The 72,089-nt window shown below is 34.7% G+C and overlaps 1 protein-coding gene and 1 long non-coding RNA gene across 3 annotated transcripts; both read right to left on the reverse strand.

Moving 5' to 3' along the window:
* Nucleotides 1-26,170: 26,170 nt before the first annotated feature.
* Nucleotides 26,171-36,266, reverse strand: LOC134533279 (uncharacterized). Of its 2 annotated transcripts, XM_063370732.1 has the most exons (5): nucleotides 36,202-36,266; nucleotides 35,783-36,120; nucleotides 33,358-33,492; nucleotides 29,804-29,879; nucleotides 26,171-26,774 (listed from the first exon to the last, which is right to left on the reverse strand). In XM_063370732.1, the coding sequence occupies exons 2-5, from the start codon at nucleotides 35,999-36,001 to the stop codon at nucleotides 26,563-26,565; spliced, it is 642 nt and encodes a 213-aa protein (XP_063226802.1). In that variant the 5' UTR covers nucleotides 36,002-36,120; nucleotides 36,202-36,266; the 3' UTR covers nucleotides 26,171-26,562. The 2 variants fall into 2 exon arrangements, with proteins under 2 accessions (XP_063226802.1, XP_063226801.1); XM_063370731.1 differs by having other exon boundaries at nucleotides 35,783-36,233.
* A 20-nt stretch (nucleotides 36,267-36,286) lies between these two features.
* Nucleotides 36,287-39,644, reverse strand: LOC134533281 (uncharacterized). The gene is made up of 3 exons (XR_010075292.1): nucleotides 38,968-39,644; nucleotides 37,371-37,568; nucleotides 36,287-36,541 (listed from the first exon to the last, which is right to left on the reverse strand). It is a non-coding gene; the product is annotated as an uncharacterized LOC134533281 (long non-coding RNA).
* Between the last annotated feature and the right edge of the window lie 32,445 nt (nucleotides 39,645-72,089).

Consider the following 72,089-nt stretch of genomic DNA (forward strand, 5'->3'; position numbering starts at 1 on the left):
ATCATAACTTCAGTTTAATTTGAAAAATATACACGTGCACGAATCTGTTAACTATGACTTTTACACAGAATTATTGTTTATGTTATGTTAACAACATTCAAATACAAATAATGTGCAAATATATTACATTTAATGCAACACACTCTACTTACACCTGTAAAATTAAAGAGCACAAAAATACAAAAAGAACTGTATTCAAAAGTTAAACAATTTTCTTAGTCAACGTCAAAATTTATAAAATAAAATAACAAACCATAGATATTGAAAAGAGGTAGTAAGATAATATAAGCCATGACATTAACTCTATAAAACTATTGTTTTTTTTTTCTAACCTTTGTTCACGGAGCAGAAAAATAGTGTTTGTATTCAATGGTTAATAATGAAAAATACAGAAAGAATATTTTAAGTTCAGGACATAAGAGATTCTATAATTTTAGTATTCAAAATTTTTTTTAACATGCAAAAACTAACTCTTGATAATATATTTAATTTTAGTGTTTGGCACGACCAATTAATAATAATAAACCAATCAAATATCGAGCAAACAATCTATATTTAATTTTAAGACATCATTGATCATTGCTTTTTTATAACTATTACTTTGATAAATTTAAAGGTTAGCTGTGTCGTAGGTTTCGAAGCTATATCAGCTTGCTGGCAAATCATTTTATCATTTTTTTCACTCCTAGAATTATAGCGCGTCTTCTGCGACGAACACGGAGTGACTTTTTCTGGTATTGTACATTCTTTTTTTGAAAAGAAATGTTTCATAATATCTTCAGTAATGGCCATTTTCGGGTAACACGGGACAAACGGTGTTTCTGTTAAAATGTCTGTCACATTTTTTAACAATGCTGCTTGTGGTCGCATGCAGACTGATGAAGTCCTGATGAAATTCTCCTTTTGGATGTGCATACTATGATGTTTTCGGAAATCACCCCTTGAAGTTATTGTTTTGTTGGAATGAGACGCGTTGTAAAAGTTATCACCTGTAACTACAAAATGTGCAAATTGCTCCACAGGCATATTCCCTCTCATCGTAGTAAGACTTCGGTGCATGTGAAAGCCGCAGAACTCATTTGATTTTTTGGGTGTTGGCTGAATATCTCTTGGCTCTGCTACAGTTCTGTGTAGCTCTCCCTCAGTACCAAGAGGCCACCTCGGGGAATCAAAGTCAGTAGTTCCCGGCCGAGTCTCCCGGAAAGATTGGCCAGAAGCAGTGTGAGACAGTTCATGTGCGGGTTCATAGAATCAAATCAATTACTGGAGGGTTTAGAAAGCGGGAAAAACTAGAGGTCTGCATACCACACCTTTCATCTCATGTACAATCAATGTCAAGGTTCTGACTGTTGATTTGTTAGGTTCTTATTCCACACTAAGGGCTATGTTTGATCCCTCAAATTCAGCTAGCTAGCGAGACAGTATAGGCACCAATCAATAGTTTGTACAACAAGCAATAAAATGGTGTTCATAATGTCTCGTTAACTTACTATACAACATTTCTCTTTTATTGAAACCTGCAAATACATACACATTGTTTTTTGCCTATATATGTTTTAATTAAATATATCTTATGTTTACAAATATTATGGAAGTTTTTATTTATTCAAAATGAGTTTACACATCTTAAAATACCGAAGAAAGATTTCTACTGAAATCAACCAAATGGTTTAGTATTTACAACATCAATGATACTTAAAATATTATAAGAATTTTTATAATATGTATAGAAAATAATACAAATATAACTCGAAAACTAAATGTCGTATCGCAATGTTTTTTTTAGATAGATATATGTATAAAGGTCTGAACAATTCATAAAATATTCATGAAAAATAACTAAAAAATACTAGGGTAATTTTATTTTAAATTATCATGTGGCCTTAAACATTTTTTTAGGCACTGTAGTATAGAAATATTATTCCTCAAATAATTTCAATTACATATAATAAACTGGTCCTATTTTTCCAAGATCTATTCGTAGGTGGCAGCTTTTTACTTAGCACTTAAATGTCTGCATTCTTGCAATATAAAAGATCTCCTTTTTTATTCTAAAAAAGAAAGAAAGAAAAAAACAAACATTTTCGTAATGGTAAGTTCATTTTTGGTAGCTTCCAACACCTTTTTTTTATGCCTTTTCCCAAATTAAGTTGTTTAGTCAGATATTTGATTTTTTTATTCACACCACGATGAAAACTCTATTATATTGGGAAAGTTTTGAATATTCCCTGAATATACACACACACGACACAAATAGTAATAGTCTAAGAATCATTGTGAAGCCTCCTTGGATCAAACACTGGTCGTGGAGCGACCATAACCACGCAAGATTGTGGAGAACAATAATGAACAATAAACAAACTGGGTTCTTTACCGAGAGTGGAGCATATACGTGGGGGTGTTTATGTTCCGAAGCATGGGCATTAAAGAACCAGTAATAAGGCAACATAAATACAAAATAAGTACAAAGATTACTGTGTGTTCAAAGTAGATGCAGAATTTTATAAATATGTCATAAATCTGGATTATAATAATCATTCCTTAAATAATCGTATTTCTAGCGGCCAATTTGACACAACAGATGGAAGTAGAAATTAATGATTACATGCAGTAAATGTGTAAGCAAATTTTATTATTTATCAACAGAGTTCACCAACTTAAATCAGTATAAAAATTAACAATAATGTAAATACATGCACGTTAAATATGGCTAAAATATTATAGAGTAAGCATTTCATTAATAGTTTTCTGTGTCAAAACTTATCATGCATGATTAATGTTACTATATATATATATATATTGACATCAACCGTGGCTCCGCCCCCTTGAGCCTGGCCAGACGTCGTTCCCTTCCTCTCTTTTCCTCACCACCGACGGACATGGGCGTGTGTGGAAGTGTGTGTTAAAACTGCGTGCCAGACTGCAAGGAGGCATTTTGAGTCAGCGCGACGCCCCTTTTCTGAATTTATTTTATATACACTCATTTATAATTCTTATTCTCTAGTCCCAGTGCTGGGTGTGTCATCAGTGTCACTTGTGTCGCTGTTGTTCGGAGTTAGGGACGCTGCCCGGGCGAACCCGAACAGGCACAGACTTGGACAAGGCTAGAAAGGTCTCGAAAGAGCCACCTTAGTGTATAAGAACTTTCTGCTGTGTTCTTCCACCGTCGAGGCACGAGGCCGCTGAGTAACCCTGCCCGGGCGTGGCGCAATCGCTGGCGCACGATATTAGCGCGAGCGACGCTGCGCTCGAGTCAGTCCGTCATCACCACCGGTCGGGAGCGCACGCGTCTGCAACCCGGGGACTTCATCTCTTGCTAAACTTTGATCGAGTAATTCTGGCATGTAAAGTAATCTCCAAAAACCTTTTCATTTTAACCCCGGGGCGTCTCTCAACCGGCGGGCTGTTTAACTAATTGTATTTCTCGCTTAGAGACTTTCACTAATCTTCCTACGTAGAGACTTTGTGTGTAGCCACGAGAGTGAGCTAACTTCATCTAATCTGGTCCGTGCCTCGGCATTTTAACAGTGTAACGTAATCATGTATGTGAGATCGGGCGGAAGGAATAAATGGCATAAAATCTAGTACTGTGAGTATTCTTTACTGACCACGTGGTACTTCCTTACTATAGCTAGGTGTGAGGCGTACCCGGCGCCTTAAGATCGGGCTAGGCAGGGTCAGTCAATACTCCAAGCAACAGAAATAGGGCTGGTAACTCGCCTCGCTCTGGTCACGTCACACCCTGAGAGAGAGGTTTAGCCGGGGTCCACGTGCCCTTACACGTGGTGGCGCCCAGTTCCATCAGAGACTGTCTGGATCCACAGCCGAGTAGCCCTATATATATATATATATATATATATATATATATATATATATGTGTGTGTGTGTGTGTGTGTATGTGTATATAAAACGTGTAGAGTTTTACAAATATTTTACATACGCATCTAACAAACACATAAGTGATATACAGGTCAAGAACTTTTAATACTTGAAATTTTAACAACAGTGTAAAGGCTTATAAAGTTTTACAAGCGAGATCCGACTCGTTCATGAAACACTTGAAATACAACAGTAACAAACAAAAACTCAATCTACCTTAAAGTTGGATTGTGCGTTTCAGCGCGAAGAAGTTTAAAAACTATTGATAGGGTTGATCAGTGTTCATACAAAAACAAAGACATTTCTTTTGTGTTTTGTTTTTAGACTGCCAAAACAATTCACACGTGCTCAATTACAACAGTCACATTACTATATTTGTTTTCTTCCTGTCTGCCCCGATGTCTCCCCCGATGTCTCCTGCTCCTCCGCGGCGATGGGTGTTGGTGCGCCTGGACACCCGCCACCCGCCACCCGCCAAGCGAGACTGCTGCGTGCTCGCAGGGGGACGGACTGTCCGTGGCGCAGCAGCAGCTGACAGCAGTCAAGGACGTCGCTAAGCTCCGGGCACCTCCGACCAGCGAGACACGTATGCCAGGGAGGCACCTCCAGTATTTCTCTTGACACTCCAGAAGGGCTGGTGGAAGATACAGCACAAGGCAGTCTATGTCTTCGCCACAGGACCTTGCGGAGCAAACAGCCCGCGCTCCGCGGCTCTGAGGGCTGGCTCTGGCCCCGAGTAGACCCGCCTTCAGCCTGACCGGGTCTCACCGTCGCGGTCCAAAGACGTGGGCTCGGGCAGCGAACCATTCCGTGATCTCCATGAACTCCTCCAATCTTCGGGATGGCGTCCCAGTGAGGGCGAGCAGAGGGGGTGGTTTCACTTGGACAAAACTAAAAAAGGACAACTCCGAAACACCGCCAAAAAACACGGCACTAGAAAACCATTTACAAATGGTATATTTTTAATTGTGCTACATGAGCCTTCATATATGTTCCTCTACTCTGATGATCCCTCAGCAGGATCATATTCATATCTAAAAATTTTGCAATCTTGTAAGTTACTCTACTCGGAACAATAAGTTTACTGTTTATTTTTCAGACAATGCAAGAGGAATGTAATTTCTACAAAAAACTTAATCATTGATTTTAAGTCCATTATGTCATTGGTTGCTGTTTATACAGATCGGCCACTGACTTTCGTACTTTACTTGCATCACGTGCTACAAAACGGCCAGCAGCGAATCGCCTGAGCGTGATGAATGCAGTGATGGAAGTCCCCACTGGTTAAGGAGGGGTAAGGATAGCTCTCTACCCATGATGGGGGGGGGGGGGGGAGAGGGATAGTCAGTCCCCGATTGCACCGCAGGATTAAGCCCTACATTAATAAAATCGAGCTCACAATCCCACAAGGTATGATAGTGCCTATGAAAGGATCTTAAAATATACTTTAAAACTTTTGCCCTCCTAGATATTGATCTATTGGGGATCATAAGCACTACTATACATGTGGAGAATTACCCACTTAAAGTAGTATCTGTAAAGCTTTATCTGAAAATAACGGGCAATATCGCTCACGATCATATCTGGAGTCCTTAGAATTTTCTAAACTTGATGACTTAAGGCTTTAAATATCGTAACAGCTTTCTTTTTTCTCAATGTGAAAAGGATCACGCATTTTGTGAAAGTATCCAGAACAACTGAAAGAGAATCGTTGCCCTTACGTGAGCGGGTGGGTGGGTCGAAGTCGTCAGCATGTAAGACCAGCCATGGCGTGACGTGTGGGCCTACGTCACACAACCCAACCTTGGTGTGGATAGGGGGCTGAGATAAATAATGGCATGAGTTTGTTATAATTTGGTTAACGAATATTTCTGTACTTACTTAATCTATAGTTATGTTTTTTACCATAGGAATCCCTGAAAATAGGGGTGCATGTTGAAATTTTAAGAATTTCGTTGAAGTAATACAAACCAAACTATGAATAAACAATAAGTTAGAAAATAAAAAAGACATGATATTTTTAAATATTCTGTAAATAATGTAGGTTATGTGGTTATATTTAGTTATTTAAGTATTAATAACATATCTATAACCACAATAAATAGAGTGTATGTATAAACAATATCATTAACATGATTAGGTTATAAAGTGCGTTTTACAATTTTTTAAATTGACTATCTACCAAAAAAATAGAGGTCTAATTTTATCAAAGAAAATTAATATTTTCTCAAATACATTTTAACTGGTAATAAAATAGATACTTAATATATGAGTCGTATAGTTCCAAAACCTGCCTTTTCCACTTTTGGTGTTTTTACAATAATCAAGGAAAACGTATTCATATTGATCACACAATAAAGTTAGCAAGATTTGTGTTTATATCAAAATAAAATGAATCAAAGGGCAGTTTTTTCAAAGCTAAATGTTCAAAAAATGTTAATTGTGAGCATTATAATGAAATCAAAATTGAAGAAGGCATGTTTTGGAATTAACAGTGGTGTTAGGAAACTTTTGGAATAAACACACATGGATATGACAGCTTTTGAAAATAACAAGAAAACTTAAATTTTCAGATTTAGGTTTTGAGGTGTTTTGAAAATACAAAATTTGAAGTTGTAATCAAGAAATACGTATCTCTATAGACATGACGATGTTACAATTACATGCAATTAAATATCTTATACATAAATATTACTATAAAATACAGTTACAATCTGTCAAACAAATGTAGCTTAAAATAAAAGCACTTTCAATGTTACACTTTCATTGTAAAGAATATACATATTTAAAAAATATTTATATTCCCAAATCGTTTTCTTCATAGCCACCTTCACAAAACTCGTGCTCCTGGTATGAACAATCCTCAAACTCATTATTACCACTATCTAAATTCTTGTAAAATGAAAGCACTGGCAGGTTTTGCCACAAATCTCCAAAATGTTTTTCAAGCAACTTATAAACATCTTTTACCTTCTCCTTTTTTATTCTGTTTTTGCAGAATGGGAGCACTGAGGCGCTAATTTCTTGTACTGAATTATGTTTCTTAACAATGGACCTATTAACACATAAAATGTCACTTCTGTATGCTTCTTCTCCCCTGACAAGCACTAAAGAGCTTTTCTTAGACTTACTGAGGATAATACGTTTACTAGGTTTGAATTTGAAGTGCCATTTCCCAGGTGGTAGTTGGACGTCACTCACAGCTGTTTTCCAATCATAGACTGGGCATTCGGCAGAACCTAGGCAATGTAAAGTTCCATGGTCAGAAAATATCTGCATGTATTCACATGGTTCAATTATCGTATCCTTCCGTTTAATCACTTTCTCAATACGAGCAAACACTCGATCTGCAGGCATGAAAGAATGACCTGTCACGGGAAATATAAGTTCAATGGTATTCACATTTTTTGGTGCCTTAGAATGAAGCCACTTTGAAAGCATTCCGACGATAATACCATTCTTGTTTTGTCCTCCGCACCCATCTGCAAATAACCTAACCTTATTTACAGAAGGATCCACAGGATATGAACATAAATTATGATATACAGCACTTGCTATTTCATTCGCACCTTTAGGATGATCCTTTTCAGTCCAACAATAAACAAATACATTCCCTTTATCCAGTGTGTCTCGAGATGATCCTCTGCAAACAGTAAAATTAAATATAAATATTTGTCGACTATAGTACGCTGACTGGTCTGGTACTTTAGGCAAAACATGATTTTTCTGGCAGTCATATGACAGAACAAGCGTTTCCTCATTTTTCTCTTTCAAAAGCTGAAAAAATGCTTTAGCTCGCATTGAATGTACTCGCTTCTTAATTATCAGCTCAGATTTCTTTTCACTGTCGTGGCAACGTTTAATTTGCTCTGTTAACTGAAGACACTGAGAGCAAACGTCCATTGCCGGCTGGCCAAAACCTATATTGAAGTTTCTATTAACATAATTCCTGAAAAAAGATTTTGTTACTTTCAAACTTACTTCAGTGCACTGGGTATTATACATTCTCCACAGTTTATTGATCGACAAATCGCTTGGTAAATAATGCCTATTGCTTTTACCTCTGCAGTAGTGGGATTCAAGTGGTTTTAATTGCTCAATAAATTGTGCAATAGATTTGCGCTTTGGTTCATAAGCTTTCGACCTGGTGTCCCCACCTCGGCGTTCATTCAACACCTCACATTTCATGAAATGCTTCTTACAAATGTTTTGTACTCTTGTCTTTTTAACTCCTAAAATGCCTAAAAATGTCTTTTGGCAGACAGGAATCTTACCAGGTTCTCCTGGTCTCAATGTTGCCTTCTTAACGTAATACGTTATTGATATACCTTTACGTGAACTTCCTTCTTTTACTGCCCTTTTTCTTTTCGGCAACGATGCACTGGAGTACTTAATAATAATATAATCCTGTACAAGTTTATTTGGTGTCTTGTAGAAAAGAGCATTGAAATGATTTACATCCCTTTTTGTCAATGTGCAGCACTTGTATGCGTTTGATTTGTGACCACATTCGGGCTGCTTTGGTGGACACTTGGACGTGTATCTGAAAATAAATGTCATTTTTAGAGTTGTACAATTGCAAATGTAATAAGTATTTATATTCTTTATAGTTATATTTATATTAATGTTTTATAATGTGATTTTTCAAAACAAAAGCTTGCAAATAATATTTCACCCATTGGTGGCGACAATACTTACCTTTCTACTTTCTTTATGTTTTTTATCCACTTTGCAGGATCTCTTGTTCTCTTCCTCCCCCGTTCTGTAGTTTTGATGACAGAAACATCTAGTTCAGAATGTGTGTCCATTATGTGAGATTTATGAAGAAAAACACTATTTAATCTACATCACAGCACAAACTTCTTTCAGATATAACTCAGGAGCACAGGAACACGTGATTTCTTTTCTGCAACAAATGAATGTGATAAATTCGAATACAGCCAGAATGTACAGCCTAGAAAAGAAAAATTATTAAAAATACAATTGTTCTGAACAATTGGTAGTTTCATAATAATAATCTTTAAATAGGCATGTTTTGGAACAGAAATGGATATGGCAGACTTCTAAAAATGAGGATAAAGCAGCATTTGGAATAAATTGAAGTAGGCATGTATTGGAACTAATTTAGAAAGGAGAAGGCAGTTTTTGGAAAAAAACTTAGATTTGCTATGGTGTTTAAAATAGGAATAGATTTTTTTTGGTATAATCTGACAACATCAAAGGATGCGAATTCAAAAACAGAAGGTGCCAGTACCACCAACTCATTTTGTGATTTTTGGGGAGAAGGCAGGTTTTGGAACTATACGACTCATATAATATAATTAAAGAAGAAATTAAGAAGATAAAATTTTAAACAAATTTTTATGAGTCAAAACTTTTGGACTCCTGACAAATATTTGTCTCCATATCTTTTGTAAAAATGTTTGAAATTAAACACATGCTTTCTTACGGTGGTAAAATATTTGCAATACACTGATGTTGCAAGAGTTAAGACGCGGTTTATAATTAAAACATTTTTCAGCCCCTACTTGATAGATCCATACCAGACTTGAGAAGCACTTTAGATGAAAGATTAAATAATTTCAACTTGTATTGATGTAAAGGCCCTGCAAAAAAGGTTGGTTGGTTGGTCAAATTTGCAATTATATACCTATTTCAAATATAATAGATTTATATTTGAAATAAATTCTATAACTCCAGCTAAATTTATATAGACACATTCTTTTAAATATTCCATGAAGTAACTTGTGTGAAATTACAACAATTTAAAATACAGTGCGCTAGTTTTAAAAAAGAAAACACAAATACTGGAATCAATAAATCATAAGTTAAGAAATAAAGTTGAGACTTAGAAGTTCTGATAAATGTAAACATAATACAACAATAAAAATTTAGTAATAAAATCTGTGCTCTAGGTAAACAAAAAACACGCTTGTCTTTTGAGGAATGCACTGGTTTCCAAATCACCTTTGAGAAGTCTCAAGAGGTACAGTGCCCAACTCGTTAACTCATTTTTTTACATGGTGAGTTTCCCCAGTAGGCCTATGTAAAGAAACATAATAATTTGCCCGTGAGACCATACAATCTTCAGTTAGGGCTAGTGACTCCCTCATTTAGAAAGGAATATGGATCATTAATTAGTTTCTCCCTCACAATCGGACAGCATGTAGGCCGGCAGAGGAATGGATGGCCCATCCCCTGAATAGACCAAGCAAACCACCGAGAGCGGAGGAGATCCTATTCTACCTGACCCGCTGAAGGAGGCCGCGAGTCGGGCACACCAGAAGGGACACCTCGCTCAGCCCCGGTCTGCGCGGCTGGTCGGAAACCCTCCACAGGCGGGAATACCCCATCCCGGGCAGCGTCACGCCCAGGAGCCAGCGGGCAGACCCAGCCCGTGGGGAGGTGATGGACCAGGCGGTGAATCCCATCCCGAGAGGAGGAGAGTCCAGGCCATAGAGCCCAGCTCACTAAAAGGGGAAAAGTCTAACCAGGCAAACGAAAACAAGCCAGTGGGAAGAGTCAAACCAGGCAACGAAGTCGAAACTGTGGTTAAGGTTAAGCGAATATACATGACTAATCCCATTATTGATTGCTGAATCTCGTTAACCCTCTCATACATATTTGTGTATTGAAAGGTATAAAAAATATTCATATGATTTTTTAGTAGTTTTTGATGATAACAACTCTATAAAATAGTTACAAAAATTTTTTAGCAATGTTTACATAAAAAATTTTAACTGCCTCATATGAGGCTTGCGTGTTTTAAAGTAGACTTAAATTTTCGAATACATAATCATCATATGCGATACATTAATCATCAGTTATTAAAATATTTTGCACAAATCATTAAAATTACATTTTAATATAATTTATAAAAAAAATTAAATTATATATTACAACATTCACTTCCAAAATGTCTAAATTTATTATTTCAGCATTCTGAAAATACGTTGTGTAATTAGCAAATTGTTTTAAATGCTTCAAATCATTCTGGTCACAATAATCCATTGTAAAATTTTTAAAATATGTAAGCTTCATATCAGGAATTTAATTCTAATTATAATAATATTTATAACATTTAATTATTCAGCTGTGGAAACAAAACGTAATAATATTTACACTAAATTTTAAAATATATTCTGTTACAGAATGTCTACATTTCACATTATAGCACTTCCTTAAGACATTACAATATGTAAGTTTATTTGAAAAAGCACTTTGTATTTAGTTTCTAGTGTGAAATGCTTCAAAACATTCTGGGCACAATGGTTCGTTGCATCTCTTGCACTTATAACGAGTTTTCCGTTTACACTCTTTGAGATGGCATAGTGCAGCATATTTTCCTTCTGTTTTTGTAGGGAAGTGATTGCCACCATCTAGTCTCAGTTCGTTGGGTGCTTTGACTACCACTCTTCTTTTCACTGCAGGAGATTGGCCATTACTGCTGGTAGGCCGCCCTCTTTTGGTGTGCTTGGATAGTCCTTGGAAAATCAAAGAAGCTGCAACAGAACTTTTGAATTCCAGTAGATCCATTGTTTGATTTTCTGGACACATTCTCCACAACAACCAAGCATTTACAACAACAACTTGAAGCATATGGTTTACAATGCGCATATACCACCGTTTGTCTTTTATGGTGTGACGGTACAAACCAATGAGTGAATCCATTGTATCGACTCCTCCGATGTGGCGGTTGTACACTTGAATTGCATACGGAAGAGGAATTTGTATACGGCATCCTTCTTTCTTGCTCCATCGTCCAATTGTTGTCATTGGCTTCTCCCCAGCAAATGTCGAAGCAACATGAACAACCAAATTGTCACACCATCTAAGAACTGATATGTTAGAATTCTGAGTTGTTACTTTGGAATGTACACCTCTGTCTTTTTTTTTCAATTAATTTACTGGTGCAAGTTTTTGTGCTGCATATTTCATTCGATTTATTCGTATAGTCCCTGTAGCAAAAATATTAAGTTCTTTCAGCTTCAGCAATAAAGGAATTGATGTGAATAAATTGTCAAAGAACAGCTTGTGACATCTGTCTTTCACACTTTCAGTCAGCCGGAGCACCAGGTCACCAACTACACCAAATTCAGAGGGCGTTGCTTGACCATGACCGACCTTTTCCTTGATAGATTTCAAAGTCTAAAACATACCCTGACGATGTGGCAAGGACCCAAATTTTGTACCCCCAACGATGAGGCTTATTCTTCATATACTGTTTCAAGCTAGATGCTCCCTTGAAGGGTACCATCATCTCATCAAGTGACAGAAACTCGCCAGGTGAAATAGCTGCTTTGAAAGATGTCCTCAGGTGTTCAATGAAGGGCCTGAGCTTATAGAGTCTATCAGAACTATCGGTCTGCACAGAATTGTCTGCGAAATGTATATACTTCCTGATGGTACAAAATCTTTGGTATGACATGCTGTCAGCAACAATTGAAAGACGCATACCATACATGGCAGACCAGTATTGTCGTAGTCTTGTGTACCGTAAGTATGTCATAACAAAATTTATACCAAGGAAAACTTTTAATTCGCTTAACGTTAGTGAAAGGTTTTCTTTTCCATTTTGAACTGCATAAAGGTTGGACTGGTCGACAACAATCTGAAGAAAATCATCTGGTACAAGAGCAGAAAAAAAATCAATAGGTTCCTCACCTGAAACATTGCAATTTTCCATGCCTAAAAATTGAAGTGGTTCATTACAATTGTTGTCTTTATCAGGTATCTATGCTTCATGTGTCTTTTGTGATGTTCCTTTTTTATGATGATGTTTCAACCTCTGTCCTTTTACAGATGGTTGAGGAACAGTTGTGTTCTGAGGAAAAACTAAGTCGTTGATATCTTCATGTTCAGAGTCATCTGAAATTTCACTGCACGGAAGTGTTTGATGAGTTTTGTTTTTCAGAGGAGACTGACTTACTGTTTTTGGGTGCCAAATATCATCTTCAGTGTTATCAGAGAAGTCGTCTTCAGAATCTGAAGGAAGGTTGTGGAATGCTAGAAGTGCCTCTTCAGTAGAACGAAAAACATTTTTGTGCCGGACAGTTGAAGAACTGGTGCTCGGAACACCTGGAGAAGTGGCCATCTGAAATTTTCATAAAACTAATTGTACCTACTGTATGTAAGTTACTCACACAGGCAGGCAGGCATTTGACAAAAAAAACTGCAAAAAAAATTCTCAGTAAATTAAGTGAATGCTAATTGTATAATAATAATAATAATCATAATAATATACAATGGCTGTCTGTATGTCTTACTTTAAAAACATTTTCTTAATCCAGAACCAAAACATTTTTTTTTACATTTCTAATAATATTGTCACCAAATTTCACGTAATTATTTTATACCATTAATACATATAAGCCTCAAGTGGGGAATGAAATAAATTACATCAAAAATACAGTAAAAATTATTATAAAATCATTTACACTTGAATGATTGCATAACTAAAACTCAAAACTAACACATAATATTTTTACTAACTAACGTCTTCTAGAATAAGGAGAAAAATTACAACATCGAGTAACACCAGAGAAACTGCAAAGCTCACTGTCTTGACAAAGAAGCTTCGATTATTAACACAAGCCCAACCTAGCGGCAGCAATGAGAAACACTTGCAGACATCAATACATGTTTCGGTGTCTCAGTGAATATCAAAATTTTATGTTACAATAACTATAAAATATTCTAAAAAATAAACATTATTACGCAGTTTTCGTGCCTCATATGAGGCTAAATGTACGAGAGGGTTAACACCAGGCGTGACATTTATTCTAATAAATTTAATTGTTTTACTATACAAAATAGTATACCAAGACAAGGAATTATAAAGACTTCATAGCCCTGATGGAGTATAGCGACTGGGAGCAAAATGTTACTGTGGAAACCAGCAGATCTTAAATGGAAAGGTGGAAGGGACTTGTGAAGTGAGTTCCAACAACCGAAGCCTGAACCGATTTAAACACGTGTGTTTTGACCATTCGAGGGTCGTGCTGCCAACAGAACGAAACCGCCGGGAAGGGGGCGGGGACTTCATCAAACCGAAATACGTGAATGGGACTGATTACCCCAATCAGTACATCCTCGCGGTAGACCCAACAAAACGAGCGGCGTACGATTTCTATCGGTTACTTGGATGAAGCATGTAAGAGTAATTGTCATGCTTTGTCAGAAAATGGAAAATGGAAAAGAAAAGTGCTATCCATATTGGAGTGATGTGCCACTGTCATCAATGTCCTTCAACAAGAAGTTCCGGGTAACCACTATAAAGGTGGTAAAATTATTCCATTGTGTCAAAAGTACTCTACTTTTGACAGATGGATCCGACGCTCGCCACGTTATTACACACTACAACTACACGGCCTGGTCTGCTCATTGTGTACCTGAAACACTTCGTATTTTCTAAGATTTGTCCAGAAGGTCCTGCTGTTTCGGGAGTTGCACCAGTGTGACCATACCCCTGGGGTCGTGCATTGCAACGCGGGGTTTGAGAACCCCGTGTTTTTGCTCTGTGGAAATTTGTTTATCCAAGTATGACAGTGAAAAATTGACAATTGCCTCTACTGTAGCTTATAGCCGCCAGCGTGGATTCCATTTGTTATTCCATACCTGTCAAAATTTATTCATGTATAGAATTATTAAATTGCATGTTGAATTATTTACCAGAAAAAGGAAAGAAACTCTTATTGAAAAAGCCATATGCTTTGTTAGAGAGTTAGTTAAGTAACTTAGATTAAGTTTTAATTTGTTAAATTATTGTCCAGTGCTTTAGGTGTGAATATCTCTTCAAATAAGTCATTTTGAGGAGTTTAATTTGTGTCTACACTTATTTGTAAGTAATTACAAATTTAATCCTAACAAACTTGTATTTTTATTGTACAAATATAGTTTTTTTTTTTTAAATGAGGCAACACAGTTTTTATAACTCAATAACTCCACAGTAAAACCTATGAGATCATTATGAATTTAGTGAGCAGTGCTATGTTTTGAAAAATACCAATAAATAAATTTAATTAGCGAGCATCGCTTCAATTAAAAATAATATATAACTTATTTTGACTAAATAATATGACACGTCAGGATTAACAGTTGTAAACCCTTTTATCGCTTTTAATTTTACCCGATTCTGAGTAAAATTATCTTTATGGGTCCTTTGCAGTCAATTATGAACTGCTGACGCTGTTCCCAATATTCATGGGATTATTTTTAAATAGCAAATAGAACTGCCATCATTAAATTATTCATTTAGGTAATAATAATTAACTCTTGCGGTTTAAACCATACAATAATGGACTATATAGAGGCTTGAATTTTCTATCGCTGTTTCCGTATAAAAAAAACCTTTTGAAATATTATGCACCATCATTTTTTGCTGGATCAGACTCAAGTAAGCACCTTTATTAAGTATAAAACATGTGTTCTTACACTTCTCACAAATTTGAGTACCTGGACGTTTGAAACTTGTCAAAAAAAGTAATTTCGAAAACACATTGAAGCAAGAATACGAAGAAATTCTTCAGAGGTCGGTGGAAGGCACGTTCATATAATCTCAGAAGCATCACAATTTAAGCCTGAACAGGCATTTAAGACTACTGTTTCGACGAAAACAGAGTCGTCCTACCTGTGGAGAAGAAACGTGGTGGTTTTATAAACGCCTCCTACATGTGCGGCTACAATGAACCCAAAAAGTTCATATGCATGCAGGCACCAATGCGACACACCGGATACGACCTGTGGCGGACCATACGGATGACTAATCCACGCCTAATTGTAATGCTGTGTGACAACAGCCTCTTCAACCTGAGAGTGTATGATGCGTACTGGTTCCATTTGATCGGAACTCTAAAAGTGAAATAAATTTACAATAACAACAAAGAAAATTGAAGTTCGCTTGAATTAGGTGAAGACAACCCTGGAAGTGACTGACGGGACCGAGGCGACTCATAGAAGTGTTCCACTTTGCGTTTACCATGTGGCCTATTTTGGACTTACCAGCAAGTGATGAAGACTTTTGGACTTTCTGTTAGCAGTAAGACGGACTAACGAAGAAATCATGACTCAGTTACGACAGACAAATAGTATTTTTCCTATTCCCCCAATAGTGGTGCATTTTAACAGTGAGACAGGCAGGACATGTGCATTCTGTTCTCTAGGTGCTGAAATATCCCGGTTTGACAAAACAGGTGTTATTTCCTTAGGGTCATTAGTGTCATACATACGGGGACAGACACACAGTGCGGTACACAATTTTAGTTATTACCTATTTTACTATCGAGTTTTAGCTTTTTATGTTAGTCTAGTTGGGCAACCCTGGGATTAGTTTCGAAAACTTAAGTCATATTTTCCATGCCTTTATTTAAAAAATGTTTTTTTTTTCTTTTTTTTCGAATTTCTTTAATTTATCCAAAAGTGAACCTAAGGTCTAAGTACATACAGTTTAAAACTTAATTTAAGTATTTGGGAGGCTATGAACACTTTAATTGTACATTATATTATTTCATAATTAGTTGTGTTATAAATTAAATTACATTTAAGTCATACATGTTTTTCACTTTATGAACAAGGAAAACTATTTATGTTACAATTAAAAAACCAGGTTTTTCCTCATTCAGCTTTTGTTTAACTGTTTAATCCAAATCATACCTATTGTATTCGAAATAATATAATATTTATAGTCATGGTATTTATAATAAATAATTATTAATATTAAGTTTTTGATTTATCTTAATTAGCTTACGTTAAAATACTTATTAGGTACCTATAGTCAAAATAAACCTACATGCTTATTATCATGGTTTCACGCAATATTGAACACTTTTGCTCCGGGAATAAGGTCCAATGCACGCCACACCTATTATTTTAGCATTAAACCCCAACGGTTTTTTTTTTAGTTTCTGCTAGCAACCCTTTTTTAGCAGAACGTGTATTTTTCTGAAAGAAAAAAACTGGAATGCCTTTGACCTAATTTTCAAAACTGTTTCAAGAATTGAACCTTTCTTTTCTTTCTCAAGTTGGGCTAATGCATTGTCTATGGGACAGTAGGTTCCCGTCCAGCCAGCTCATGTAGAACAGTGGACCACTATAGGTCCTGGGGTTCTGGAACCACAGTCAGCTTCTTTCATCAGCCTGAGCTGTTCTGGGTTCACCGCTCGTTGAAGATCCAAGAACTCTTCTAGCCCGGTGGGGATACAGTTTATCAGGTCAGTCAGTGATACAAAAATTGGTTATCTCTCGCGATGTTTCGGTGGTTGTGTTGGTGATTTGCAGTCGGGTTCTAGTGAAACACAATTCTTCTTTTACTTCAAAGGTTTTTATTACGTATCTTCCGTACGTCATTTAAAAACCCTCAGGATTCACCCAAAGTTGGTAGGTATCTTGGTCATCCTGATTTGTGTCTGTCAGCGAGACAATCACGAGAGACATTTGCCTCAAAATTAATTTAATAAAGGTCTCCCAAGTGTGTTTTAGGGGCGTCTGGTTGCTACTTGTTAACGTACTTGTTAATGGTCTCAAATCCGTCCACGTGACACGCATTTACTGAAGTAGATACGGTCCCCTGAGACGTATTTACTTTTCGCGAGGAGTCCCAGTCGTTCTCGTCAAAAACAAACCTTTACGAAAACTTATTATCACTCTAGAGTGATCCCAGCAGGGAATATCACTGCATCTATTCTTCTCAGTGTTTTCTTTTCTTGAAAAATTGGCGAATGTGCACCTGAGTGGAACTGCTAGGACTTGAGCGTGTTCGCGGTGGATGAACTTGCAGAAATTCGGTTCACTTGTCATCTCTAGTTACTCACTAGCACTGAGGCTCTTAAATCACGAGTTTATCATCTTAGAAGAAGTAGAGATCGGTATCAGATTGAAGACTTGCTGTTACGACTCTTTGAATTTAAATTAAGCCATGTCCATCCGGCCTAATTTATATAAAGTCTTATATGTGTTTAGGGAAGAACTCTGATGGAATATTTCCTTCCTGTTATTGCTAATGTTCCAAAATCACTCAATAATTGAAGAAAACTTACGACAAACAACGTCATAGTTCTGGAAAACAATTGTGTAATCCTTACCGGACGCAAATATTTTTATTTCCTATAAAACATAAACAAGGAAAATCGTTGAGAAACCTTTCCATACTTTTGAATCATTTGATGTCATCTGATAGATATTTGAAGTATGGAATTATGATTCTAAACGTAATGCTCTATCGCCTTCATGAGTTCACATTTTCAATTCACTATTTAAAAAGCTCTAGAATTTGGAATTTAATCACCTTTAATCTCTATTTTATATCGTTAGTGTAAGGAAAAAGATCTTGATATAAATTCTAAGCAACTGGTCTTAGACAATACTTAAAGCTTCCAGTAGTCTATTAACCAGTTTTGTCAAAGTTCCTTAAATTATGAGTAGAAGATACTGCCTGTAAAGTACTCATTTCACAGAGGTAAATTTAAAAATAAGTTAAACTTATTATCCATTAAAAGATCTTCAAACATCTTTTTTGAGAACAAAAAAAAATAATTTTATTTGTTCATCGGCAAGTTCCTGCAAATTTGTTTTCCTGTTACTTTAATTATCGCGTTAACTACACAGATCAGTAGTGTAAATAGGATTCACTGGCCTAAATTAATTTTTAGGGGGCTACAATTTTTTTGTGGCTAGAAATCCATTAGAATTCGGGCATATTGGGATGTTCTATCGTTCAATGGTTATAATCGAGTTCTTGTCCACTATAATCAGACATCTTTTCTTTTATTATGATTTTTGAAAGATTTGTGCAATGGGAGTGCATGACTTGATGTAAACTTTTGGACATACGCCATTGCTATATACATGTAGGTCTGTAGAAGAAAACTACAAAAAACACAATTGACAAAAACACAAATTAAGCAAAAAATTGCTGATGTCAGGATATAAACACCATACAATACTCCACAACAGGAATATGGTCAACAAACAAAGAAAAACAAAGAAAATGGACTAACAGAACGAAAAAAAACCCACAAATGATGACAGCACAAAAATACCGAACCCAAAAAATTCAGCACAACAGTTGAATAGAGACAAAAACCAGCAACATGAAAAGACGAAACAAACACAATAGTTTTCCAAAAATAGAAAAGAACGAAAAAAAAAAAAAAAACCACAAAAGATGACAACACAAAAATATTGATCCCAAAAAAATTCAGCACAAGAGTCAAAACGAGACAAAAAACGAGACAAAACGAAAAGACAAAACAAAAACAACAGTTTTCTAAAACAGAAACAAGCGACGTTTCGGGAACTGTTACCTGTTCCAGTCCTCAGGCAGAGAGGCACATGGTTTTTCTTTGTTTGTTGACCATATTCCTGTTGTGGAGTATTGTATGGTGTTTATAGGGAACCACACATAACGTAGAAAGTCACAACGTAGAACATGTATAACTAAGAAAACTCGTAACAATCCACGTAATGTAGAAACACACAACTTAGAACTGTCATAACTTAGAAACTCATAACGTAGAAACACACAACGCCGAACCACACAGCTTAGAAACGTCATAACGTAGAAAGTCATAACTTAGAACGATCACAACTTAGAAACACACAACTTAGAACTGTCATAACTTAGAAACACGTAACTTAGAAACACACAACGCCGAACCACACAACTTAGAAACGTCATAACGTAGAAAGTCATAACTTAGAACTATCACAACTTAGAAACACACAACTTAGAACTGTCATAACTTAGAAACACGTAACGTAGAAACACGCAACGCCGAACCACGCAACTTAGAACTGTCATAACTTAGAAACACGTAACGTAGAAACACACAACGCCGAACCACACAACTTAGAACTATCATAACTTAGAAACACGTAACTTAGAAACTCGTAACGCCGAACCACACAGCTTAGAAACTTCATAACGTAGAAAGTCATAACCTAGAACTATCACAACTTAGAAACACACAACTTAGAACTGTCATAACCTAGAAACACGTAACTTAGAAACACGTAACGCCGAACCACACAACTTAGAAATGTCGTAACGTAGAAAGTCATAACTTAGAACTATCACAACTTAGAAACACACAACTTAGAACTGTCATAACTTAGAAACACGTAACGTAGAAACACACAACACCGAATCATGTCACTTAGAATTTTGTATGAAAAGGCATAAATATTTTGAAAAGTCTGTAGTGAGAAATATTTTGTTTACACTGCCTGCATTCAGTGCTGCACTATTTTGGCTACATAAACATTTTCTTTTAGTTCACATCTCAAAGTATAGGTAGTGCTGTCAGTTCTACATATCGCTGAATGGACATCAGGAAATGGTTTTCCAGCCACATTAGAACGATGTATTGAGTTTATTCAGGTTTTTAATGAATACGTTATATAAGTGTCCATAAAAATATTATTTTTTTGTTTGTATATTTATAATAAATAAAATGATTTAACATTGGACTAAATACACTTCTTTTAAAAAATATAAATTTAAAACGAGTTTTTAAAATATAATTTTTCCGTTACTGCTATTGCCGTCGCTGTTTACGGAACTCTGAGCCAAATAATAAAAATGTTATTGATTTAAAATTTTAATTTCTCATATAATGCTGTTGTTGCGTAATAAGGCTTTCTTCTCTTTAAACTAACAATAGTGTTGGGGAATATACCTACAATATGTATGTAAAATACACGTCAAAACTTTGAGTTGAATATAGTTTTTATAGAGAAAATAGAAATGTTAATGTTCAGAAAATGGGTTCATAGTTAATAAATCTCGTAAACATATTTGTTAAAAATCGTTGCACATTTTTGGGCTAGATCAGGAACAAAGAAATTAAATTTTCCCTTTACATAAAAGTACAAGATAAGCTGCAATTTTCCTTTTTATTTTCTGAATAATATTGCACAAGCATTGTTCATTGGGGATGCAGAAAAAGTTTAGCCAGACAGCCGGTTACAACGTGACAGCGAGTTCATTAGACAATTGCGCTGTGTTCTTTGGGGAAAAAATTTGGTAAAAAAATCAAGATTGATAAAATGAATTTGAACCAGAGTTAAGGTTAATTCTACTACGAGTAGAACTAACCTTAACAGAGTCCTACCAACTCTACCTCGTTAGAGGTCACACGTCACGCGTAAGTTAGTGCATTTCTGAATAATTCCCATTAGTTGAAGTGTGATAATAAAGAAATTGTATGAGTTGTTATGTTTAAATTTGTGCAGTATTTTTATATTTTTTGTCTTTTTAACTTTAATTAATTTGTGGTTTGCACAACGTATTTCCATATTTTCAAACTACATTAAAAAACCAACAATTTTCGTTTAAAATATACCTACATATTTTTGGATGCGTTACTGGTTAGTAATTTACTACCTACTCTTTTTACAAATAGCTGATATAATTATGGAAGGCTGTTTTCCCGTTTACGTGTTTATTTTTAGCTTGGATTTGTAGAAATTTAGGCAAAATGGTGTTTTCTGCTCTTTCGCTACACAGAAGTTTTAACTGAGTTCAAATTTCAGCGTGACTCGTGCGGCCAAAAATGCGGCTCTCTGTTGGCTGTCCAGATATCCACTCTGTCAGTGTTACGTCTGAATCACACATTTAACTCTCTCTCTCTTTCTCTCTACCTCTCGTGGTATTTCTCTTCCATCACCTAAGATTGTAGTGTATTTTATCAACAGACTTTTAAGTTACCATTGCCATAGGAAAAATGTTGTAACTTACCTACTACGGACGTTTTGCTTTTTCTATTTACTTCATTCTAAAAGTAACCACTGTATGATGTGATTGGGACAACCATTTTAAGTAATAGTGCTTGCACCCAAACATTTATTCGACTTCAGATAATACTGAATGACTGATTCATTGCCAAAAGCAAGTTGGAGAGTGGAAGAAGGGGTTATTTGCCAATGAATTAACTAATAGTTTTCTTGAGAATACTCTGTATTGTCTGTGGCCTTAATTAGCAACGCATCATATTTATGTCGAGAGGGGTCCAAGATTTTAACACAACCTACGACGTACTTGAAATTGAAATTTATGTTTCGGAGTCCCTTATTATATTGTCATTTCATAATTTGATAGCAGTCTACATCCCGATACCAGCACAAAAAAGAATGTAAATAAGAGTGTAAAGAGCAGTTTTTAAATAAAGATAGTGGAAAATTAATTGGGCTATCCTTACGAACCCTTTATGTCCCACAGCGAGTCGTAACAGTATTAACTTATGACGGCCGCATTAAGGCGTCTTACGTAATGACGTAATGCCATAAAGCCATAAAGATAAGGCATCATAAGGGATCGGTAGTTGCATTTCGCCGGGCGACGGTTCAACTATGAAGGCTTATTGTTATTACGGGAAAAATGAAATATGTATTCGAAGTACACTGGTAGTTAGTGGCGGCAAAGTCGCATGACCAAATCTGTAATGTATGAGGATGTGATATTTTTAACGCAAATATTATTTATTTACGGGTTTTCGTGCATGGAACTGGAAGAACAATGATTTTGTTTGGTTTTTAATGAAATACTAGTTTATTAAGTTATTTTAATCTCGTTTTAAAGTTTTATTAATATTTATAGTATGACATTAATTTAAACAAACTTTGAATTGATGTAATCTCAGAGAAACCAAAATAGCTTATATTTCATTGCCTTCATTTTATAGAAGTTATTTTCTGAAATTAAGAAAAATTTCTTTATATTCCAGACATTTTTTAAAAATATATATTTTTAATGGAAACTTTAAAAATATATTTTGCACATTTATATAGTAATGTTGAACATACAGAAACTGGGCAGTGCCCTACTTCGGTGCGATGAAATAGTGATTTCTTGCTTTGTTCGTTATTTCGCGATAGGCGATATCATTTAGGTTGAATTCACATGTTATTTCGAAAAGTAACTGGCCACGCTCGTGTCGCGCGTCGCGCTGAGGAAGTACTAGTGTGACGCTGGACAAGCAGCGCTGGGCGTGTCGCGAGTTGCTGCTCCACAGACGACGACTTGCTGCGGGTACATGCGGCCCACGACATGCTGTTGCTCTAGTGTTGCTCTAGTGACGTGACGTGACGTGGTATTTTCGCTATCGCGGGTTGTGGCCTGGCCTTGCGACTTACAGATACAGTCGCGACCGCTACATGAGACAAAATTAAATATTCCCCATCCCTTCTGTTAGTGTTCCGGACAAGGCGCACATAGCAGAACTCAATAAGAAGTGGTACTGCAAGAACAGAGGCCACGTGAATACGCTTACCAAATTAACATTCAAATATGACTGTTAAAATTTAATTTCGAAACAACCTTATTTACATCATAGGCCTACATCATTTTCCGTAAGATTACGAGAGTAGCTATAATTATTAACAGATAGCCATTTAAACGTATAGGGAAACGTAGCCATGCGTCTTGACAGAAAGGCTATATATAAATAATAGATCCTCTTTTTTATAACCAATCAGAAAAACTTTTTTATTTATAAAATGTGGTAATATGAAATTTAAGACAAAACTAATCTATGGATTTGCAACTACGGTGTTTAAAACACTCAAATAGCACTCGTAGCGGCTGGTCACAAAAATTAATCAAAGGGCGGGATTAAATAATTTTTTCCAAAATACATTTTTAATTTAGATTTTTATTTATTAAAACGCATAATATTTGAAGTTTTTCTAAAAAAAACCTTATGATGTAACTTACAAATCACCAGTTTGGCGTCAAAGAGTTAAGCATAAAACATTAGTGTTGAAATAGATTTATTACAATTATTGTATGATGCATTTAAACACAACATATATAAAAAAAATTGGTATAGTAAAAAACAAATTATTTAAATATTTATATATTCTACAGTTTAAAAAACAAGACAAAGTAACATATATAAGTAAATTTTTCTTTTTATATTTAAAAAAATTACAAAATAAATACACACATTAGCATAGAATATAATTATATTATAGAAGAAAATATTAATATTTAAACACAAATAAACAAAATATCAGTCAGTAATTAGCTATGAACACAAACAGAAAGTACCCATTGAACCAAAACAACAAATTTTCACAAAAAAAAGATTTTTTTCATTTGATGGACTCTTTTAATAACCTTAACCACGAAATATGTTTGTATACCACACTATGCACACGATTGACTGCAAAAACCCAATATTATTCTTTATATACATTTTTAACACAAAACACTTCCATTTTGATAAAAATGTTGTAACTATTCTAAAAAGATTTTTCATCATAACAAAATATAACCATAGTAAAAAACACTGACATTTTTAAAGCAAAACCAAATTCGTTAATACATGCACAAATGCGATTACACGTGGGAATTGTGACATCAATGCTACCGATGCATGGACCAGGAACTCTTTTGCTAGTTCATGAAAACCGTAAATCTTAAATACATAACCGTTGCAAAAAAAAACTCCACAGAAATTATCTAAGTTATTTACTATTCCTAACTAAATTTCCTTTTCAGCAATGGTTTTTCTTTAAACAGAGGGAATAACAATTTAGTTCAAATAGGAATATGGAAAATAAGGTTTAAAACTAATGTAAAATTAAAGTTGCGCACAAAGCATATTCATGTTTAAAGGGCCAGGAACGGTTTCAGCCTGATTCATAACAGCCGGGAACTGAACTTGTACCTGATCAAGGAGCATAGCCCATAAATTCCCATCTTATGTTCCAGAAATTAGCCACTATAGTTTAAGTTACAGAGATGTTTATACGCTCATTTAAAGTGTATGTAATAAACTTACACATTTAATTAAAATATGGTGTTTGTTACGAATGTTAAACTAAGAATGTCGGGTTAACATATTTTTTGTTGCGGATGTTAACATATTCGTTTTTCGACACTAATGGTTTTAATAATCGCGATATATTTACTCAAATATTCATCATATATAACGCATTTTAAACGGCTTCTTAAAAATTGGTGTCTATAAGTACAAAATATTTCTGAAAATGTTTTTTAAGTAGTTTCTTTAATAATCAACTGATACATTCATACACACTTGTACGACAAATTTCATCATAGATGTTTGTATTTGAACAAAACTATTTGCCGAGGTCTCCCGATTAATAGAATCCACATTACAGGACAGACTATATTTGACGAACTTGAATTGAATGATTAAATTGTCACCATTTCGATTATGTAACAATTTTTGGTTTGCACGTTTATCATTAAGTAAACGTTACATGAATAAAATTTGCTGGATATTGAAAGTGAAATTACAGTTTTCTTCAAGTAAAATAATCAGCTATGAATGTGAATGACACGTATTTTGGTTAAAAAAAACAAGGGGGGGGGAAATTGTTAGTTTGCAATAATAGTAGCGTATACACCCCATCGAGTGACAACTCTCCTGACCGAGACGGGATAGACACTTAGAATCATAAAACTGTGCTAACAGAAGCCCGGGAATGTAACGAGCCCGCGAACAACCCTGAAAATTTTTTAACTTTAAATTCGACTCGTTTGCAGCCCATTCAGCCATTTATATTAAATTAACTAAAAAAGTGTTAATAAACTGCATGTGAAAAGAAACGGAAAAAATTTTTTTTTAATAAAAAAATAAATTTTTGTGTTGGATTCCTTTCTCGTTTAACCTTTTTATGTTTCAAAATGATAAAAAAGTATTTTATTACAAAAATATACTGCATGTATCACTTTTAACCTAAAAGACTAAAGGATGTTTTTTAACGAAGTCGTTCTTCACACTTTAAACTTATAATATATTATTGTGGATGCTGGTCAAGGTGTCTCAGCGTCTCGCTGATTATAGGGGTATAATGGATCAAGCTTCGCACATTATTACCTGAGAAATAATATTATATATGTGTGTGTGTGTGACATTCCTACCACAGACGCTGTTTTTGCAACAGTTACCTCGATTAGTCATAAATCTTTGGGTAGTGGTTTTTTTAAATGTAAAATTTTCCAATATAACAACATTCGCCTAACAAAATAAAAGGCTAGTAAACATAATTACAAACCCAAGATTTTTCTATCAGAATTGTTTATTGATAATCCATTCATACTATATCTTTGATGTATGCTTACTTCAACTACTGGCTTCTTTTCAGCGCACCAGTGACTAATTTCGATTAGTCGAGATCGTTATGTTATGCCAGAATTCGGGTTTGCATTCATTCACTGCGTTCAGCTAGGGATAAAAAGAACAGTACCGTGTCAAGTGACGTTGGTAAATTGAAACATATTTGAACGTATTTGGAGTAACGTAACTTTGAATTCCAAAATAAATCTTGTCAAATGATGGGATTTTTCCATGGGCTTTTTATTTGTTGTTAATTTCTGGGTTTGGTTTCTTCGTCGGCAAAATGTAGAAGTCAATAAATAAATCAAATTTTAAGAAGAAGCTTATATTATCTTAAGGTGCCGTTTTCTGAAACTCATATAAACAAATACCTAAGTTTCTAATGATTCTAAAACTTGTAAGTTGTATAATGTTTAATAATCTCATAATTTAACACCATTGAAATTAATTATTTACCGTTGTATCAATCAAAAAACTGGCCTAAGACACACTTACGGCAGTTAAGAACTTTACAAGAAATATACTATGTTTGGGTAAGTGATGTACAGAATGGTGGTTAAATCTAAACGAAAAAAAAAAATTTACGTTATTTACAGTTTCACACAATGTGGATTCGTAAAAAGTCGTGTATTTGAGTACGGCAGTAGGGGCACAGTGAATATTCTATATTCAATGCCCCCAGTTCGTCTTCTTCAGGTGGTAAAGTCATTCTCCTCCTAAGCTCAGCCACACACTCGTCACACAAGCCTTGATGGTGACAAGGGACAATGATGTTAGTTGGCTCGCCGATGTTGCAAATCATGCACAACCCTGGAAAAATATTGATGCATTAGTGTCAGTGTGTTGTTACTTTGCATGTTCTATTTCATGAAAATACATTCTAAAACAAATTAAATTGTTATAGTATACATATTGACGTTTGAAGGTATTTTTTAGCTTTTGAAAAGAGACAATTTAAATTTGCTCAATATGGCTGTTGGCCAAACCTCTTTTAAGGCGTTTTTATTACTGCGATATTAACATTAACTCCCAGAAAACACTGTTTTATTAGGCGGAGAAAGTTTATATGCATATATATAGCCTAGGCTAAATATTAGAGTAGTGACACAATTATATTATTCATTCCAATTCATTTCGCTTCATTAACACAACTTTTTTCTCAATAGCAATAAATTAAATGAGTATTATTTTAATTTAATATTGTACTTCCCTATAGCTAATTATTTCGAAATACGGTGTCTTATATTAAAATGAAGATGCATGATTTGCATAGTGGGTGCTGATAACTAATATTCATGACTATCGACTACTATTATGAGTTTTTGAAACTGGTTCGAGTATAAAATTATATTTAAATATTAGTCTTAGAAAATTGTATGTACTATAAACTCTTTACACGTACATTCATAAACATATAGAAATTTTAAACATTGAAATATTATGTTATGAATAGAGACCCGGAAAATGCGCGGGTTCATTTCGTGTTATGCTAAAATTCCAATAGATATACCTTAGTGCTGCTTCTGTCATTGGTTCACTGTTAATCTGGAGGACTGAGGGTCAATTAGAGACCCTCACTCATAGAAGTGTCGATTAACAGGCCACCCAGTCGAGACGACTCACAAGTCAGCAGCCAACGAACAATTGGCATTTGCCCGAGTGTGTAGAGGACATTGGATTCTATCCTGGAGGTCATTGAACCCGCGAATTTTCCGGGTCTCTAGTTATGAAATGTATATACGCCTATTTAACAATACATGCAAATATTAGCCCTGCTGGTTAAAAATTATTTCTGGCTCAGCTGCACGCTCAGGTAGATTTTAAATGTCATACTTCGTTACACGGATCTTTATAGAATCTTGAAGAATATTCTAGGGAAATCTGGAGCATTCTGAAAACTTTGTGCTGCGCCGCTAGCGAAAACTCCTGTGAAAATAAAATACGCATTTACTTCCATAATTATGTATTAAAACAATTTATTATCATGTTGCACTTAAGGTTGCTGCTATCAAAAATATCTCAGAAAAAAGATAATGGTAATATTTAACAATATCTAAAACATTTTTTATGGCCTCAATATTGTTTCTTATAAGAGCCATGCATGTTTGGTTTTTACGATCTTAGTTAAGTCTCTCGTTATAGTAAGGGGTGGTTGTATAAAACCTGTTTCATATTATTTTTAGATGAATTTACGAAAGTTAATAAAACTTAACAGATGTGAAAATGGACCTAAAAAGTTATAAATTCTCCAGTCCATCAACCCCTATTTTTTCACCTATAGAGCTAATGTTTGGTGTTATAAAAAAAACTTTAGAAACTAAATTTTTTGGTATTATATTAAGAAGGAATAATTACTTAAAATGAAATCCAATTTCTTAAAAGTTTAGAAGTTATTGTTGCTTTCTTCCTCACTGGTCCGATTTTACCCATTAACGAAATGGACAGAGATTTATCACCTCTTTATTTTATGTATATATTCCTGGCATGGTATTGGGTATGGAGACTATATAACGAATTTATTTGGAAAAAATTTTTTCGAAAGTCACACTATCGTCATGAATTCATGTAATCTTTCTTCAAACATCACCTCAAAATTTTAAATATACTGGAAAATAAAGAAAATAATTAATTGTCTAAGTAATATTAAATACTCGCAAAGAAATATCAACCGAGCGGGCAGTAAATTTATTTTGTACTAATGTTTTATTCTACTAGTTGAGTTCAATCTTATGAAATTGTTTATTTGCCAATATTTGGATGTTGGTGCGTCAATGGGTCATTTGAGATCTTAAAAGGTGCCTTCGTGCAACTTGCTGTTCATCTTACTCAGAGTGAGTAATTTCTTTTAATGACCATAACAAGCAGATACGTGTATTATAAACTGGTTTAGGTATTTAAATTTTTTTTTAAACTAAACAACTTCTGTATCCCATAAATTCTGCTCAAAAATTTAAATAAATTATAATAGCTTTGATAAGTTATACTCTACATCAAATTCTCTGCACACGTAAATAGAAACGTGTGGCAACATATCTGATTTAGAAGATTGAATTGTGTTAACCTAACTTCATACAGAGTTGTTATCATAAATCTGTAACATCACAATCTTAAGGGTAAATAATTACACATGTTTTACTTAGGTACACAATAAGCCAAGCTTAGGGGCATGCATATTTCGCGAAAAATTCAGAGACTAGTTGAAAGTTAAAACACTATAGCATTGCCTGTGTGTCGTGATTGGATGAGTTTATTTTGTCGATTGTTACAATACAATCAATGACAGTAATTCAGTGACGGAAGCAAACGCGTCTTGAGTGGCCCGGTCAAATAAAGCAACGTCTTCTCTTGCAGACGACCGCAAATCACAAGGAAGAAACAGCTTGCGCGGGTATACCTTCTTGCAGTCTAACAGGTGTTCAGATCTATTCGCGAAAAATGCCATCCCCTTAGCTCCATGCAAACACTTGTAAAAATAAATTTATTATGTCTGAACATGTTTTAGGTAGTAAGCAAGTTTTATACTCGACCAATATATCGTTGGTATCCACGGACGTTGCGAATTATCTCGCTGGCCAAATAATTGTTCCATCTAATCCCTTTAGGAAGCTTAATTTTTATTAACCGTATAAAAGATATCATTATTGTTGGTGCAGTTCATCATAGGGTGCGTTATAATACTCGATGAGGACCTCACTTACTTATAGCCTACTAACATGATTCACACTCATGCATTTTGTCATAGTTTAAGAATTTAGCAGTAATTAACACTGCAGTTTACTTACATAAAATCATACGTGACTGAATTGATATCATTGTATAGAAAATACAAATGTACTAACTTGTAGTTACTTCAGATAAAGGTTGTTCAACTCGTTCTGAAACTTCTTGATCCATTCCATTTTCTTGAAGAGACACCTTCATTGAGAACAAAGCCATACATTTTAAACATTAAATGATAGTGACCGCACTTTTCTCACAAGATATACCCTTTTAAAATCCATATAAACTCCCCCCTGTGCTTACACGTTGAGTGAAAGCAGTTAAATAAACGTCAAGATACGACAGACATGTACATTGAAAGATACTATGAAATATTTTTTACAATACAAAAAATTACAATAATTTCAATCGGAATAAATCAAGGTAGATTTAAAATTTTGTATCCGTTAATGCTATGGCCTATTAAATAAGAAGTATTTGGTGTTAACACTTTTTTTTTATTGAAATGGATGACGCTTCTTGTAAAGCCATTGTGGCGTACGCATGATCATTGCATATTTTATAAATTACAAGATCTTGTATTCCAAAACATTAATGGCAATTTGTAAAGAAGTAATCTAGTTGTCCTTTATTCACTAGAGTCTGAGTAACCAATAAGACACGGTTAATTTACAAATAGAGCCTAATAGCTCAAAGCTCCCCACAATTCAGTATTTAATCCCGAAAAAACAAGTTTTTAATCTAAAGTAGTGATTGGTTTAAAATTAAGCTTCAATAAATAAATCATGTCACCTAATGCAAAAAATAAAATAATTATGGCTGATTTCGCAATGAGTGACAGTCAGTTTAGCGTTAAGTTGTGGATAAAATACATAAATAATGCTTGCTCGTTCCAGCTGTAGTTTTCTTTGTACTTCATTATAGCAACAATTTTTAATAAGCAGCAAGCAATTTATCAATTAATAGTTTTAAGTATGTCAACCATGGATTTATAAAGTTCACAAAATAAAATTACCTACGAGATCATAAAGTTGGTTTTTGGTAAATATGCAGCAATGCATTTATTTTATTATTTGGGTTTGTTAAAAAATATAAGACCAATTATTAAAAAAAATTAATCTAGTACGACTCTATGCGTAAGTTCTATTTTCAATCATTCAACTCCCTTTGATTTTATATCACCCATGGCATATTTTAATACGACGAGCATTAAGCAACAAGCAAACACAGGTAATTGAGTTGAAATAGATAGTACCATCATGAATTTCCCGTCATAATCTGTTAAATTGGATTAATTTGCTTCAAATCCTCCAACTTTTTATTGCATAAAACCCAATGATATAGCAACAAATAAATTAATACTGTTTGAATAACATCATAGAGATCAGTTAATAGTTATTCATTTCCAAAGAAAGGACATAATTTAAAAATAATGAAATATCGTCCCAGCCAGCGAATACAATTACATTTATTTCTAAGGTGATTGCAGAATATTAAATTTATTAGCACGTTCATGTTTTAATTACTGTGTGGTAACATTTTCAAAAAATGATTTTTTTTAGTTATGTGCAATTACTTTTGTTTAATTTTTTCCAGGGTTATAAATTAAAAATTGTAAACCGTGCTTTCAATCAAAATAAGATTACCCTATACAGTGTTATACCAATAATAACAATACAGTAAAAAAATCAAATATGTATCAAAATACTGCCAATTCAAAAGTAAATTCAAATGGCGAAAAAAAATTAAAAGGGTAATTAAAGATGGATAGTAATGAAGGGTTACACTATATTTTTTAGCAATTTCAAAGCTGAATAGTTGTAATGTTCCCGATGTATATTGTATTACTGAGTGTAAAATGTGTTCTTAATTCTTCAAATTGCACACTTCCTTTGCTGAAGTAACCAACCAGTGATTCATTCTTTAACATGCAAAAATAATTTACCTTTTTGGGAAAAATATTTAATTACCTTTTTATTTGTTTATTGCACACGAAAATTGCTTGAAAGAGTTTCTAAACTGTTTATTGCATTAAATATTTCCTTTCCTGTGTGAATGTAATCTAAACAGATCTTGAAAATGGATTAATAAAACAATAGTTTTTAAATTTATAGCATTCTCTCAAAAATAGGTACTACCCAACAAGTTAATTTCTTGAAATTTAAGATGCACGGAATAAAGTTATATTTCACCAAAAATGGTTTTATTGTGATTTCCCAATAAAACATCTTTGATTTTCTATATATGTCATATACGGAATTACTTTATTCACTTTCTAATATGCAAATAAGGAATTTCCTACAATTTTCTCATACAGAAAATGTCAACTTAGTAATTATTTTAAAATCGAACATTCAACAGCTTCTTCTGTCAAGCTGTCGAAATATTGCAGTTAGAACTCTATGAACTAAAGCGTCCCTATCGACAGCTGAGATTAATTTATTAAAGCTACTTTCCCACAAATCTGATTTTTTATAGTTAATTTACCCTGGTTTTATGCAAAATAATGATCCTAAAATAATTTTAATTATGTTCTTACTTCTCGTTCGGCAATGTTATTAGGACAAACAATATACAGGCCATGGAAACTGGGGAGAAAATTGGCCATATTCTATTATGAGATTACTTTGCATATTCTGCCTCAAGTATCTAATCTATTGAAACCATGGGATACCAAAATCGGATGGACATAACAGGAATTTATCCCGAGATCTTTAGAATTTTAATCCAATATGTTACATTTGTGCCACCTTGCTCTGTAAGCTGATTTGAGACCAGAAATAGGCCTTTACTTTCCAACTGTGATGACGTGTCATTTGTGTGGCTTAATCAGAAGTAAGTTACAGCTAAACTTCATAAAACAGTTATTAGACTTTGTTCAAGAGTAACGATCTAAATAATTGAAATGTTATTTGCGGTATGTAGGCATAATTTTTTTCACATGTTATTTAATCACACGTAGTTTTCTGTACGTGTTAATAAAATTTTAAGAGAGAAAAATTTCAATAAAAATTTTGATATAATCTTGAATTTGTTTTTAAAAATAAACATAACGCCTTGTTATAGGTTGTGTTAGAATTATGTAGGCTACATAAGAATGTTGTTACGCTCAAATATTTAAAATAAATGATTTTACTACAACGCAGGGATGAGTTTTGTACTAACAGCTAAAATTTATCAGTCGAATTATAACTCATTCTGTGTTGGAGGTTAGTAAAGTCATTTAATATTTTATTTGTAATTGTTTCTTATACGCTATAAAAATATTTCAGTCCTATGATTCGCATGCTAACAAACAATTTTACACATCGCATCGGTAGAATTCAGTGGTTTCACTTTGATGTAACATTAAAAATAAGGATGACATTCATTATTAATTTTACATTTTTCATCCTTAAAATAATTATCCGCTCCTGAAACCCAACTTAGCAAAATTACGTGCTCGTGAGTTCACCCTTTTATTAACAGATTTTTATTTTAATTATCTGCTATGACCAGCCAATTTAATTGTGACATATCATGCTACTCGTAGTGCACTATCAAATCATCCACAGAGGACAATAGAAACATCTACCAGTATTGAATACAAAGCATTAAAATATACAGAAACAATTTAATATTATACTATTAGAAATCACTATTATGATTTCGTTAGTACTGTTTGACTGTATACCTCTAAAATTGATTCAAACGAACTTCCAGCTTCTTCATTCGTGTTTCTTGGTCTCTGATATGGAGGTTCACGATGCCGATATCTTCTTCCAATATTTGGTGTCCTCTCTTCCACCAAGCTGGATGTGCTTGTGGTCTGTAACAATGCAATAACCAAATAAATGTTTTGAATTTTTTAACACCAATTATAAAAAATAAATTTGAATATGATGCATACAAAACATGAAAACATGGGTATTTAAGGAAAGCAACAAACATTAATGCTGGTTTTTTTTTATTATTTGTATACATAGAGTGTTTAATTAAAGAGAAATTGAGCAAAATACGAATTTCATACTGGTCTAGCTAAAAAAAAAAAAAAATTGGGTATGAAACATAGAATACAAATGTATTTACTCAAGGCACTGCATCTAACTTCAGTTGAGGCTATCAAGGGCGCCGCCTACCGAGGCACACAAGGCACACATACGGTGTGCAGAGCTTCAGTAGAACAAACGCGATTTGAAAACTACTCAATATATCCGATTGGTCTTTGTTTACGGAAAGCATATAAGAATGCGGTGAGGGCGGAAAAGTCGTTCTGTTTCTGTATTTCGTTTTTAAACTGTATTTTTAGGAGAGTGAAAACGGCTAAAATACGTGTTTCCAGAGTAGTTTTTTGTCATGAAACGCCCGTTAATATTGTTGAGACAACTTAACGGCCTTGCATTCCACTTCCACCTTTATCTACATTTAGTCGCCATTTAGTGTAATGGTCATCGCTTCGACACCGCGCTAGTAACACCAGCGAGAGTCACGCTTATCATCTCACCTCACCAACACATATACGCCCTGACGAGGCGGGCTCCTTAATTTCTGGCGTATTCTTGTTCTGTTTATACCCTGATTATACCCTCGCCTAACAGCGCAATGACACTCTGTCAGGAATTCTATATGATTATATTTTGTTTAAGTGCACATTAAAATTTATGAAATGAAATAAATAAAAATAATTGGTATCTGAATGCCACAAGCTAAAATATTTATAATACTTTATATCAAAGCTCACAAGAATCAAGGATTCGTTTTCTTAATTAATGAATACCGCCATAGGTAGGACTCTATGGTATTAAGAAAGTGAATTAGAACAATTAAAATAAAATACATAACTACTGGCTCAGTGACGGCAACGTATGAAGTCTCCGGTGCGTCATACCTCGGCCGGTGATGACGTCAGACTAAGCTGGCAGAGGGCTCTCACCGAGGCGTCTTTGCGCCGAATAAGTAAACCGTTATGATTATCGAATTCATACCATGCGTTATTGATAAAAACACAGACACGTACATATATAAAGCACGTCCTCCAAAGCTTTCGTTACTGATTATAAAATAGGATTCATTAATAAGTAAAGTTTGAAATAATTCCTTCTTCGGTCAAGTTCGAATCCGCTCGTTTTTCCGGTTCCGGCTTTGTCAAGTGAAAACATTTCACTCAAATCACATTACAACAGGGGACTTCAAGTCAGTCTGCTGAAACCACATACACTTGATGAAAAGAAAAATATATATTTCATTTTAATTCCTACTAAATTGGAACTGGGAATATTGCACTGCACAAACGGGTGTCTTCCGGGGTCGTGGCGCACTGTTTGAACTCTCACATGCCCACGCACTGCGGCTCTACAAACGCGGGGGGGGGGGGGGGGGAAACTGAGTCAGGACGGTCAGGGTCATTGGGGGAAAGCCCCGGTCAACGTCACATCTTTGTGAAGTGTGATACAAAGAATTTTGGTAATCGACTATGAACGTGAGAATTTTCAGAATTTAGTTGTAGTAGACAACTAGCAGACCACAACGTCATTAGAGACGACATAAACTTAAGATATAATAAACTATGAATTATTGGAATGTGTTAGCATGCCTGAAAATCTACCAATGAATGTAAAGCCATGATATTAATAACATGGCATTAAAGTTTGCTTAAATTATTTTAATATTTTTATAAACTAATGTTATTTAAAGTTATATAATGTTTGATTTAAATATTGCAAATATTTATACATGGAATTGCCGACTTCAAATTAACGCGCAAATAAAATTATGTTTCAATCAAACTGGTGAGAAATACTCCATTACAAAATATTATATATAGCCCTTTTTTTCTAAATTTATAGTTATTTCATGATTCATCACAAAAGAAATTAAGTTGCCATTGTGTTATTAAAAAAGTAAAAGACTCTATTTTAAATTATTTCAGTACATTTGGTAATACGGATGTAACAATTTTCCGCAGATTTTCCTTTATCTTGTTATACGGTTTACCAATAAAACATTTCACTTATAAAATGCGTAAAGCTTTGTTACTATATAAACTAGGGAATTATGTATTCTAATAATGAAGTTTTATCTTTGTTCTAAATATGTATTTAAATGTTTAATTAACTCACCTCATCTGTGATGGTAACCTCTCCATCAAACAGTATGTCAGGAAGATGTTCTGGTGGTGTGTCATCTTGGAATTCGTCTTCAGCTGTAACTTCATCGTCCATTACAGCTGCCACCAAAGATGTTCGTAGAAGTCGTTCTGCTAACGAACTCACAGTCCAGGATGCTCGTTGGAGGAATCTTTTAATAGAAATTGATTCTTCAGACAGCTCCCCCTGCATTTGCTGAATGTTTTCGTCCTGCCGCACATACGATCGACGCCGCGTTCTCTGGGCTGCCACCTGCCTCTCTACGTTTCGCCTTGTAGTATGGAACGAACTGTCTTGTTTTCTAAGAGCGGCTGAAAAAACATAGTTATTAACAAACGAGGAAAATATTATAACATTCTTAACATATTTACTATGAAAATAAATTTACTTACTGATGAAATGCCAAAATTCCGGTCTGGGCCCACCTACAGCTTTAAGCAACTTTCTGTAAAAAGACTCAACGTCATTGTTGGTCCTCCACTCGAGGCCATTTACAGACAAAACACTTGGCGTCACCACACCAATCCAAAAATCTCTTATGTATTGTGTGAGTCTTTGAAACGTAACCATCATGTTTTCCTGCAGCAAATATTCTTCCACTGTTTGTACTCCAGATATAATTTTGTCTGTGGGTAGTAACGGTAAGGCCATAAGCATCTTCAAAGCCGTTTCTCCAGTTTCAGAGCGGATGGTTCTCGCCATTCCCAGTTGTTGCGCGCGTCGAAAAATTGCCTTTGAACATACAGAATGTGTGTCCAACCATCTGGCTCTTAGGGTAGAAAGTCATTCAGTACAATATTACACATGCACACTTATAGCCTACACACATCAACACAAACATAAAAGCTTAAATTTCAGAGACAAAAAAAAATTAAATGTATCTTCAAAGTTTCCAAGCTAGAAAGCAGACCAATTTCAAGTGCTGTCAGTTTTAAATTTCATGTAAATAGATTTATGCTTCTTAAAACGATTACTGAAGCTGCAGCAGCTGCAATTTAATATTTTTATAACGGATATTTATGCCTGTTATTTAATTTTAAAAAGACTTCACTTTTACAGTAAAGGTATTGTAGAGAAAAATTCTTTGCATTTGCAATGACAGACTATACACAATTGATCCATAAAATAAAACTAAAATGAACCTCACCTTTTTTTCCAAGCAGCCATATGAAAGTACTGTGACAACAGCTTTAAACAATAGGACCTCCAATATATTTTGTTACTGGCTGAGTGGTCAAGAACTATTATTATATTTAGTCGTGAGTTGGAGTTAAATTTCAGATCCTATGTTACATAAATGTGACACCTCTGAAAACTTAAATCATTATTAATAATAATAATAATACTGCATTGGCCCTAACATTCTACTTCTTAGAATTGCATGCATAAAGTGTGGTGTATTGTATTGTAACCATGCCACCAAGTATTCGATCCCAATTTGCTTTAGCTATTAAGTGCTCTGCACCAGTTTTATCCTTGATTGCATAATCAATGCATTAATTGATTTATGACGATAAACAGCACAGCTATTAAAATTTAAAATAATTGAATGGTATTTTACCTGGGCGTAGTGAAACCAACATCCTTTCACTGATACATTTGGAAAAACACGTCGAAAGGCAGAGCGCAATGCGGGTTCGAAGTCGCTCATTAAAGTTGCTGGCTTAAATGTTGGCACTTCTTCGATTAAACCTCGTAAAACGGCTTCGTACGCTTCAGTTGTCCTTCTCGTCATAAGTGCGTAAGCTGCAGGGTATATCTGAAGTAATAAATCAAATTAGTAAACAAATACTCCCTTAATGATAACTCGTTTATAAAAACAAGATAAAAGTTGTTTCCCTACATATAAATTCTTTAGCAGGAAACCGGTTGTTTTAAATATTTTACATTGTTTCATGAATAACATTTATGATGCAGAAAATAGTTCCATATTTATTCAATAGAGTTATACATATAATGTCAATGTAATGTCTGAGCATACGAATATCTATAAGTCGATTGATGTGACGAAAAGGCAATTCTCACGGTTTGCTTTTTATTTACAACTGTCGTTCCTTGTCAATTAATTTTGCCTAGATTAAATGAGGTTATATAAAGCCTGAATTTATTTGACTTTACCAAAAATTTAATTGGCATCGTCTCATGTGAAATTTTGTGTCGTTTGCGTCATTGATGTATTTATGGAAAAGTTTATTAAATGCACAGATATTCAGCTCACCTACACGAATGTTTAAAACTTGGACATTAATTTATTCCAGCTGTTACGTATATACTAAGATCATATTTTACTCTCAAAATACTGAAAATAAAACAAAATTTATATCCGTTATATTGGATTCCATGTTACCTTAGGCCTTTCGTAATATTTGTAAAATATTAAAGTTTTACTAATTTTAGGAATACTGCTAATGATGGAAATATCGTGCTTCTGTTGGTATTTCTCTCTATTTCAGGATTCCCACACTCTTACATTAGTCAATTTCCCAGAGTTTCCCGTGTTTTTCTTGTCCTAACATTTTTTCCTGCGTCATCGAACTACTGTCTATCAAGATAACAGGAATATTAGTATAAAATTGTTACTAAGACAAAATTACATTAACATGCATAACATACAGAAATGACTAAATATTTTCCTATACAATTATCATTATCATTAAAATTACATAACCAAGTGTGCCACTTTAAAATAAGACGAATGCATTTATTTGATCAAACTGGGGACAATGCATCTTTATTTTGATCAGGAGAAAATGAAATGCAACCAAGATTTTACTTAAAATTAAAAGACAATAGTTTGTCATTTACGTTTATTAATTGTTAATAAAATTAGATGAGATTAATTTAAATTACACACATATTTGATTACAATGCATACCAGTTTAGGGACATTATATTAAATAGAAAGAAGAACCGCTGATACTGTTTTGTAACTAAGATATAATAATTTGTTCTGCATTTCCAGGTTTAAAAACACATTTTCAATACCTTGTGTTTACCTGTTTAACAGATTTTCTCTGTCTGCGGTAATTTTCCTTTCTATGAAGTACAACTCACAAGTGCAGAATTGATGATTGAAATTTAGTACATGTAAAGGTTATTAAATTACTTTTAATTAATACAAAAATTAGGTAGGTGCATATTTACGCTGGAAAGTATACCTGATTTTGAAGTCCTCCATGCCTTTCAGTATCTACCACGTGCAGGGTAAATAGTTGTTCGCTTCTAGGATGAAGAGGCACAGACTTGAAAGTGCCATCAGCCTGAACGTTAGAATTTTCTGTACCTAGCAAATCCTTGAAATGTGGTGAGACAAATAAAGCGGCCACCCCACCATCGGTGGAAACAATGGTTTTAAGAAAAAACCGTTCACCACTTAGAGACTTCCCCCAAATTTTCCACTGATCAAGCGTCATCATCTCGTCAAACTCTTGTAGTGATTGTGGTTGGGGTGGTACAATTCTTTTACGTGCACGCCTCATCAGCTCTTCTGCCGATGGGAATCCTACTACTTCTTTTGCCAGCGGAAATCTGATAAAATAACACATATAATAAAACAAAACACATAAGCTTTTCACTTATTATTCTGCATTGGTTCATTACTATACAACTATTTCACGCTGGTCAAATTTTTATTTCGGAAAATTACTTGCTATTAAACCCTATACACAGTAAAAGTAAATAGCCACGCGTGATAAACGCCGATCACCATGGAACGCTATTGAAGCCATCGATTCTCAAGGGTCTATCACAGGTCCTTTCCATTTCGTGCCCTTCAACTACATCGCAAGCCTCTAATAACTTATACAAACCAACAACTTTATGCTTACAACTTCTCATTGTCGTTAGTACATACAGCATCGTACATGAAATTTAGAAACTGAATAGAAAATTTGAAGCAGTTAGAGTGTGCGATGTCATATAAAATCGTATTTGAATTCAATAAAAAGCAATTAATTTCAATAACTTCTTCATCTCTAAATAATAACAGCGTGTAATCATGGATAGGCCACTTCAGAAGATGCGAATATTGTATTCTTAAACTCTGTTAAAAGATGTAAGATTATGATGTATGGAAACATATCTCTGGAGGGCTTTTGTGACTGATGTTTGTAATGAAATCGTGTAATTCTGTTCACTATATAATTATTAATGAATTTATTGTCATGTGCGTGAAAGCTACACACTTGTGCAGTCACTATACATTTGATCGATTATTGTCACGTAGTCTAAATGACATAAACCATCTGAAAAAAGGCTGCAAGGTTCAAAATATTTGCATTCGTTTTTCATATATTCTATAATTACGTTATTACTCAAATCTAACTATGGAAAACTGAATTGGTTACAACTAAATCCATACATGATAACTAAGCACACTAATTGCTATACCTACACCAAATACTTAGACAAGTTCTTCTCTAAATATTTATATCAGATATACATGTTTGAAGCTCAATTCGCAGTCGTGGGCCTCGATCAAAATCAAATCATGAACTTCAATTAACCATGTGTGTGACCAATGTTATGTCAAATTCATTAAATTCTCTGGTGCAAACTCGACTAGAATACTCAACCCAAACTGCCTGCGCAGTTATAAATTTCCACTTAACCAACGCAGAAGTGAAAAAACGTGTGTAAGAATTTGTGATTTTAAATATTACAAAAAAAATTAATTTTTTTTTGCAATATAGATGAGCTCATATGGTTTAAATTATTAAACTTAAATGTCATTAACTAGCCATTCATTATTAATTTAATAGTTTTTATTGTTCTTGCTTGTATGTAATTTTATGTTTCTTTGTTTAATTTTTGTATTGTGTATTTATCGGATTGTAATGGCAAAGAGAACGTGTACACGTCTTGAATGCGCTAAATGAAGCAAAAAAATTGAAAAAATTTAACCGTTGCGCTACTTCATTCGGTTGTACCTACAATATTATGCCCATATTTTGTGCGTCTATAGTATAATGCACACGCAGGTATACAACTCGGCATTTAACACACAAGTAGGCCTACTTGACCACAACATTTTATATTATAGCGAGTAATTCCCCCATAATTATGATAGTGACTGTAGTAATAAAATATGACTATGAGGGCGCGAAAGTTTCACGGATGCCAACTAAATAAAGAAACATTTATTGGGGATCGGTACTTGACATGTAGGCTGGCCGGAACGACGGGTCTGTCCCTCGGGTAGGGCAGCCGGCTCCACTGAGTGTCAGCCTCATCTCATTCTTGTAGACCCTGCCTCAGGGCGGGAAGCTAGCTACATGGCGATTTTCATTTCTTTACTTGACATGTAACCTTGATGAAGTTACTGATTTGTTTTTTATTTTGTCAAAACAAACTACGTATAGAAAGGTGTTGAGTTAAAGTGAACTCAGGGTAGTTTGCAAAACTCAGTGTACTGCATTTAATTTGTTAGCATGTGTGAACTGCGACACTTGTTATACCCAACTAATAAATCGGAAGAACGGTGAAAACTTACTCAGGGAGAGCCCTTTTTCCACGTGACGCCAAGCGCATTGTAGTTTTTTATTAACCTAATCTGTTCTTAATGTACCTAGTTTTTTCGAAAGCCTCTCTCATCAGAAACACGGTTATTAACATGACCCTTGAGATTTTTAGAGTTATAACAAAAAATGAGAACGTTTAGAGAACTAAGAATGTTTTTTTTTTTGAGATAATTCAATTGGTTTCAAGGAATACTATGATAAGGTTCAAACGTTTTCGAAAATAATGATGTGTTTCAGCAAAAGCTCAAGAAAGTTTATTTTCCTGAGCAATTTCATGTTCCAACCAGCCACTAACATGAATAAATTTCAATATTTTCTGCATATATTGTGGAATTTAATTTCTGATAGTTTATAATGTATTATTTTTTGCGTGCTAGTCCAGCACCAAACTTAGACTTCTATGTCATTTCTTAACAGCCCTTTCTTCACACATCGCGTTTCGTAATATTATACGAGCTACATCTGCATGGCAGCTAATTTCCTGCGTGCTGACTGTTAGACGCCTGATATATACGTTAGTTTTGGGTTAATCGGTAGTTTGCATTTGCGATCAAGCGTAAAAAAATGTAATCTGTATATAGTGGAAAGACACGTGAATATCTGAGGTTTTAATTTTTTTTAATTTAGTAAATAAGTAATTTAAATTTAAGTCTTATAAGTACTACAATACGTTGCTCGACGTGTATCTGTTTCTTGATTCCATGAACAGTATTTAGTAGTTATCATGAACCATGTATTTTACAATAAAACAGTAAGAAAATTTGGGCATTTAAGTGTACATATGAATTAAAGTCTTATCATCCGAAACCGTGAATAAAATTTTTAATACTGGTAAAGTATCCTTGCCCTAAAATAACGACATAAATACGAAAAATATGGACTAAAACAAATCTAAAATCCCTACGATTATTATGAGATTATACTGACCAGATAAGCGACATATGTATGTAGCATGTAAAATTTTTGTTTTATTATTTATTTTCATAATACTGAAAATATTAAGCAATTTCCGCAGGTAAGATATCCGAAATTGGTGGATTTACACTACGGCTAATACCTAGTTACCAACGCAATTTCATTCCAATCACACACAATAATGTTTTTGTTATTTTCAATAATAAAAACTAATGTCTGTTTGTATGTTTGCCTGTTATTGGTTGTCCAGACGGAGAAAACGAATTCGGTACCATAAAGTAACTCTATAATCTCTATTGCCTATAATGCTATAACTGTTCTCTACCACTGCAGTCATACCCTTTGGAGATGAAAATATTTCTTGCGCCTATAAGTTGTCACCTTCACGAGAATCGTAATAAATGACACATTTAAAATTTTTACGAAAATTATTCCCGCATAAGCTCACAATTTCTTAGGCGTGACACACATAATAATATGCTATTGCCGATGCAACACTCTGAAATGCTTGTTTAAACACGTGGGTAATGGTTTTTTCAATGTGGAGGCCTATCGTTTATTTTTATAAAATTCTTATACATAATAAATATTTACTTAATGGTTTAATGAAACTTTAAGGCCAATGTTTATGTAAACACAAGCATGAACTAAAAGTATGTTCTTAACCGTGTTATGTATAGTTTTAATTTAATAGTTTGTATGTAGTCTATTTAATTAATTACTTATAAATATGTGTATATCATTTATCAATGAAAAAAATAATTTTCCCCTATAATCCTTCGAACATGAGGTTTTCAGGGTTGGGCATACCGAAATATCTCTTGACTTATTAATTATATACAAAAAATTAAGGAAAACATTTCAAAGGCTACAAAAAATGCGATTAATTTAAATGTATAGACTTTAGCACGATTACATACTCTTGCAAGGATTGACAGTAAAAATGTTCCTTAAGTCTCTTATAACTATTAAATTAATACGTAATGAAATTTTAACAAATTTTTTTTCAAGAAACGGTAGTTATATTATGACGTTATTTATTTAAAATAATAAGCAAAAATACTTAATTGTGTAAGAAAAATTTTAATTTTTAATAAACTACCCTCTTAGCACCCTAGAACATGTCACAAGAAAAGACCACCTACTTATTTCAATCAGACTCCCTTTTGTTTCCATACCGGCAATCAGATGTTTGTATTTGGGTCACGTGGGTTGCCTCTACGTGCGTACATATGTTTCTCTTCGAACAATATACGCCCTTATAATTCAATATGTAAACTAAATTTAAAGGTACTCGCAGTTCTTGTGGTAATAAAACTTTCTAATATTTTTTTCAAAGAAAATCAAATGAATTATGGCTTCGTTAGTTGACGCCAGGGTCATTAGATAAGATGAGATGACATTAAAGCATTGGCGGAGTGAATGAAAGAGGAAAATTGGAGCACCCTTAAAAAACCCAATAGCTCACGAAACTGATTTAACTCGGAAGAAGTTAAGTTTTATAATAAAGCAATAATATCATTTATATGATTGTTAATATATACTCAATTTTGAATTTTAATGATATTGACATCTGTAGGGTGTTACATTTGTTTACTGTTGCATTTATTCAGTAAAGTTGGAGCCACAATGCCACGACGGACAAGACACGACAGGCCCGACACGCTCAGTAGCCAATGAAACTCAAAATTCGCGCCCCGACGGCCCGCAAGTATTAGATTCATTTTCTAATTTCGTCGTGTCTTGCCGCATGACGGAAAGTAAAAATGTTCAAACAAAAGTAAAAATCACTAATATTTACCTGCTTGGTAAATCTTTACGCAGAAAATTGAAATTTAATTTTACGTGTAGGTACTTTTTCACAATTATTACAATTATTGTAGTGCGCCTTTATAAAGAAATATTGTTGTGTATGACCAATGTTATTATGCAAAATTTCTTCAAAATCGAATTGAATAAAGGATTATTTAAGCGAATAACTATTAATTGATAAAGTTCAGGCTAGAAAATAATAGGGTTTACACAGTTTCAGGCGCATCTATGCTGAATTTTATGGTCGCATGTGACTTCAAAATATTTTACGATTACCATATTAGAGTTTATCGTGCTAATGCTGTCGTAGTATTCTGACCCTATGATAGTAACTGTCGTGCTGGAACGCTGTCGGTTCGACGCTTAATCTGATTTTTCGTGTCGTGTTTGTCGTGGAATTGTGACTGCCGCTTTAAGCTCACGTGATACTCATAGACGAATATTGTGCACTATTCATTTACTGCTGAAATTACGTTTTATTATTTAGAAAAATGTTAATTTTAAATTTCTTCCGGTAGTTGAGAACCAAGTTGATTAATTTATCGTCTACCGATAACAAAGTTTTTGTGAATTTAATCTAAATAGATGAAATCGTGTTTGAGAGTACCAGTACATTAAAAAAATTATTTCTTTTTCATTGGTGAAAGATAAAGCCTCATTATATTATCGAGTGTTATTAACAAATTCAAACATTTTGAATATAAAACTAAGAATTTTATGTCTTCCTAAAAATGCAGTTCCTGCTTTCAGCAATAAAAACATAAACACAAAAAATTATTACTGGTTAAAAACCTCTGACAGTAATTTTCTATCTAACACTCTCTGGAAATAATACGATTCGGAAACATAGTTTATGCCTTAAATACTGAGTTCTATGCAAGTAACATAAGTTAATTTATAAAATTATTATCAAAAAACACGAATACAATAAAAGCACATATACAACATTCATTGTTTCAAATTGTGTTTTAGTCGTAGCAATAAACAACATTTAAGAACGTCTTGTTAACGCAATGCTTATAGTAGCCGATAGGCAAATAAGGCAGTAAAACTGGCGATGGAAATATTAAACTATGAATATTATCTGCAAAGCTAGAGATATTTGCTTGACAAAATAATAAAATACCTGTTAAATGCTCTTGCATGACTATGGCTTGTGGGAAAGTATTACATACCTTTTTCTCATTTGTAATTTAGAAGGTTTCAATTTACATGCTTTCAGTATTTAATTGTGACACATGCTCAATAATACTGCAATGTGCTAGAATAAAGTGATATCTTTACTGAATACAAATAACTTCAAATATCTCAAACGTAAAATACGTAACTATATAGTTTGAAATTATGATTTTTATGGAAATTATAATGATTCTTTAAGGTACATTATAATGGCTAACTGCTTGGAATTTTTTTACTTCATAAGTTTAATTTAAACATTAGCCCATAACACCCATACGCTTTCGTTATATATGTTTACGTATCACTCCGACAATTCAGTGAGTTTCGTAGATGAAATAAGTACGATAAGTGAATGTATTGAAATACGGTAATGTGATGATATTAACAACAAAATCACAAATACAATTCAACTAAATATAGAAGGTTTCCTATCTAAAATTGATTAGCAGGTGCACTTTGAAACATTTTCATTAAATACTATAATGGGCTCGAAGTAGGTAGGGCCTACATCGTGCTCATAGAATAAAGTAATTCCAACTGGAAGTTCTAGTTAAGATAAAGCGAGCTATTTTAAGTTAACATGAATAACATAAATACACAGTAAAATGGTTTCAATAAGAAGAAAAAGCATTATATCCTTTGCATACATAGTATGACTAGTAAATTGAGTAGCTATAAATGTTCAAACGTACAGGAATATGAACTAATCAGTCACTCTTTGTAAATATAGCAGCCAAATAAATTACACAATGAAATAGTACTCACCTAAAACATTCTTCATCATATGCTTCTCTGTAGCTAATGCGTGACGTCATCGATGCTCCACGTTCTCGAAGAGCCTGCTTTAACCGCAACACTTCTATTTCTTTCAAATCTGGATCGTGATTATGTGTATTGACGTTAGAGATGATTTCAAAACCATTCCACACAATTCGCGATTTACACCCTTTATCTTTGCAGCGCAAATACGAAATGTCCCTAACATTTTTATCTTTGACGTATTCGTAGTTCTCGTGGACGTATGTCACACAACCTGCCCGGTGACCTGTCAGTGTTTCCATTTTGTCTCGACAATGGTTTTCCAGGGCCTTATATACACCGCTTGTCTGCTCGGAAAATCCCTCTCCCCCACCCTTCGGGGATTAGGCTTGTTCAGCTACCTGAACTGGCAGAGAATGACCATGTACACAAATGAAATCTTCTCGAGTGGAATTTCAGGAGCCGAGCTTTCAACTCTTACTTGTATATTTTATTTTTTCCAATATGTTTGCTCCGGCAGAAAATAAACATACATATGCTGGATACTCAATTCTCATGTACTTGGCAAAATACTCCTATTTGTATAATAAAATTATTACCCAGTTACATTTAATTTTTCATTTAAATTAAAAATCATTCAGTTGCTGTTTTTACAAGAGAATCCCCCAGACATATGTATATTTCTGATATTTTTTTAGTATAGGCTACCTTAATGATTTCATTATTTTTAGCCGACTATTGCTTCTTAGTAATTTTTACAGTGTTCAGCGAGACAAAAATTTTTTGTTTGTTGAGTAAAGGAAGGGAGGTAGAAATAGCTCAATTGAAGATAATTTTTCTATCCAAGTTTATTCTGTAGTGCATATTAGCAGCAATAGTAAATAATGATTACACATCTTTAGAAGTTTTCAAACTTAAACCTATCGGAACGTCACAGACCTAAGCCTAAAAACATTTTCAACGGAAAAACTAGAGCATGGAACTTAATAAATATTAAATAATCTTTCACTTCATATTTCTTAAACTTTCATGGCATGTCATCAACTGGAAATATGAGAATGTGTGTTCTCGCTAGTCTTATCTTAATGTTCTAATTATGCTTTATGGGAAAGTATTTAATTATTAGAATATTTTTATGTTTTCTTCTGTATCTACTTATGTTTCGAAATAAAATATTCTCTGGACCACCAGAAAAAATGTAGTAATAATTATAACTATCGATAATTGAAGTGTTATTTGCTAGACGCATGCAAACTCAATATAGTAGACACTAAAGATTGTCTGCTTTTTACACTATGAAAAAAATAAGCATTGAAATTGAGAAAAAATATATTTGATAATATCCAAGAAGTGAAAATAAACTAATCTCGCGGTTATGAAGTCTATAAATTAATAAAACTATTTATAAGGCCTCACTTTCTAAGATAAGTTGCTACTTAGCTGGGATTATTTTTAAATTAGTCGATCGTAAAATGGTTAAAGAGAAGTTAATCAAAATAACTTCAAAATTATTTATCTCTCGAGTGTTTTTGCATTAGGTTCGGCTTAACTAAGTATTTATATAATCAGTACATCCACATACTGCGTTTTTTGGTGAGCTGTAACATGCTAGTGCCGCCTACGAAGCACTCTACCGCAGTCGGTAGTCATATTTTATATTTTTTCGGCATTGGCTACTTGTATCGTACAAATAACTTAATGTCGGTCCTGATCAGTAAAAAAATTTTTTTTATAAAGCCTCAACGCATGGTTAGCATAACCGAATAACCAGATTTAAAAAAAAAAAATATGTTTTCAAAACCATTACATATAATATAAGTAACAGTAACTACCATTACACATACTATAATAAGTAAATATGGAAAATAAGGAAAACGGGTCATGTTTTTTTTAGTGACTGTTAAAAAACCATTCCCCATTGATTATTAAAAGTTACAGATGTTCGATTTGTGAACCTTTCATAACGAAACAATTATGTAATCTGTGATCGAGTTTGTTCCACCTATTTTGTAATGTTCCACTGGTAACTGTTCGTAATGTTGCATTAATGCGTTCTTTAAGTTCATTGTGGTTTCTCAGCAATGTGATTCATGAACTAGAGCTTGATACAACTAAACAAAATTACAATGAATAACAAGAAGTGATTTTTAGAACAGTAGATGTCAAGAAAAATATAATAATAATATGGCAGCCGGAGAATGTCGTGTGCCTCACAGAGGCAATGGCATACTTCAGTTCACAATGTCGAATCCAAAGCCCAATGGGTGGGTCCTCATCATTTTGAATCACAGTATTGATACGATCCTCACTCAGTTGGAAATACCTAACCACAATTGCATCATTTTCACCTAATTGCGACGTTTTGTTGTTTTTTTAGCTGGGAAAAATATTGGTACATACTATTTTCTTAGTGGCAATGCAAATAAACTCATGATCCCTGAATATATTTCTTACTTCACAGTTTTATAGCGAACTATATTACCCTACATAGTACATAGTATTCTCGTCCTTATGAATAAAAAGTTGTTTCATCGGAGAATATCAGTTTATTTGCGAAATCATAACATTTCAATTCGTCTTGCGTGCTATCGCAAAATTCAAATAGACTTTTTTTTCTTTTCGGTGTTACAACATTCAGTAATTATAAGTGACACGAGTCAAATTTATCTACCATACAGTTTTCTCAGAAATTCCTAGCTCGCAAGTTCCAGCTACAAACGACGTTTGTGAACCTTATTCATCGTTTTTTCCGCGACATTTGGCCAGCCACCAATAGTAAGGTTGCACAAGCAACTTTTACCTTATATCGATTATACTACCTCAAAATGTTCTTGAGCTTTGGCACTTTTTTTCAGTAGCGATATCTGTGGCCGCCTGCGAACAGTGGGCGTTGATCCGAAAATGAAAAATTAATTTGATTTAAGTTTCAATTATTTTCGCTACCTTCATTTTTATTATTTCTTAAATCATCTAGGTCTTGCTTGAAAGTTACATAGTTTTTAATCCGAATTATATAAAGGTGTCAAATGTTGGTACAGCCAAAAATTGCATGTGTAGGAGTTGGTAACAAGTGAGGCTAGGGCTTAGTTCATGAGAAACTTTGAGACTTTTACATTTGTATTTTAATTTAAGTATTTATACAAAACAGAGCCACGATGGCCGTGAAACTTAATCTCTTTGTGCCGCAATCTGTGAGAACTCGGGCATCAGGCACAACGGAGAACAGTCATGGAGGCTCCAGAAAGAGCTGTTGTATTTTTCACGCATGACTAAAACCACTGGCAACACCACACAAATTTGGTGGGATACCTAATAATTTTTTTGGCGAAATCTGGAAACTGTAGCAGACGTACCATTGGTGATTATCGACAGTACCCATATTTCTAAATGCATCCTACTAAGAAATAACGAAAGAAACCCTTGCACACTCCCAATGGCGTCGCCAAGGAGGGGGGGGGGGGAAGTGGTTTGCAGGGAAAGTCTGATGAATCGACAAACTAAAGATGAATACTTAAACAAACAATCACACAGAAAACCAAGCCAAAATCAGCAAATGTTGAATGCACTGACAGCACAACGAATTATATGCAAGGAATTGGAACAAAATACTGCCAGGCTTGATTTTCTTTGTGTGTGTTTGAGTATTCATCTTATATTTGTCGGATCTCCAGGTTTTCTCTAAGATTTAATGTTTTCTATATACTTATGACACAGCAGCTAACCTAACAACTAGCTAAAAAAGTAAATAACTGATCAGCCATTGGAATACCATAACACACTTTAGGAAATGTCTGCAAACATTCAGGAAGTAAGTAAAGCTAGTACGTTCTTGTATCCCCATTATATCTTTCTTTATAAATAAACTAAATACTTTAAAATCAATCATAAGTTAAGCTAAAAAAAACTGTTTGGCACAGTCTACAGGTGAAGGTAAGGTTAGAAATAATTATTTCTTCCGAAAACGTTCTGGAAAATAATAAAGGAAATGTGATTTTATGTATCCTTCAAAGAGGTTTAAAACAATTTGTTTGGATTTGTTAGGGTGTCTACATCGACAGTTATGAATTTTTTTTTGTTCTTCAGCCTTACTTTTTACCATTGGAGTAATGGTAGGTGATATAAAAAATTGAATTTAAAAAATTTGTAAAAAGATTTCAGGTTGAAACAAGTACGAAAGGATTCAATAGTGTACATAGTCAGTAGATCAAGAATTGGTTTAAAGTAACACTCTTGTTTTTCAACCTCTTGCAGCAATAGTTCGTCTTATTAAAAACTGTTTCTGGCAAAAGTTTTCTGTAACAGTTATAAGATTTATATAAATTTTGAACGGGTTTTATAGCGTGCCTACCGAGACAGTTATGAATTTTTTTATTCCTCAACCCTTGTTTTTTTACCCCTATACAGTAATGTTTGGTTTAATCAAAAATTTATTTAGACAACATTTTTAGGGATTCCTCCTGCAAGTCCTATTGGTTAAAACGGCCGCGATATTAATCGTGTAATGTAAATTATTGCAATTTTTCTGTTTTTCAAAGATACTTCCCCATTTTAAGACAAATTGTCGTACATTGCCCATTACAGAACTCAACCAAGAATTTCCATTATTATATTTTATGTATCAGTATGTATGATGTTTGTGATATTGTGCAAAATTATGGCAGTTATCGTGTCCATAACAGTGTGATATATCTGTATACTAACTCTTCACCCGCTCGCTTCGTTGGATATAAGCTTGAGTTTAGAGGAAGATACATTAAAAATATCACATTTCTGTTAAATAAGCAGTACCCCGCTCATCGCCTCATGGTGATAGGTTGACCAGTATATAAGTTGATAGGTCGCAGCGCCATCTGGAGTATCCGTGCTTCGCTGCTGATGTTTACAGGCAGAACACTCTTGCACTTCTCATTATACATGCCCCTCCTCATGGGTGCGCCACTGCCTTGACAATAGTAATGGATACAATGCAAAAGCCTGTTGCCATGGAGACAATAGATATGAAAAAGAGGAATTGGCTTGTTGGTCATAAAGAAATATCACTCTACCAGATGAATTTTTCTTACTTCAATTACAGTTTTTGTGATTTATTACTAAAAAACAAGTCTTTATCGGAATAAAAAATAGCCCATAGCACTGAGGGATAATGTAGATTCCTAATATTGAAAGAATTGTCAGAATCGGATCAGTAGTTTCAAACAAACAAATTAAATTGATCTTACTATATTAATATACGTGAAGGAAAAATTTTTTACACCTTTTTAAACAGTATGTGAGCACTGAGAATTGAGAAATTTCGCATAGTTAAAGTTCACAAGAAGGAGTAAAGACAGATAACATTCATTTATAATATGCATTATAAATGTATTTGATTAAATAACACAAATACATGTATTCACATTGTGACTGCTTTATTCATATGAATGGAAAACGGATTTTTTTTCACGTAGTAGAAATAACCCAGTTTATCTGTGGAATATAAAAAAATATTTTCATTGTTTATATTGCTTGTCAGTCGCGCTGTTGTTTACTTTGTAACAGTTTGCCTTATATATTTTTGAAATACAGATATTTTTAATATTCATCTTTTGTAAAAAAACAATAATGTGTAGCATCAAAGTAAATTGATTCTCGCCTATTCATTATTTCATTAAATATTAAATACAGCTTGCTCACTATAATCTATCTCTTTTGCGCAACAACAATGCGTATTGAGTCCAGCCTATTTAAGTTGAGAAATTTAGGAAGTACATTATATTAAGTGGTTTCAATAATTTTAATGACCTTTATACATACATTTTCTTATTAATTCAGTTATTCGAACCTAATTCCATTATGACTCGAAATAGGACATTGAACATTTAGTATATTAAACCCTGTTTAATATTGGGTTCACTCATTCAATTACAGTTTTTTCCTTAAAGGTATTCGCCCCTACAACCACTATACCTTGGCATATAACATTGATGGGTCGGAGCGAATCATAAATAAGAAGGGATATATATTCGCTTAATAGGTCAAATGCTACCTTATAATGCAAATGATGAAATTATTTCGAGAGGTACATTTAAATGCACACTGAATGTCTTTCAAATTTTTTTTATGTTCTGATTGTGGATTTATTTCATGTTGACATAAGGGAACAAAAATTTTACCTCTCTTGACTGGAAATAAATATTTAAATCATTGTATGATGGACTTAATTGAAATAAAACCTCTATAAATGGGCAGAAAAAAATATTTTGAAAACATTTGTAAACACAATTCATCATTTTCTTCAGTAGCTCAGGAAACAGTTAAGAATTGAGGTTAACATTTCGAAATACATTTTTTTTTATCACATGTCAGGTCCGCTGACACTTCTATTAAATATAGATAACGCAAAGAGTTTAATCAAACATGCAGTGACAATATAATGTAGTGGATAGTTTATATGTATGTGAGAATAGAAGGTAGAAGGTTATATTTCATTCAACAATATCAAACAAGTCTTAGATCTGAAGTTTAATACAATTTAACAGATTATTTAGAATCACACCCTAATGCCAGTTATGTTGGCCGTTAAGTAATTGTATATTTGTGCTTTATAAATTAGTGAAATAGAACAGCTTTCTCCATAAACAACTATTATTAAAAGTGCCTGAGATGAAATAAACTAAGTATTTCCTGATTATTTCAATTTACATTTTATCTTCAGTGTTTTCTTTTAAGTAATTTTTAAAATGGTAGTATCGAATAGGTACGTTTTCCGACCGTCTATATGTGTAAATGCATTAAGGATTGTTTTAATGAAACAATAAAAAAAAGTTTTCTAGGACTTAGCTCAGACTTGTTGATTGATCAGGCTATATCGCTACAGAGTAATCTGCAACTGTAATGTAGTTAATTATAGCAGTTGCAAGCCTCATAACCAAATGGTAGAATCGAGCATGGAGCCGCCGGCCGGATGAGAGTTCCAGGCTGCAGAATGCCGCCTCACTTCCTGCGTTAAGATAATGAAAAATAAGTTTTTGGTTGTGGTATAAATTAAAGGGAGTCAAATGACTTTAAAGAGAGTTTGAGTCGAATGATTAGGTATTTTTGCAGCGGGGACCCGAACCCACATTATGTCGAGGACAATGCGGTAGATAACAAAAGAATGAGATTCAGTAACACGGGTTCAAGTCCCTTTGGAAGCAATCGGTTGTGCTGCCTGGTTGGCTCTCTGTTCGTCAACTTCGTAGTTTAGTTGCAAAATTGAGTTTATATTTGTTTCATAGCTTATGTTGATGTTTTATTTAGGTAAATGAGTAAACACCATGAGGGTTAAAATGAATTATTGTGATTATCATTACAACATACTGGGTAGCCAAAAAAAATGTTGTGGAACCTTAGCCAGGGATAAACTTGACTTTTTACTTAACAATCCGCAACGTTACTGGCATGACGCCAAAGATATACGGCGGCAAACGTTCCATATGTTATAAACCATAAGGAACGTGTCATACGTAGGAATTAAAGTTAACAGAAATGTCACGGCCAGGTTAATCATAATGCCTTATTAGTTTCTCTGCAAACGGGCACAGACGATTCTGACACTACCAATCCCACAGTATAAAATCAAAGACATTTAGTTTTTTACCGAGCAATATTAGAATCAAGATTACTTATTGATTTCCTTGGCCTCAGGATCTGGGTACTTTATTAAATTTATAGGTTTTGATAAAATATTGTGTTATTCGTACTTTCATGACCTAAAAAAACCTTTAAAAAAATTTAAGTATTATTAAACGATGTTATTAGATAATTACTAAAGTTTTTGTTCGTCGATAATCTTGGACTACATCAGGCTAATTTTGCGTCATAAAGTCAAGATAAACATATGCATAATTTCCCAGCTCTTACAATACACATGCTATGGCTTTTTTGAGTGGTAGATATAAAAACCCCAAAAATGTATGTACAATTTTTTAACAAATAAAATCTTTTAAGAATTAACTGTTACATTCAAACACATGGGCATCTATATAAACCCTTCTGTTTGAACACAAACGTTTGCCGAGGATCGCCCGCTTACTTCACATTTGAGACGTAACACATTATTTAATCATAATGCATCCTACTATATATCTGGTGGTAACCCCCTGGGAAATCCACATTCATAATTTGGAAGGGGTGGGGTGGGGTGGGGTGGGGGTTTCCGCCCTCTTTCCAACCAAAAACATCTTTTATTTTTGGGTGGTTTTACGACCCACCTTGATCTTTTCATTCTCAGAAACTCGATGAATAGCTTTCAGCGGGGAGTTTTGGGCGCAAGGAGCTTTGCATTCTTAGGAATTTTGGGATCCCCCTCCCTAACGAAGCAGGTCAAAAACATAGCGAGAATGAGTAGAAAGGTTGAAGGACCGGAAGGGAGAGGGCTGGGAGGTGAGGCGTCGACTTGTCACAGCAGTGTAGTAGCAATAACGAGGTGTGTCGCATCTGCTGGGGTTTCTGTCTTCTGTGAAATGCTGCATCCGGCTCAACCTCTTACACAAGACATCGAGCATGCGATAATCCGGTCTGACTGGCACCTACCTCACTGCTGTCCAAAACATCGTCTAACGTTAGCTTGTAGAAAATGCCTATTTAGTTTAACGCCTTTATAGGTGTCAAAGTTAGGTGTTGCGTATTCTTTTACTTTGTAACATATATAAATTAACTAATATTGCATAATCAATTAGAAACTAAACACTTTAACATAACAAAGATAAAGTTTATGATGGTATAGATAGCATTAAAATGTACACAGAATGTCAGAATATTACCATGTAATATTTAAAAATAAAATGTGAGTGAGTCTTTCAGCAATGTGTAAAAAACTTACCTCGGTAACGACCATATTCATGTGTTCTCATGTTGAAAATACAAATATTGGACACTGAATTTAATGTAGAGTTTTTAAAAATTAAATATTAGCCCAAAACATTTAAAACAAACACATTATAACCCTAAATCAATGATTTAAATACATTTTTTTGCCTAAAGGACAGAAGCCTGTCTGGTGGGTAATACTTCCTACAAAAAACCCTTAACCTTATTGATTTGATTAAATATTAGAGATTTAACAGTAAATATTTCAACACAAAATTCTTTCATTCAACATGGCGTCGAATATATACAAGCTAACAATTATTGGCGAATTTACAGTATGATTCTCACTGCGTTATCACTAAATTTCAATGCGAACTAAAAATTGTAATACCAGGATTTTATAATATTTATTAAGTTGTCATATTTTATTTCATTACTTTTAATTATATCATAAAATATTAACGGATAGTTGGAATATTTTTAAAGTTTTAATATTTTGCTCGTTGGATGCTCACGAAAGCAGTAACTATATATGATGTAGGCTATAATGTGGGTCCGCCGTCTTTTCGAGTTTTTTAAATTATTATTTAGTTTATAGCTTTTAGTTCAGCTAGATACAAAAGAGTGGTTTTAAACTTGTATTTATGTATCTTTAAACACGATAATTTCATAGTAAGGAAGAAGCGGCTTTTAATACATCATATGTGAAAACAGGTCATCATGTAGTTCTATGATTCATTTCGTAATCTCAACATTTAATACAGTGCATCACCATTAGGCCTACATTGGAGTCTTCCTGTCAACTTTAAACAATCAAGTTCTTCAATACGAATACCATCCAGAGACCTTACGCGACTAAGTTCTACATGTGTCTTAGGTACATATTAAGCAAAAAGAATACATAAACAATTTACCTTGTGTGCAGTACAAAAAAAATTACCTAATTATAAATTTAATATAATCCTGGTGATCCTGTTCAAACTTATTAAATTCTGGTATTGTAATCGGTCCTTGATAAATGTGCAAATTTCAACTTAATCTGACATTTTGATGTGGGTGGAAATTAAGTTAAAAGATTCCGTGGTAAATCGTTAATCCTGACGATCCTGATCAGAATAATCGGACAAATGTTTTAAATTAGTGTATTGTCATCAGCCCTCGATAAGTGTGCGAAGTTTCAATTTAATCAGACGCTTTGAAGTGGGTGAAAATCACGTTCAATTATTCCGTTACATAGATACATACCAAGCTAATGAAAGCGTGTTAAAAAGGGAAAAAAGTGGCATAACATTTACACTAGTATTACGTCTTCTCAAACAGATTCATGCAGTAGGTAAGACGTGAAGTAAACATGCTAAGTGTTACAAAAATGCTTTTCCAGACTGTGGTTGAAGGTAGATGCATTATTTCATTACCTACATGAACAAACAGAATGGCTGTGTAGGAAGGGGAAGGGGGACTCTGCTAATAATAATATGTTTCAAATAATAAACCCACAAAAAGTTATTGTACATTAGATTTGGTAAAATGGAGTAAACGGAACGAAACTTGTGGTGAGAATAATGAAAATGGACACGTAACCTATCACGCCGACCGCCGAGGCAGGGTACTGCATAGATGAGATGGTGCATTTTATAGGCTATTATTATGGTGGGGTCACCACTTCCACATGAATGAGGTGGTATGAGGTGCGGAATGGAGCGAAGCGGGAAAACCAGAGTTAAACGGCCGCCACTTTTCCCAATTGCAAAAATCCGAGTTCGGATTTAATGTTTTAATGGTTATGGTTTTCACTAGATCTATCAGTGGCAAAAATATCAGAAAGTATATAGGCTATTTTTATTATGAATTTAGGTAAGATAAGCTCGCTTCCTTTGAATAAATTATGACGTTTTGGGTAATGCTTATATTCATCAAGCAAATATATTATTGCAAAAACCTGGAAAACACTATCTGTGTTTCATACTATATTGTACGACCACCTATTGTGGGAAGGGGTTCGTAAGGATAGCCCAATTAATTTTCACTGTCTTTATTTAACCTGCTATTTACACACCCATTTACATGAAAACACGACACACTAGATTTTGATCACAGTCCAAGAAAAATAACCAGTTCTCTCTGCCAAGTCACTTCCTCCTGCACACTGGGATCTGGCTCCACAGTGGCTCGCCCTTCCAGTCGTCGCTGTCCTTACCGAAACCTCGGCTGCTGTAACACAGGGGCTCCAGGCGCCGCCGCTCCGGTGTTGCGCCGATCCCTCGCAGACTCTCGCGCCGCACTACCGCCAGGATTATCGCCGGTATCGCCCACTGTCGGCGCCTCCACACCAGAACTCCGAACTGTCGCCCGTCACTCCACTCGCTCGCCGGGACTCCGCGCCGACCCCGCGCGGTTATCGCCTTTATCACCAGCTAGGGCTCTCGCCCACCAAGACTACTCGGAGGCGGCCGCGCCAAGCTTAAATAGGTCTCGCGCCCGCGAACTCGAACGTTCCCCGCGTGTCGGCACCTTGAACCTTCTCGATGGGCGTCGTCTGTCACCTGGCGGTGAATAACACGGTTACACTCAGCGGTTATGGAGGATGCTAGTAACTTAGAGTGTAAACAATGTGTTCCGACAAGGGGACAGCCGGCTAGGATGAAGAGTGCAGGAAGGAGGGAAGGGGGGAAGCACGGACTATGCTGACCACAGTAGCTGCCGATGAGTGTAAGGGACCCAGGAGGAGGTCAGGTCGGCTCATGTCCAGGCGCCCTGCCCGGGCCGTGACCTTGAGCGAGGTGTCCTTGAGCTTTTCACGTTGCACGTAGCAATATGTTTTTACATATTTAGCATAAATAGCATGAAAACCACTAGGTACTGCTTAAAATCACGTAAGATCTTATCGTATGTATTTTTCGTAAGTATATATTGGTAGATTTAGAAACAGTTAATTTTATATTTTGTAACATGAAATTATATGCTGGTTTAGGAACCGAAATGAAATGCATAATATCCTATTTTAAATCAATTTTAACCCTTTCTGAACTCTACAGCGACTTTCTTGACTTAAAATTCACCATTATGTAAATATCTTTTCTTCAGATACTACGTCACTTAAAACTAAGAAATCAGTTCCCTTAAAATGTTTAGTAAAAATTTTTAAATTGGAGAGAAAAATCATATTCGCGAGACAATGCTGCGGATAAATCGAAATAGCGTGTAGTTTAAAATAGAGTTTTATCCACTTTCATAACGGTTATTTTGCAGTTTCATACGACGTTTTAGGATTCGTTAGTAAGAAATGTTATTAAATTAAATAGGTGACACCCACGGAACATATAGATACTTTATAATTAAGGACCTTTCGTTATCAAAAAAAGCTAATATAGATTGAGTCATTAAGCGGCCAGCGCAACGTCCAATATCGATGTTGTTTGCAAAAAATTATTTACTTTACTGCTAGGATATTAAGTTATTACATTATTTGCATATCCGACAAACAAACTGATTTTACGCACAAGGGCACGTTCGACGTCTTTTTGTTGCAAAAAAAGCATAAACCACTGAATGACTCGTGCGGTTTAGCGAATATAGATTTGAATTTATTTCAGTAGGTGAACGTTTATTGAATAAAATATTTCTATTAAAACTTATGTTGTACGGTGTAGCCCGTAAATAGGCGTTCGAAATGAAAATAAGACGTAACTGCTACATTCGTATTGTTATCAAAATATATTAAACTTATTCCTATGTATTTGAGTCAAACAAAACGTTGGAAAGGGTTACGGTTGTTTTTTTGTACATGCAACCCAGAGCATGGTCACTTACTTATAAGCAAGTCTGTTGACGGTTTACATTGATTTAAATATAAATTTTCTATAAGAATTGAAACAGTGTCAGAAACTCTTGCTTTAATTTTGCGATTGTACAAAAATAATGTCGTTAATTACTACTTTTTTAAATTGTTAGATCTTAATTAATCTACGGTATGACATCACTGGCGTCAATAAAGTTGAACTATGTTCGAATTGAATGAAAAAAAATTTCCTTTGAGGTAGCGTCCATATTGAATGGAAATAGTGTCGCTTAAGTTTTATCCAGCTATAGTGATATATTTAGCTACACATCAACCATCGTAATATGGAAAAGTGTTGGTCTGGAAGCCCTATAAATAGTTACATAGGGAGATATCTAAAGACAATTTGAGCAGAGGTGTGTTAAGTTGTAAGTGAAGTACAGCTCCTAATGTAAGCCGGCAAATCTCATAAGGCTTACAGGCAAATACATGTCGCAACGAACATGAATTATTGCAATTAAGAATGAGTGAACAATCATCTATTACTTTAAAAATCAAAACCGATATTTCATGTAATATTTTAGATCGTTAAGTGTTGAGTAACATTAGTTCCATTCGTATGAAACTATTGGTCTGGGAATTGTCTTCCATGGTAAATAAAACCTGATAAACTAGCCGAAATTAAATAAAATGATTTAAAGTAATGTTGATCTAAAACAAGAAATATTCTATTGTTACCTAAAATAATGCGTGAGTACCTTTCCTTACTTCAGTTGTGTCCTACTCCAAATGGCACTTGTGATAATTAGCCGTATTTAAAAATATCTCATTGCACATGTTCTGTTGTGTAACCCTGTGAGAAATATTGTTAGATTACGTGTTGTTCACGGTCTCGTGGTGAAACCAGTTTGGTAAATAATTTTCTTATTCCAGAATAATACCTTCGTTTATGTTAACGAAGTGGTGCCCTTACGGTTTTATTAGTGATTAATGTGAATTTTTTAAATTTGAATAATTGATACTGAAAACCACTCCCTAGTTAGGAATTTTCCCGTGATTATATAAAATACCATTTCTCATTTACAACACAATACAACACAGTGATAGAGAAGATTTGGAATACTTATATTTCTGTAGTAAAACACATTCTTGGTTCTACAAACTATAAATGTTTCCGAGGTATATTAAAATTCAGTTAAACACAATAAACCATATATTTGGTGATAATAGGTTTATGTATCACATCACAGCCTCCAAGCTTAGTATAGCCACCATTGTAGTACATATGTACTTATTGACGTATGGTAAAAATTGGTTATCAAAGAACGTCTACACATATATAAATATTCTTACGACCACCTGTTGTGGGAAGGGGTTCGTAAGGATAGCCCAATTAATTTTTCACTGTCTTTATTTAGAACTACTATCTACACTCTTATTTACATGAAAACACGACACAATAACTCTTGATAGCATTCCACTAAAAATAACCGAACGTCTCTGCCGAGTCACTTCTTCCTGCACACTGGGGTCTGACTCCCCAGTGGCTCGCCCTTCCGCACGTTGCTGTTCTTACCGAAGCTTCGGCCGCTGCAACACAGGGGCTCCAGGCGCCGCCGCTCCGGTGTCGCGCCGATCCCTCGCAGACTCTCGCGCCGCACTGCCGCCAGGACTATCGCCGGCGCCGTCCACTCTCGCCGCCTTCACGCCGGAACTCCGCACTGTCACCCGTCACCCGAACACTCACTCCTTCGCCGGGACTCCGCACCGACTCCACGCGACTATCGCCAGTTGGGGCTCTGCCCGCCAAGACTCCCGACTCACTGCCGAAACACTCACACCTTCGCCTGGACTCCGCGCCGACCTCGCGCGGTTATCGCCTTTATCGCCAGTTGGGGCCGTCGCCCTCCGAAAGACTGCTGGGGGGCAGCCGCGCCGAGCATACTCCCACGGCTGCGAACTCGAAAATTCCGGCGCTGTCGGTAGCGCGAAGCTTCTCGTCGGTGCCTTTGTCACCTGGGGGTGCTTCACGGAGGTCAGGGAACCTTCGCGCAACGCCAGCTCACACAGTGGCTAGGGACAGGGGGAGGGGAGTGGCACGGCACAATAGGGAGGGGGAGCGCAGGTATCCTCGCGTACGACACACATCATCCCTTGGCACGCGGCTGTTGGTGAGGAAGAGGGGTGGGGGGTGCAGCCAGGGCCGGGACGAATTCTCAAGTCTACCAAGGCTGGCCGGCTGGCCGTGTCTCATGTTCGTAACAATATGTACATTAGAGGGTGACGCATAACTTGTTCGCAAATGTAAAGAAACGCGTGTACATAACAATGTGAAAAACTGATTACTTATTGGAGCTTAAAAATACATAAATTATTAAGAAGGGCCTAGCTTTATAGCAAGCTACTAGCGTGAAGTCCATTTCATCAACTATTATTGTAGTGGCTTGTTACTAAAAATCAATACGTTTCAAGGTAAATAAAAATATACAAATTTTTTCTGAACAAAATTTTACCGCAAGTAGTTATTTAAAATCATTCTATTCGCCAAACGAAAACAAAAGCAGAGAGTGACTCATTAGGTATATTTAGCGAAATGCATCCGCGAAGTTATTTAAAGTCGGAGGCTGGGAACAAGACAGTTAAAATTATTTCTGACGTAATGAAAATTATTTTTGCATATGAATCAGGTTTAATTTCAGGTGGTAAAAAAAGAATCAAGACTACTGTATTTGTAAAACAAAAGCGTAAACTTTAGTTTTCGCGCGCCCATGTGACGAATAAGATAAGTGTGAAATGGACGGGATGCGCATTTACGCCTTTAAATCTAATTAATTGTATTCACTTTTGTTTATTGTTAACGAATCCAAATATACATGCAGAAAAGTCACTTTGAAAATATTCATTTGTATGAATAAAAAAAATTCCCGATGGCAGCCAGTCGGAAAGGTAAATTTTGCAGTATGGCCTACCAATATAAAAAAAAAAACTTTCTGAAAAATTCCAGAATTATAACAATGTAAACTCTTATGAATATTTCTAGAAAATCCAATGTACCTAACGTTATATTGCTAATTAATTGTGGCTTCAACAATATGTATGGGATATAAATCCAATCCAACAATACATTAGACATTCATATTTACCTCAATTAGAAATTGTTAAATATTTTCGAAATATTCACCACCGGTATTCTTTTTAAACACCAAACTCGATCCGGCCCATTTTAGAAAACGACTGAGATATGTACCCAAAGTGTGTGTATACCATATTTCATTTTGAATAGTTGATAATTACGACTTTTCCAAAAATTCACTACTCCGCCAATTTTAAACTACAAAACTTATCCGGCCCATCTTCGACCCAAAGAGTGTATATGCCAAATTTCATTTTGATCCATTGATAAATACGCCTGAAAGTTTGCGGACAAGATTTGAACGGAGGGTATTTTTGGGGTCTGGGGACCTAGATCGGAGAAAATATAGTGACATTTTCTGTATGTCGTGACTCGCGGAATTCCTCAATAGGTACCTTTGCTCTGCGAATTCTACCTAAAATGCGTAGGCCTTTTTTTGGCTTAGAATTTTTACATTATTTTTATTAATGATGTTACATTAACCGGTACAAAATTTTTGTGTCTAGAGAAGTTACACTAATAATAAGGGCACATAAAACCTACTACAAAAACGCACATTTTTGTTTAGTGCAGCACGTATGAATCAGTCTATACAGAAATGTATTCAGTTAATATAATCTGGCCTAATTGATTTTGGCCTTGGAAAAAATTCATTCTGCACTTTCTAAAACCGATTGTTCCAAGCGCCATAATGTCATTAAAAAACAAATATTTTAAAATAAATTTTTATTTATAAATACGCCCTTGAAAAAAAATTTTCTATATTGAATGTTTAGTGGTTGACACCCTTTAACAATGGCCTCAACCGTATATAATATTGCACGTGTATATTGTTCAACGGTTGCAAGACATACTCAAAATTATTCTACAGTTAGTTTAATGCAATTTAAGTCGTTGAATGTAATATAATACTAAAAAAAATCATTATTTTCTATGGTTGCGTAAACAAAAACTTCTTACAATTAATTACATTCTAGTTTTCATATAAAATGAAAACCAAATGTCTCATGTGTGAGTACAGAATAACGAGTCTAGGGTTAACTATTAAAATAAAATTCTGAAGCATTAATGAATTGTGGATAGTATAAGTCAGCTTAGGAAAATTAGTTCTAAATTATTGACCCTCTTAAACAATACAATCTCTTATGTAAAAATGTCATAAAGACAATGCCTGGTCGCTACAACAGTGTCAAATATAATTTCGAAACTCTAATCATAAAATATGCATGTTTTATTGAATATTCCAAGCCACGATCACATACCATCCGAAAACACTTACGAATTTAACAAAAATATTATGCTATTTTTTATTAATATACCTACAAATAACAATTTGTTGAAGAAATGTCTTGTTGTGTTGTATAGTTAAACTAAAAATCTATTAAATATAAAAATTTCAATTTGCATGATTATATAATCCTGCAGTAGATAATGTTACATAATTTTTTATTTAAAGGCATATTAATCATGTTGCTTTCAAACTTTCGTCAGAATATAAACTCGTAACATATTCATACATAAATGGCTAACTTTCAATGTTTTATGGAATAATTATGCATTTACTATAACGTAGCAACTAACCATAGTCATGAATTCATTTCATTGCGAGTATTATTTCAGCGCACAAAAATATTATTGAACAATGAATTATGTACAATAATTTCCCTTCGAAAATGACCAAATTAGCGAAACATTCTCAAATAAAAGAAATAAAAACAGCATTAAAATATTTCTTTGAATAACGCAGTTTTAATAGTTAAAGTATCATTCAGTTCATAAGATGGTTCATAAGTATGTTTTCCAGTTTAAAAAACCATGCAATGAAAATAATCAGTAAGCTTGAGTTGCTGAAATATTTATGTTCTTTGTTCAAAGTTCACCAATTCTATTTTAATAAGTCACTTGCTAGTAAAATGAGCGGTATTTCCTCCACATTTATATTTAGATGTAAAAATTCATTTTTTAATTCAGAGCATATTATTTTTATTGGATTTCCCTTCAAATAATAGGCTTACTAGTTAACGTTTAGGTTCTTTTTTTTTGGTTGGATACAAGCTCAATTTTTTCATGTGTGTAATTGATATACAAGATAAAATGTATTTTTCATAAAAAGGTTCATCGTAAAATGCACATACTGTGCAGGAATGCCATAGTTGATAAAATATCAAGGTTTTAAAATGTAGTATTTTAAGTTACCAATAGATAGCACTAGTGGTGAAGAGAGTTACTCATCTCTTCCTTGCTGTCAAGACGTGAACTATGTAGGGACAGAATGAAAGACCGTATGAAAACATTCGCCACAATACAAAACCGCATGTTACCATTCTAAATCCACACAGCTTAGAAACGTCATAACGTAGAAAGTCATAACTTAGAACGATCACAACTTAGAAACACACAACTTAGAACTGTCATAACTTAGAAACGCGTAACTTAGAAACACACAACGCCGAACCACACAACTTAGAAACGTCGTAACGTAGAAAGTCATAACTTAGAACTATCACAACTTAGAAACACACAACTTAGAACTGTCATAACTTAGAAACACATAACGTAGAAACACGCAATGCCGAACCACACAACTTAGAACTGTCATAACTTAGAAACACGTAACGTAGAAACACACAACACCGAACCACACAACTTAGAACTGTCATAACTTAGAAACACGTAACTTAGAAACTCGTAACGCCGAAACACACAGCTTAGAAACGTCATAACGTAGAAAGTCATAACCTAGAACTATCACAACTTAGAACTGTCATAACTTAGAAACACGTAACTTAGAAACACGTAACTTAGAAACACGTAACGCCGAACCACATAACTTAGAAATGTCATAACTTAGAACTATCACAACTTAGAAACACACAACTTAGAAACACACAACTTAGAACTGTCATAACTTAGAAACACGTAACGTAGAAACACACAACGCCGAACCACACAACTTAGAAACATCATAACATAGAAACACACAACTTAGAACTGTCATAACATAGAAATTCTATCTTGTGTGTTTCTAGGTTACATGTTTCTAAGTTGTGTGTTTCTACGTTGTGACAGCACCCCGTGTTTATATCCTGACATCAGCAATTTTTTGCTTAATTTGTGTTTTTTGTAGTTTTTTTCTACAGACCTACATGTGCATAGCAATGGCGTATGTCCAAAAGTTTACATCAAGACATCTTTTCTTTTCTTTTATAACTGTAGTTATGAATATGGTTCATTTGTTGTAGAGGAAAATATGCTAATGTCCCTTGCGAGAAGCACTGCTAATTAGCTCAAGTATGCATATTTTAAATTTTTTTTTTGTTTCCAGCTACTTGACGCAAAAATTGTTTCAGTTTGTCACAATTAAATTTTAAAATAATGTTTCCAAAAGATAAAAAAAAAATTCTTTTTTCATTCCGAAAGAGTGGTTCTCATAATTCCAGCACAGAAGAGTGCCTTTAACAACCGGGCTACAAAAATTCCTTAATAGAGATTACTCGTTCATGTAAAGAATTATAATATTGTTAAGGCACTGATAAATATATCTCATGTTTAAAATTTAACATTAAATACTTGTTCAACCAAAAGTAAAATTTACTGTTTTAAATAACTTTACGGTAAGATTATATGCCATTGAAACTGGACTATCAACGTGAGTTAAATACAATGAGCCATGAACTTACAAGAACTTGAAATTGTTATTTTGATTAAAATTCTCTTTAATAACTAGGTATTTTTTATTCCGAAGGGAATATTTCCCTTTTTACAAGAAAATGATGCTATATACAAAAAATTAAAAATTCGAAAATTCCATCTAAGTACCCAGTTCCCTTAAAAAGGTTTCCTATTCATCAAATAATCATGTTTTTTTTTCTTCTAAATATACGTTTTCACTTTTAATTCAATTTTTTATAAATGTGTAACTGAGGCTGAAATGTGAAGGATCCTTCTAAGCATAACTCAGTGGTATTTGGAATCTTCTAAGCTGTTGTTGTTGCTCAGTCCTTCCCGGCGGCTCTGACCAGCAGCTGCCCTCCCCTAGGCTCGGCTCGGTTGGGACGTCAGAGCAGTCCCCCTGCACTCCCTTTGTCGAGAGCCCGCCCACTCCTTCCCCCAGCTTCGCCCAGAGTGCATGACCTCCGCCGCTAAGGACTCCCGTCAAAGTAAAGGCATATTGCAAGAGATTGGTTTATTTTAACTTTACTTTGAAACCATGGTCGATTAAATAAAAATAAGATTTCGTGAGGGATGTTAGTTGAATTTTTAATGGAGCCACACTATGGAAATCACGGTTAGAGAACATCCTGGATGAATACCAAAAATAGAGCCCATTCTGGATGGATAAAAGATTCTAGTAAAGGTCTCCTCTTAAAAATGAGGATCTATTTTTGAGTGGAGCTATAACCAGATATTGTTAAAATTATTTCAAAATTTTAAATGAACCTTTAAATAGTCATAAAATAAATAAATTTTTGCTATAGCAGTTAATAATACAAAAATTATAAATTTCGGACCTAAGCAGGTGATGAGCATCACAGAGTTAAAACCACCTGAAAAAATATAGCATGTCTTCTGGCAATAGTAGTGTGCCTGCAATAATTGAACAATCACGCAATTGAGCAATTGAGCAATCACTTATAATAATATCATCGGCATCGGGCTAAGCCTTACGAAGGACGCCTCAGACATTTCTTCTTTTATTCTCTAATTTCTCCCTGTTGTACCAAAGTCTTATTGTTAGCTTTAAAATCAGATTGCTGATTGGCTGATGTAAAAACACAACAGGAGGCCTTCGTACACATGTACGCAGCAAGATACAGGTGAGTGAGAAAAATAAATAAACTAACAATAAATTACAGTTAAATACAAAAATAACATAAAACAATTTCAAATAAATCCAGTTCATGATAGATTGCAAACTAAGTACTGTAAATGATGTAATGTCTATTGTTGACGAAATTATAAATCAGAGTTTCTATTGTTCGTGGCTGTAGCTTATAGACACTTATTCAACAATATAATATAATTCTGATATTACAATAATAAAATCTTAAAATATAACAATTAATTGGACAATAATAAATAAATAAAATCTGAATGAAAACTGTTGTTATCATACAGATGCTGTCCCGAGGGATCGTGATAAGCTTTGGGCTAAAGTACTGGCACACAAGTTGTCACGATTTCTCTATCTGCTTTTTATCCGCGCTCGGCCTCGGCGAAACGTGTATGTTCACAGCAGGTGGTCGGCGTGTCTATATTTAGATCGACCGTTGAAAAAGTTCCAGACGAGGGGAAGAGGGTGAAAGAGTAGCGGGCACATGATTCTGCGCAGAAGCGCATGAATCAGGTGACTGGCAGTCGAGCGTCGGCAGGAGTTGAACACACAACCTGCGCATCGTCTCTTCTCATATTACCGCGCTCTTCACGTCTCTGTTCGCGTTCATCTGCTGGATGGATTGGTGAAGAGACAGGCACAACACATAGCAGAGGTGAGTGTAATTAAAATTGTCTGGTGCGGAGAATGTGCACACTGTGATGGTAACAGCTGCATACCATACAACTGTTACACAGGTATGACACTGGGACTGCAGCATGCTGGACTGCGACCTGCCGGATGACTTCCTCCGTCAGTACCCAGGCAGAGGGCTGCTACCGTGACGGCAGTGATGCAGACCATACCAGCCATACCAGCCGGGACTGTCGGCGTGCGGGGTTAAAGTCAACTCGGCTACACTCGTGCAGCTGGCAGCTGGCAGCTTGCGGCTAGGGCGACTTCCCCAGCCCTTCGTCCTCTCGTGGAGCTGGTCAGCGTTGGGAACACCTGGTCGACGCGGGGACTGCGTCGGACGTGATGTAACTAGTGCGTCACGTCGGATGGGTTCGACGTCAACAATGCTGTTTTCACACAATCAGTACTATGAAGGCACACTCAACACAAGTCCTTCCAAAACACTCACTTCATTACTTATAAGTGTTCATATATCTATTACTTGCTAGTCGTTGCCTTGGGTCTCCAACCATCACCAAGTTTACCTTCAGTTAAACTACATTAGGTAGATTTCAAACTATTCAGAAAAATACTTTAGTAAAATTTTAGTATAATTTAATAATTATGTGTTATGTTTTCAGCATATTCTATTGATTTTTGCAACAGAAATAATATTTAAAGTCTGCTTTAACTTACAAATTATCTTGTGCCATATTATAGTATTGGTACCAAAAAATCAGTATAATGTATACCATAAATGTGGTACAGTTGTACCAATATTATCTTGCATTGTTTACATAGCTTTTTATAATTTTTTTTTTTAAATTATCATTCTTAAATTTTATTAGTTGTTATTACTGCCAATGATAACATTTTTCATGCTATACAGTTCTTTTATAGAAATATAACATGATTTTGCTAACTTTGTTTACATGTTAACATAAACTATTTACATAATAATATCTATTAACTATTAGCATGGCTTTACTTTCAAATAGTAAACCCTCATTTGCTTTAACTGTTAACAAAGTTTTTACTGCTTATGTGTCATTTATGACAAGTTGCTAGGTTTGTTTAAATTCTATTAAATGCTTGCAAATCTGATAACATCAAATGAGATTGGACATATTATCTCATTAATTCTTTTTTACACACATTTTACTCTAGTCAACACTATATATTATACACAATAACATATTTATAAGCATTGATTCAATTGTAAAGTAGTTATTTACACATTTGGTTACAAGTCATACGAATTATTTTACACCTAATTAATTATTTCATAGTAAAATACTGACTTGTTATACACATTGTATCATGAAGAAATATTGTTAATAAACATAACAAATGTTTCAGTACCTACCTTACATTAGTCTTGTTTTGGTACAAATTTTTCAGACTTCAATGATTGATTTCAAAGTTCTGTTTTTACACTCATGTGTTTTCAGCTAATGATTTGCTGGTATTATTACATGATAGTACAAATTGTAATCAGCTCCTGGCTGATGCAGAAAATAATTTCATTTCATTTCATTTCATGATTGAGAATTATCATATTTGGTAGATCATCTGCTTCATGTACAACACTGTTATATACCGTAATGTGGGGTGACTTTGGACCACTTTTCGTTCTATTTTTAACAATGAAAAAAATGTTTTCAAGATGTGATTATGAAAATTTATTACAATATAAATGCATTTTCAAGGTATCATTACAGCACACAATCAAATATTTATTATAAAAAATGCACAAAATACAAATTTTTTAAATGTGTTCTGAGTCACCCCATACAGTGGGGTGACTCCGGACACTAATATATTTCACTTGAAAACCGAAGTTAAAAATATGCTAGGTGACTTCGGACAGGAATATAATTGCTTGACATAGAAAATAGACAACAACAGTCCATATAAATGGTTTAGAACCACAGTTTACTCTATGTAACCAACATCAATGCCTCTAAATATAAAGCGTCCTCTTCGCATGTCATGTGGAGTTTTCAGTTTACGCACAACTTGCGTGTAATTTACTGAGCACTCGTCAGCTATGTCAGGAAAGATGAAGTATGTGTCCTTTTTTGATACTTTTTTTGGTAAAAACTTAACTTGGTACTGACATGGATCACCACCCAAAATGTCCATAATCTGTCCAATATAAAATCGATCCTTTTTGTTTGTTAGGAACTTGACTACAATGAAGTCCTGGGAGTTAAGTGTATAACTCAGCACATTTTCCATTTGAAAAACATTTTCTTCATCTGTTTGATTTCGTTCTTCACAAGGTTCTTCGTTAGAACATGATGGTGTTTCTTCTTCAGGAGCAGCAAAATCAGATGGACTTATACCTTTACCTGCTGGAAGTGTAATTTTTTTTCCACGAGGTTTGGTCTTTGGATGTTCACGGAAACGAGCTTCCTGCAGAAGCGTCGTGAATGCTTCAGTCCATGCCTGGTTGTCTTTCTCAGATTCACAATTTTCATGAGTGGGAATCTTAGCAAGAACACAGTTACGATCAAGAGGCAAGATACCTGTTTCTCTAAACCCTGCACGTACGTTTGCTGCGGCTGAGTCTCCAATCATTTCCATGGCCTTCTTGAGCATTCTTGGAAACTCACTTTTGGGTAGAGTACCATAGTTTTTCCTCTTCCATTCATCAAGACACTTATGCCAAGCTGCCTTCATTGGCCTAAAAAAGGCAACATCCAATGGCTGGCATAAATGTGTGGAGTTAGGTGGTAAAACTATGAAACGGATATCTAAAGCTTCACAGTGCTTCACAATTTCAAGGGAAAAGTGACTTGATAAATTGTCTCCTATGATATTACTTTTGGTCCTTGTAAACTTTTGAAGTATGGCACACAAGTATTCAAAAACCAAACTTCGAAAATTTCCATATCAAACCACCCACTGGGATTATGATTGTAACGGGCTCCTGGGATCCCTCCTTCAATCCATGTTGGATACAAATGTGTCGCTTTGTATACAGTGTAGGGTGGCAATATATTCCCACTTGCTGAAGCTGCCATCATCACTGATGTACTTATCTTTGAGGTGTCCTTGATAACTTCGGCATGTTTGGTGCCCCTTTTAACTATTACTCTCCAGCAAAAGAGCATTTTTAAACGGCGAGCTTGTCATTACTTCCGATCGCCTGGCTTTCCTTTGTCTCTTGACTGTTGTGTCTGCTTTGGGAACAGGTACGATGCTGGCTGGAGAGATTCCCTTTCCTTCACTCTGATCTACCTTCATAGGACTATTATTTACAATGCAGGTGGAAGAGTTAATTTTCTTAACATTTTTCTCACTTGATACACCAGCTAGCATTTGGCAACCCAGATTAATTTCACTAGTCGACAACTCGACACCACTATCGATCGGCATATCATTCTCATCAGCGTTAGAAAACTCCAATCCAGCTACATGGACAATATTACTGGTCGACGGTATTTGGTCCAGCATTGTTTCATTATTCTCACTAGACACCAAACATTCCATATCAACTTGAAGATTTTCAATAGTTGATGGGGATGTGTCAAAGCTAGAAGGCATGATGGGGTTTTTCACAGTTTGTACAGAAGTATCTGGAGCAACAGGAACCACCTCGTTGCCACTGTCCATTGGCTCCTCTAGATTTGGCCTGTCGGTCACATGAGATGGGATGAAATCCTCGTCGCTGAACACATCAGGGTTATAAGGATAAATTCCTGTTGCACGAAATGAATTCTTTGCTTTCTCCGTGGTGGCAACCTTCTCATATGAATTGCGGAACAAAAAACAAATGTCAGAATTGGAAATTGCACGGCCGGGGTGGTTGTGCATCCATTTCTCCGCTTCAATAGCAAACATTGATTTCAGAGGGCCGAAGAATCCTCGATCGAGAGGTTGCAGTTTGTGTGTAGCATGGGGAGGGAGTGAAAGAAGTGTGATATTGTGCTCTCGGCAAAAAAGAACAGCCTCAAGAGAATAGTGGGATGAGTTATTATCTAGAATTAGGAGTTCTGGGTCATCCTCAGATGGTTTGACATAGGTCTTAAAATGTTTAAGCCAGACCAAAAACAGATCGGAATTAATGAAGCCACTATCAGATATCATGTGCAAAGAACCTTCAGGAGCATCTTTAAATAACTCTTGTTTCATTCTTTTCCTGGCGAAAATAATCGCAGGGGGCACATAGAAACCAACAGGATTCATGCAACAAACTACTGTCACAGTTTGTCCTCTCTCTGCTGAAGACACTTTGCTGACTGAACGTTTGCCTTTGGGAGAAAGTACTTTGGGAACTTTGTTTGGGACACACGAGATTCCACTTTCATCCATATTGAATATACGATGAGCATGAAATTTCTTTTCATCTGACACTTGTTTCAAGTTATGGAAAAACCGCTGACACTGTACTCTGTTAAATCCAATGGCACGGCCAAGACTGCATTTTTCGGGTGCTCGAAGGGACAAATTCTGCCTCTTGTAGAAATCTTGCACCCAGTGTCGCCCTGCTGCCTTTGTCACATTGTTGAACCTGTGTGGAATATTGTTTAGAGTCGCATACTCAAAAGCCAAACTCATCAGTTGCTTTCTCCCTATGCCATAGAATCGGCTGTCCAAATCCCTTATGTGGTCTGCTAGTTCTTGCTCTTGAGCCGGTGTAAAAACTCGTTTCAATCTTCCTAGTGACACTGGTATGGATCCCTGAAACAATCATCGAACTAAACTCAGGATAAGATATCAGGAATCTACTTACTAATGAAAATAAATGACAGCTAGGAAAGGCAAGGAAGGAAATATTAGTGGGTCAATCTACCCTAACAGCGCTTCAAAGAATGGAATGTTATGTAGATGAAACAGCAATGAAATGAGTAAGGAGACAC

The sequence above is a fragment of the Bacillus rossius genome, chromosome 6, assembly GCF_032445375.1.
Source record: "Bacillus rossius redtenbacheri isolate Brsri chromosome 6, Brsri_v3, whole genome shotgun sequence".
NCBI classification, from domain to species: domain Eukaryota; kingdom Metazoa; phylum Arthropoda; class Insecta; order Phasmatodea; family Bacillidae; genus Bacillus; species Bacillus rossius.

What these genes read in the sequence shown, in the direction of transcription:
- LOC134533279 (XM_063370732.1), bottom strand. Translation starts at nt 36,001, where the DNA reads ATGCAGGGGGAGCTGTCTGAAGAATCAATTTCTATTAAAAGATTCCTC. An exon ending in CGTTTGAATCAATTTTAGAG is followed by an intron (nt 29,880 to 33,357) that starts GTATACAGTCAA and finishes TTCTCAATGAAG; the next exon opens with GTGTCTCTTCAAGAAAATGG. An exon ending in TTTATCTGAAGTAACTACAA is followed by an intron (nt 26,775 to 29,803) that starts GTTAGTACATTT and finishes ATATTTTTCCAG; the next exon opens with GGTTGTGCATGATTTGCAAC.